The 65,486-nt window shown below is 44.5% G+C and overlaps 2 protein-coding genes across 2 annotated transcripts; one reads left to right on the plus strand and one right to left on the minus strand.

Moving 5' to 3' along the window:
- Window positions 1–102: 102 nt before the first annotated feature.
- On the plus strand, window positions 103–1,837 carry NUDT15 (nudix hydrolase 15). Its single transcript, XM_065416047.1, has 3 exons — window positions 103–254; window positions 441–637; window positions 1,461–1,837. The coding sequence occupies exons 1-3, from the start codon at window positions 103–105 to the stop codon at window positions 1,598–1,600; spliced, it is 489 nt and encodes a 162-aa protein (XP_065272119.1). The 3' UTR covers window positions 1,601–1,837.
- Window positions 1,838–11,112: 9,275 nt separating this feature from the next.
- Window positions 11,113–43,855, minus strand: MED4 (mediator complex subunit 4). Its single transcript, XM_065397441.1, has 7 exons — window positions 43,779–43,855; window positions 27,550–27,616; window positions 24,475–24,645; window positions 23,680–23,737; window positions 14,495–14,581; window positions 13,394–13,525; window positions 11,113–11,886 (listed from the first exon to the last, which is right to left on the minus strand). The coding sequence occupies exons 1-7, from the start codon at window positions 43,853–43,855 to the stop codon at window positions 11,714–11,716; spliced, it is 765 nt and encodes a 254-aa protein (XP_065253513.1). The 3' UTR covers window positions 11,113–11,713.
- Window positions 43,856–65,486: the final 21,631 nt, after the last annotated feature.

Consider the following 65,486-nt stretch of genomic DNA (forward strand, 5'->3'; position numbering starts at 1 on the left):
TGTAGGTCACTTCCTGACTGCTCGCCATAGGCTCCGAGCGGGGGACCGGCAAGGGGGGGCGGTGTCCCTCCGGTCACGTGGTCGTGACTCGCCGGCGACAGCATGGAGGGTGGCCCGGTGCAGGTGCGTCCCGGGGTCGGCGTGGGGGTGGTGATTACCAGCCCCGCCCACCCCGACTGCGTCCTCCTGGGCAAGAGGAAAGGCGCCGTCGGGGCCGGCACCTACCAGCTTCCCGGAGGACACTTGGAATTCGGGTAGGAGTCGCGCGCCATCCCGCCCTTCCCCCTTCCACCACCGCGCGTGCGCTTCCCGGCGTCCCGCAGCGTCGGCGGTCGCGCGGCAGGTGAGCGGTGAAGTGAGCGCGGGTGGGGGGGTGTTGTGTCCCCTCCCACCCCGGGCGTGCGGCGCAGAGCTCTCACCGCCCCCTCCCCCGCCCGCAGGGAGAGCCTGGCGCAGTGCGCCCAGAGGGAGACCCTGGAGGAGGCCGCGCTGCACCTGAAGAACGTGCGCTTCGCCTCCGCGGTGAACGCGGTCAGCGCCCCGGACCGGTACCACTACGTCACCATCCTCATGAAGGGGGAGGTGGACACGGAGCGCGAGCCCGAGCCCAGGAACCGCGAGCCCGAGAAAAACGAGAGTAAGAGGGGCCATCCCCCCCCCAACCACACAGAGCAGTAGGGGAAAAGCTCCGCGCACCCAGAGCCCGGCCCGGTGTTAGTGCCGTTAGCGTCCCCGGGGAGACCCTTACACCGGCTCCTTCCCGCACAGCCGGCAGAGGGGGAGTCATTGGCCCATGAAAGGGGTAGCTGCTCCTCTGCTCCATTTCCACTGCAAACACCAGATCCAAAGTGCAGCCGCATACATAAATAGATCCGGAAACGGATACTCCCAGGGTATCTGAGATCCTGAGCAGGAGGGAGCTCATCAGCTGAAAGGAAAATAAAGTCACCTGGCATGATCCATCTCAATAGCTTCGGTGCCACTGGAGAATGGAATTCTATCAGCTGAAGTAGGAGCACTGTAGCCTAGGCGGGCAGTCTGTCTGCTGACATAGTCCCCCATCTTCATCCCAAGATCTGTGTACAAATCACAGCTCTAGTTTTAGGAGATCTGCATTTAAGATCATATCCAAAGCAAGGCTCCCCATCCCATCTCACTTTGTGCTAAACTATAAGCCCTAACAGAGAACTGTGCCAACATAGGCCAAGCAGGAGGGAGAGTGGGTAAATTATGTCCATCCTGAATCACTTTCTTTGAATAAAGCACTAGATACCCATATCTCAGAAAATTCTGTGGATTTCTTGTGCCATTTTTTCTGATTGTTATAGTCCAGGATGTTACATTTATGTTGCAGATGTAATTTCTGCACTAGCACTGTCCTTGTAAATGTATTGGGATGGTATTGCCCCTCTCTAGTTGTTTTACAGGCTCTGACCCTTTTTCCTCTTTCTTTTGTACAGGTTGGGAATGGGTTAAATGGGAAGAATTTCCTCCACTAGATCAACTATTCTGGTCTTTACGCTGTTTAAAGGAACAAGGTTACAGTCCTTTTACAGAAGACTTTAATCATCTCAGGGGATACACAGGAAATCACCACTAAATGGCATAGTAAATTCATTGTATAGTGTGTAAAAGACAGGGATATCTTGTGCCCTCCCCCAGCATTCTGTCCATGCCAAAGTCAGAAAGATGTTGCAGTGCTTTACCATCTTTAACATCTAGAGTCTCTGTCACAGTCACCATCCTTGTATCCCAGGAATAGATGGGACTCCTTTTCGAGCCATTCAATGTTAGACATGTTCTCAAAGTAAAAAGATTAAACGTGCTATCTTATTTTACAGGATCCTATGTATTTGTTAGAACTCTAGTGTCTTACCCCATAAACTTTTATATATGTCCCGTTGATGTCTGTGGAACTACTCATATAAAACTATTCACGAGGGAAGGGTTTGCAGGAGCAAGCCCAGGAGAAACTTAGTTTCCCTTTCTTTCATTCAGCTTCTTGTTTTTCATTTTAAAGTAAAGAAGGCTTGTTTGCTGCCACTCTGCAGTCATAGTTGTGAGAACAACTTCTAGACCTTAACTGTAGCCTCATACCAGCCTGTATTATTTTAGTTGATGCCACCAGCCTCCAGATGGAAAGTTGGGTTTTTTTGTTTTTGGGGGGGTGGGTCATACTGAGTGTGTCTTGTACTGGCTGCAGAAGCATGCTAAGTGCTGAAGAGAAAAGCAGGAATATAATGGGTGGGGAAAAGGTATCCTAGCTTACAGGAATGGGTGAAAGTTCTAGGACCCCACACGGTGGGAAGTCTTTTTGGTATGAAACCTGATTTGTTAGTAAGAGTTCACTCTGCTATAAAATGTTAACACACAAACAAATCTTATATCCTGCGATGCCCATGCATATCTTTCTCACAAAGGAAAGTTGTGTGTATAAAAAGGCAAATAGCATACTCTTAATGGTAAAATATTATTCTTAATGTTGCTAAACACGTTGACCTCAAAATATTTGTCACATTTAGTATGAAAATAAAATAAGCAAGGCATAGTGGCGGCAGACATGACTTTCTTTTGAGTCTTAATTATGATTCTAACATAGGAACTTTTCAGCACAGCGCACTTAGTGTTTATTGTGAATTATGCTGCTGTATATTTTAACTATTTGAAGTGCTAGAATGCTATAGCCGACTGATACCATAAAACTTCTAAATCTTGTTCATGACCACTCCTACTGGGTAGACTGTTACTAATTTACTCTTCGGATAAGGAGTGCAGCCACCATTAAACTGGACAGAAAGCTATGGCCTCTTATGATTACACAGTGTTCACATAACTCATAATCACCAAAGGGTTTGACACAGAAAATGTAAGTGAATTGGCAGCATGTAACACTGCAAAAGGCAAGATTTCATATGCACTGAGTTAAAGATTTCCATTATATTTTACCCGTAAATCAGAATTCAGACTGGGCCAAATCCTGGTCCCACTGAAGTCAGTGGGAGTTTTTTCCATTGACTGTGCATTTTTCAGAATTAATTATGATTTTAAAGATCTATTGGATAAAACTTCATAGAACTAGTTCAGTTTTTCCTCTTCAAGCATCATCTTTAAAAGTATATTTTATATCCACAAAATACATTCAGAAAGAGGGGTGGGGAAAGGGCGATACTATTGGTTGTACCACTTGCATAGAATGTATGTAGAGGAAGAATGACAAATGCATTGATAATTATTTTCAGGTAAAACTAAATTTTAAAATGAACAGTATTAAAGTATGTGAGTCACTTGCATACTTTATATGCAAAGCAAAGTCAGCTCCATTTACTTAGAAGATTCTTACTGCTTCTACTACTAAGTTGATGGCATGTGATTGGAAGGTGTTAAGGCACAATGGATTATAACTAATCTCCCACTGGGAAATATTTTTTTTAATGTGCTGCTTAACTATATGTAACCTCTTGTAGAAAAAATGCTCATTCCATAAAGTGGTAAGATTATTTATTGCTAAAAATAGTTTTGCAATTTAAGACGCACTAAAACTTATCTTACTATAGTGTATTTGTGTATGAGTTATTTTCCTTTGCAAAAAGTTACTTAAGGTTATCTTCCTGAAGGCAACACTTCATGTACACTGTGTAGGCAGTTTGAAATTATCTCATCCAGATGTTAAAAAACAAGGCTGTCAGAAGGTGACAGATCTCCTGTCCATCAATCTAAAGGGTAATAAAGGAAGAGATTAAATTAAATTATTCAGCACTAACTTAGTTTCTGGGAGATACCCAATACTAATGTGAAGGGACAGGCCTAATTTAAAATTTGTTTTATGTTGCAATAAATGTTTTATACCTATGGATTAATTCATCAATATTTTTTTTGTCTGCGTTGCTAATGAGCAGAGAGCTATATGGTAAAAGGTTGGGCACAAAATAACACATGTCCAGTTGAAATGTGTCAAAACTGTCTTACAGCATTCAGACTCACACAACATACAGAGTATGTAGACTGCATCTAGTTCAGGGGTTCTCAGAACAAATTTTTTGGTGCCTAAGAGTGCGGCCACCAATGCTTGCTGGTGGCTGCTCTCACACTTTTTCCTAAAATACTTGATTAGCTTTAGGAAAAACAAATAAATATGCACATATACACATTATTGTAATTTATTTATTGCTAGCTAGTAAGTCTGTTGTTAAAAATGATATAAACAAACGTACAACTATCAGTTTTCACAGCATACTTACTCAGCCCTGGAAAAGCTGGGGACAAATTAAGCCCTGGATGGGTGGGTCGGGGGAGACAGCAGGAGCCAGGGATGATTAGGGTGGGGGGCCCGGGGAAGACAGTGGGGATCCAGAGCCTGATGGCCAAAGCCCCGTGGCCAGGAGATGGAGCCCGAAACTGCATAGCCAGACCCTGGGGCCTGCCGCCATGCAGCCAGAGCCCAGGGCTGGAGCCTGAAGCCCCACAGCCAGAGCCTTCCACCCCAGGCATGAAACCCAAAGCCTGACCCCTTGGAACGTGGGGAACTCACCAGTTGCCTGCTCTTCCAGCGTTGTGCCCCAGCTGTCTCCAGAGGGGTCAGGCCCTGACCCCTGCCTGCAGCCCTAGCAGCCAACACCTCCAGGAGCAACAGTGAGGGGTTGCTGCTTTGCACCCCAATATCACAGCCCAGGAGGCTGTGGCTGCAAGAAAAGCCCCTGGTGTATTTGAGGAAGGCTGATCTAGTTCCTTTGCCTAGCTTTACTCTACCTATCGCTGGCTAAACAGGTGTCTATCTCCCACCTTAGTCTTGGAGCATGTGTAAATCTGTGGGTAAGTTAGTGATAGAAAGGTAAAGGAGCCATTATTAGTTTAGTAAAAATCTACCGAATCATAACTTCAGTGGTATCACCCGCTGCAGCATGACAGGGGGGACTCATTGCACCCCCTGGCTCCCAGCTCCATGTCGTCTGGTTGGTGGAAATTTTGATAATACAGTGTCATTGGAAGTGGGTCAAGCTGGATATAATTCAGAAGCCCTTTCTTCCAGAAACACAATGGTACAAACATGACAAACCTAGAACAATTATGTAAATATATATATTTGAGAATGTTTAAAAATTGTTTTTAATTAAACTCAATACAGGCATGTCAAACATGCTGCCCTTACAAGTTAAAGTACTGTCAGTCGAGGGCTAAATTTATCAGTTAGTGATCAGAACATGATACTGGATTAATTTTTTTAATGTTATACATTACTATAAAGGGAAGGGGGTGCTTCAAGTTGATTTGCCATCACTGACACACACAAAAAGTAGCAGTTGAGTGGTATTATCAGCTTTGTTTATTAAGCCAAAAGAGTTGTAATGAGGTGCTGGTTAGGACATCATTTTTCAGTCAGAAATTACTGGAATCCACCCCCAAATGGTAAGCCTATAGTTACATAATATACCTTACATAACAGTTAATTACAATCCCCAAGTAACTTATTACAACATCCTTATTTTACTCCTGGGGGAATTCTGCGACACTACGCAATGCAGAATTTGCACAGAATTCCATGTTTCCCCTACAGAATTGGGGCTGAAGAACTGCTGGCCACCAGTAGAAGCTGCTGGACGCTGCAGAGCCCAGCTTGCAGTGAATGGAGTGCTCAGCCCAGCAGGGATAGGGGCTCTGCACACTCTGGCTGCCGGACTTCATCATTTTCCTGGGAACGGGAGAGGGCTGGGGAGATCCTGCTCTGGCAAAGGTTGAGAAAGGGCAGGGCCAGGCCACACCACACCATGTTCCCCAACAGGACAGTAAAGAAGCTGGGGGGAGTAAAGGCTCTGGGGATGCACATGTCTGGGCTGGGGGGAGGGAGGTGTCCCGCAGCTGGGCTCTGGGTGTGTGTGTCTGGGCTCTGGGGGGGGGGGGGGGGGGGGGCTCTGGGAGGACAGGTATGGGTGCCTAGGGTGTCCTGTGGCTGGGCCAGGGGATGCCTCACAGCCGGGCTCTGGGGGGAGGGGAGTGCAGGTGTCTGGGGGCCCCATGCAGCACCCCCCCAACTGGAACTGGGTTGTCATAGAGGATTCCCTAACTTTCTACTCCTGGGGGAATCTTTGTTGTTGTATTGTTTACATACTTGTTGACAGGTATTTTGAAATAAATTACCCAAAATAATTGAAACTGGAGTGATTATACTGTTATTTTGACAAAATATGAAGGATTTTAAAATATTGTGTGCAGAATTTTTAATTTTTTGGTGCAGAATTCCTCCAGGAATATTATTTTTACTTGGTCTTTGTCATTTTTAAGCATCAATGGGGAGATGAAGACTACAGACTAGTAACTGAATCTTTGGAGAATACCACAGAGGACCGAGTTAACCAATGCTTGGTGGCACCGTACATGCTCTAAGAAGTGCACCCATAAACTGAATTTGGCAAGGTTGGAGAGGTAAGTATCAGTAAAAAATTGAAGCTGCCGGGACAAGTGCCAGCTGTGAGCAAGATTCATCTTATATGAGGCCCCCTGGCATGTGTTCTGAAAAAAATACCTGCTTCTTTTGGAGTAAGCTGGAAACCCAAAGGCATCCATTAACTACAGTTTCAATACTTGAGACAGGTGAGAAACTGTATGAAGCAGTCACTGTTAGCAAGAACGTTGCATGGAAAGTAAAATGAAGTAGGTGCATTGTCCCAAAAGAACCCCACACATACGACACTGTGTATCACATTGAATGCTACACCAAGAATGTATGTAATGTGTTGTGTCAAAATGTAAAAGCAATGGAAACAAATACTGATTTTACTCCTACCAGCTGTGCAACTCAGCAGGAGTTTGTTCATAAATTGCCTTGCAGAGGCTCTAATGGATGGGAAAATAGTAGCAATGGCTGATGCAGAGGCTAAGTACAGGGAAATATTTGCTTTGAACGGGACTGAAGAACAACATATGCTTATCAGAAAGGCCCTTAAAGCACATGTTGAAGATTAACTGTGGGATATGGATGTAGTTTTTAGCAATCCTTCCTGCAGAAAAACTGCAAAAGATATGGTGCTATCAAATGCTGAAGAAAGTGCTGACATCAACAGCAATATAAAGACTTTGCAGCTGCTACATTTTTAGGGTAAAGCATTTTGTCCTGCAGTACCAGTGTTTCAGGGATCCACAGCTGATGCCTAACCTGAAAAAACAATACCTCATGACCGTACTACTGCTTTAAGTGGTGCATTGGTGGTTGCAGTGACTTTAGCACCAGAAAGTGAGACAGTAAGCAAGTGGTGCATAAGACTGCCATTTTATCAGAAAGCCTCATGTACAAATATGTGAGTGAAAGGCAGGTTTCCAACACATACATGACAACTGTAGGGCATATACTTAATGTACCATTACCAGTGGCTGTTTAACAGTTCATTCCAAAACCTGCAGTAAATTCCTCATGCAGGTTATGCACAGCATTGGCTCCTCCATGGATTACAGCAAAGTATTCCCGCTGGAGACTGCAGTTGCCACTGGTTCTCCACCACATAGAACTGACTGAAGGGTTGTACATTTCTCCCAAGCCTCGTCAAGGGTAGGTTTATAGTTTGTGCTGCCAATATCTGAAAAAACAGCAGGCAGCAAAAGTACCTAAAGTTACAGTCTGCTATTATGACAAGGATTAGTGTGATATGTCTAGTAGTGGTGCCCAAGACAGAGACTACACTAATGGTGACGCTGATGAATAAATATTTTCAGTTCAACATGTCAAGGCTAGCTTCCCTAGGATTACTAAAGCTCACGGTCTTTTATGTAAGCAATGCATCTGTGTTAAATTATAAAAAGTTAATTTTTAAACATTTTATCAAATTTATATGTACATAACTGTTCTAGGTTTGTCAAGTTTGGTACCATTGCAGTCTTGGGAGAAAGTGGCTTTGGAATGATACATAACTTGACCCATTTCTGATGCCACTGCATTATCAAAAGACTTTGAGCTGGGAGCCAGTGAGTCCCCCCCCCCCGCCATGCTGCAGAGGCACCACCATTGAAATTACAATTCTCTAGATTTTTATCAAATGACACCTCCTTTACCTTTCTATCACTAATTTGCTCAGATAATGAGATTTTACTGTACCATGATCCCAGACTACCTCCTTTATTCTAGATCTAGACTGATTATTTCTTAGATGTACTGTTTTCAGTCACGTAATCTAATCACTCGACAGAGTAGCCAACAAATCAGAAAAGGAAATGCTCAATTTATGGTGGGGATCTTACTTTCTCAGTGTTCAGAGCCTTGTTTGTCAGCAGCAAACACCCTGCTTACAAGATAGTTCAGCTGGTCTTAGTCACGTGTTACCCAAGGTAGTCAGATTTTGGCAGACACAGTATATGCGGTAATTGTCCCTGGATGACTAAGGGAAGCTTTTGTTAACTGGATAAGTGATTGCCTACTTAGGTTCTTTACCCCATATCCACATTTTCTATTGCAACCTTCACATTCTGGCCCAGACAGCCTACCACAGGTGAAGTTAGTTCTCTGGGAAGAAGTCTGAAAAGGTCAGCAATTTTATTTCCAGAGACCTGGTATAGCCATTGTTTACTAGATGATTTGGAAGTAGGGGGGTAGTGTAATTTCTGGGCATGTTCCCATCAATAAATTCTTAGGATTTTCTGCTCAAGGCTTTAATGATACACTATCCAGGTTACATGCAACACTATATGACAAGTTTATGCTCCTATCTCACCTAGAAGGCCTTTATTTAATAGTCCCCTGCTTATGTCTCTACTCTCATTTCCCCCTCCTATATGCCACCGAAGGGTATGTCTTCACTGCTAAGTTAGCTCAGGTGATCAGCAGCCAGGTTAGCCTACCTCTGCTGTGAGCATTCCCCACTGCAAAACCATACCTGGATAAATGCACTCACTGTTTCTGCATTCACCCATGTGTATCTGGGGACATATTCCCTGGTTCTTTGTGATGAGATGGTCTAGGATTCTTTCCCAAAGGGTGGGAGAATTTGAGAGACAAGGTGGGTAAGGTAATCTCTTTTATTGGACCAACTTGTGTTGGTGGGCGACACAAGATTGCAAGCTACACAGAGCTCTTCTTCAGGTCTGGGAAAAGTACTCACAGGTAAACACAAGATCAAACAGTTTAGCGCAGGGGTTCTCAAACTGGGGGTCGTGAGGTTATTACATGGGGGGTCATGAGCTGTCAACCTCCACCCCAAACCCCGCTTTGCCTCCAGCATTTATAATGGTGTTAAATATATTAAAAAGTGTGTTTATTAGGGGGGTTGCACTCAAAGCCTTGCTGTGTGAAAGGGGTCACCAGTAAAAAAGTTTGAGACCCACTGGTTTAGCATAAGGAGTTAGAATATGTGCTAAGGGACCATTCACCTTGCTAACTACTATGCTAAACTATCTGTTTGATCTTGTATTTAGCTGTGAGACTCTGAGGCTATGTCTACACTAGTACTTTTGTCAGTATAACTTATGTCACTCAGGGTGTCAAAAAAAAAAAAAAAAAAAAAAAAAAAAAAACACCCTCCCAAGCAACATAAGTTACACTGACAGAAGAACCGGTGTGGACAGCACTATGTTGGTGGGAGATGCTCTCTCACTGACATAGCTACCGCCACTTATTGGCAGTGGTTTAATTATGTCAGTGGGAGAGCTCTCTCCTGTCAGCATAGAGCGGCTACAGTAGAGATCTTACAGCAGTGCGGCTGATTTTTGCAGACCTGAAGATGAGCTCTGTGTAACCCAAAAGCTTCTCTCTCACCAACAGAAGTTGGTTCAATAAAAGATACTACCTCACCCACCTTGTCGAATATCCTGGGTCAGACACAGCTACAACAACAACATTGCAAACAGAGAACTTGTTTGTCCTTCAGGGAGAATTACAGGAAGGGCATTGGAGGACTGTCAGCACTCGAGTGATTTAGCCTGCATCTTCACTGAGAAGTGGGCAGATTCAGCCTGAGTTAAAGCAGAGCTCAGGCTCTAATCTACACCCCCAGCCGAGTCAGCTATCATTGTCTGAAATCACCTTTAAACCCAGGTAGCCTATGTGGAATTAAGGCTAAAACTCATGTAAGAGCTGAGCGTAACTGTACAGTGAAGATATATCCTAAGTATGTTTGTCCTGGTTGCTCCCTGCGTCTTTTTCCCATTCTCAGCTTCACACCTCTTCAAGCAATCCCTTTAAAGTCTTGTCTGTGCTGTTTTCCCTGGAGAATGTTATGGAAAACTAGAAGGGACTGACATAATAAGTATCAAGAAAATTAAACCTGGGCAGCTGAAGGCAGGGAAATTTTAGTCAGGATGTTGAAAGAGAGAAATAGGTACCTCTTTCTGGGCAAAGAGTTGTTTGGGCTTCAAAGTCATTTCTACTTTCCTCCCACAACACATCAGCTGCTGAGAGCATTATAAAAGCAAGATGTTCAGTCTCTGGAATACAAGCAGCAAATAACTTAATAATCAAGATGTTAGAGCACCCTGCAGACTCAGGTGGGAGGAATAAGTGAAAACCTCTATCGGGGCTGGCTTTCCTCATGAAATTAGTGGTTTGAGTCTGAGAATCAGATGATGAAGTTATATTCATGACAGAGAATGAAGAAGAGGAAACTTATTTTAAATTGTACCTAAATACTTTCTTTAAGAATGACTTAATACACTCATACCAGTGAAAGAAAATTTTGTACTTCTTGGCTTATTTTTTGCACCTCTGCCATTGCTTTACTTTACCTTCCTATTTCCCTAGTGCCTATTGTAAAATTGAATTAGGGAAGAGGACAGTGGATTACAAATATGCTTATCATGATCATTGTCAATATTACATCATATTTCATAGCGAGTAGACTAAGTCACTCAAACTAGGGTCTGGGGAGTATCAGTTTTCAGACTTGAAATGTTTTGAGATACCTAAATGTTGGGGAGGAGTGACTGAGCAAAGGGGAATTCTAACAGGAATACGCAGAATGAAAAAGCTGGGCAGATTTAGTCAAAACTTTAGAAAACCATGAGTCAGGGTGAATGGAAACTGCAGAAACTACTTGTTCTGTTGTAATAACTGCATGGGGGTTTCCTACTGTGGAGACATGGTAGGCAGAGAAGTTAGTCAGTCCATGATTAAATTCTGCAAGTTGAAATGTAAAAGTACATCAAAGTTGAGTTTTTTATTTATAACAACAAATTCACTATATATTATAATAATTACAAAAATATTTTTGTATAACAGCTTATGGTCACATCACATTTTTGTTCTCATAACACAAGATGATCAAACACTTGAGTTCTGGCAGTAGCTAACAAAGCAGCCAACTTTTAAAATCTACACAGCTGGACACATTTTTTGTGCCTTAATAGAAAGGCTATTATCAAAAGAGTGAAGTTATTAACAAACATCCAAGGGGATTCCCCTTACAGCTTCTTTTCCAGAAACTTATTTTGTCTAATGCATAGTAAAAAAATACAGTTTACAAAAAACAATCACTGGAAAGCTGGCAAAGCTCTCCCCGACAAAAGGTTACCACCAATTTTTGCTTGTTTTAATTGAGCATCTAGTGGATGATATCTAGAGCAACAAAGAGTTTACCATTTTAACATCACCATCCTAGATCTAAACAGGCTGTGTCTTCTCACTGCACAGTGAAGCCAACGTATCAGGCTGGTATTGCAGCTTTTGATGAACAGTGTCCAACTCGCCTTCACCAGAGGAAATAAAAGTCTATTTGGTTGGGATGTTGTCCCTTTTCGGTACTTAATCTGAGTCACTACTGCTGCTTGAGGAGTCTGTTGACATAACTTCTACATCATCTTCATTTTCTTTATTGTGCCCTGGAGGCTCCAACATAAAGTCATTGCTATGATTAGGAGGTAGCATGTTCATTGAGATATCACTTGACTGCCAGGGATATTGAGGAGCAAGCACATCTGAAAAATAAATACAATGCTTTGGTAGCATAATCATTAGCTGAATATCAGCCTTTTAAATGGAGAAGCCCATGCATCTGAAAACAGGCTCAGCTGCATGTACTGTTAAAAACATTTTCAAAAGTTTTGTTTTCAGTGCCAAACTATTCTCCCAATCCTCATTCTTGAATTTTTAAACAAGCTGAAATAGTTCACTTGGCAGCTGAAGCCTCTTGTAAATGAGCCATTCTAATACTGTAAGGCCTGTTCCATCAGAGGTACTACTTTGATAGAGAGAACAGAATCCACCCTTCTCTACTGTGATCACACTCATTTAAAAATATCAAAATAATGTTTGTACAGTGCTTTATATCTTCACAGCCTGTCAAACATTAACTAACCTTCACAAGACTGCTGAGAAATGAGTGAATGTTATCACTTTAAGGACACAGGCTAAGTGACTTGCCCAAGACTTCACAGCCAGGAGTAGAACTGAATTTCTGGTTTCCAGCCCAGTATTTATACAAACACATTTTCTCTAGAACAGCTACAATAACACTTTTGGTTTTAGATGTACCCCACCGTAACAATCGTAACCTTTGAAAACAAACTTTTCATAACTACAAATGGTTAGACAGACAAGAACCAAAAGATCTTTTAAACTCCAATATAGACGTTTTGTTCTTTAGTCAACTCCTGGAAAGGTAAAAACCACCAATCACCTAGCATAATTTATTAGCATAACATAATGTATTCTTAGTTCACTAGTAATATTTTTAAACCAGAATATAGTTTAGCAATCATGACTGAATCCAAGATAGATCACTGTTACTGGCCATTTCAATAATCAAGTATTAAGGAATTAATTCATACACTCAAAACACCACAGTATTTAAATTGGTTTCATCACTAAGAATTTATCTTAAGTGGTAAATATTAGTTCACCAGTTCTAGATCTGGAACATCTAAACACATTTGTTATTCTATTGATATAGACTACAAATTAAAGAAGGGAAAAAAGTCTTCTGACTTCATACATATCTGAACTTCCCTTTCATGATTCAAGACAAGATATTTGTTTTCATTGTTAAGAAAGTAGTAATTTGCTCTGAAAGTTTTCCATATTTTAGTGTGTGATTTTAAAATAACCAGTTTACTAGAAATTACACAGAAATGGATTGGAAGCTGAAAGCCTACATATTTCTCCTTTCATGAGTGAAATTTTTTCCACTGGTTTGCCAATATGATCCAGTTATCTCAATTTGATTTAGCAGTGGGACAAATAAAACAGAATACATTTTCTCTTGCTCTTCTATATCACCATGCCGGTCTTTCAAACTTCTTACTTTGTTTAATAATCCCTTAATTCCAGGGAACTAATCCACTGCAACGTCAGCCAGAATTTTTAGTTGTTTTAGTTCTGTCTTGCTATCACTGAGGGACACTTTGGAGGTGAATTAAATTCATAATTGCTATGGTTATGGCATTTCTTTTATTCATTGCATAAACATCTGAGTACTTCCATTACCTGGCAATCTGCCTGCTGCAAGTGCATCCCCTGGCAAGTGTCCATTAACTCCATTAGTGGATGGGTTGTTCATCTGACCCAAAAGGCCACTCCTCATCTCCAAATCTGTAGGATATGGCCTGCGTGGGTCCCCTTAAAAACAAATAGTTTTTTATATGATTAAAACAAAGCTAACATCTGCAGGATAACTATCAGCTATTTAGTGCTAGTCTTTTTCTTTAATGCTTTTCGAACAGAAAACTGTGTTGATTGTTCATATCAGCAATGGGAAGCACACCTGTTCTGTGAGAAATTAAACCCAAATATATTCTCCATTTACGATCTTCTTTTATTCATGCTTGGCAAAAAGAAGTACACAAGAAACTCACTGTAGTAGAAGATATATCTCTGTTCTCATTGCTACTATTAGCAAGACTTCATTTCAGTTCTTGGCCTTGCTCTTTAGCCAAGTACACATTCTGATCTGCTGCAGGATGGCTAGGACCCATCACTGAACATTCCTTGCCTCTGGCTCCCAATAATTTCTATATAGTTTCCACATCCCTGATGAGTGCAGTGGTCTCAGAGGAAAATGAATGAAGAGACAGTCCTAATGTTTTCACCCCTCAGCTCATAGAGAGCCGAGAACCTGGTTCTGACCCATTAATGGCTTTAATTAGACCAAGACCTTGAATTAGACCCCATAGAAAACAGGGATTCAATGGAGGACATACAGTACCAACTTATTAATGGAGTCCAGGAGCTGAGAGTTTTGTAGTTATTTAAAGCCACATATAAAATTTCCACAAAATTTTACTCCAAGGTATTCAACAAGGAAAAAAAATAAGGTAAGTATTTAAGTATCTCAAGGGGAAAAAAACATTTTTAATATTGGAAAGCTTTATAAAATCCAAGCAAAATACCATTTGTCATGACACAAATACTAAATGGTGGTGTTTAATTATAATTATATAATATATATTTATATAATTATATAATATATATATAATAATTATATAATAATTATTGCTCCTATATTAAAATGAAAGGACATTTCCATGTCATGCCATCAATGAAAGTACAACAAACTCATACAGCTTATTTGTCAAACATGAAATTTACCTGGTACCCATGTCAGAGGAGCACAAACAGCGTTGCTGGCACTAATCCTGTGGGCATATTTAATTATTTCTTCAGATGAAACAGCACCTGTGAAAGGGGAAAAGAAGTTAACAGGGGAAATGCACCCTGATTAGCATACTCTCAAGATATTGCCTGATTTGATAGTTTTAGATTATTTAACACTTTGATATTCCAAATAGAGGTCAACGATGTAACATTTTAACAGAACTTCAAGGGTATCCCCAATAGGCAGACACTGCAGAGGATAGTGTCACAGTTCAGGGCAACTGCACCTGTATTTCCCCTCTATGGCCCAGCAAGGGCAACCCACTCAAGGCTTCATGCTCCTCTGGCCATCACCTCTTGAGTGGAGATACTCATCTCTCTCCCTTCTGAACAGTTCCCTGCCTTTACTGTATTATTCCCAGCAGAGACAGGTTGCCTAAACTGGCCTGCTGGCTTTCTTTTCAGATACTAACAACAGAGTAATTGCCCACAGTTTTAAGGTATCACAGAGTTCTTCCTATGCAAGCCTATTTTATTCTTGTTAAAAGTACTACAGAGAAAACATTAACAACAATAAAAGAACCTACACACATACTAATAAGCTTACCAGATCACCCCAACTTTAACAAGGGCTCTGACAGGAGCAGTCCTTCAGTACCCAACCCAAGGGGTTTCCTTGTGGTTTCAAGTTCATCAGGGCTTCAGCTCAGAACAAGCACACTGTCTTATGGGGCCTCAGTAGGCCAAGTCTTTTCAATCCTTCCCTAAGGATTGGGGCCCTCCATAGACCAGAGGTCCTGTCCATCTGCTGGATCAGGAAGAAGGCTATAAGCCTATTTTAAACCAGGCTATTTATCCAAAAACCCTTTCTTTGTCTGTTGGTCCCTGGAGAATCCAGTTTGAACTAGTATATGTGCACCTCTCCAAGTGGGGGCTTCATAGGGCTGATAACCAGAAGAATTGCATTATCATCCCCCTCCTTCTCCTAGAGGAGCTACATACAATAACACATACACAGTTGCATTTTTAATACAATGGATCCCAAAGGTATTAAACCTAATTCAGTAAGGTTTAACCTAATTCAATAAAGTTTATCTTAATTCCAGGAAGTTTGTCCAGGACATTGCAGGATACTGTCAGTCTGTCACAAACAGCTTAACAGAAGGACCTGTGTCATAACTATAAAGGGAAGGGTGACAGCTCTCCTGTGTACAGTGCTATGGAATCCCTCCTAGCCAGAGACTCCAAATCCTTTTACCTGTAAAGGGTTAAGAAGCTCGGGTAACCTGGCTGACACCTGACCCCAAGGACCAATAAGGGGACAAGATACTTTCAAATCTTGGGGGGGGAAAGGCTTTTGTGTGTGTCCTTTGTTTAAGGGGTTGTTCGCTCTTGGGACTGAGAGGGACCAGACATCAATCCAGGTTCTCCCCATCTTTCTAAACAAGTCTCTCTTATTTCAAAATTGTAAGTAAAAGCCAGGCAAGGCGTCTTAGATTTACTTTGTTTTCTCAACTTGTAAATGTACCTTTTACCAGAGTGCTTATCTTGTTTGCTATACTTTGAACCTAAGACAGAGGGGATTCCTCTAAGCTCTTTAAGTTTGATTACCCTGTAAAGTTATTTTCCATACTGATTTTACAGAGATGATTTTTACCTTTTTCTTTAATTAAAAGCCTTCTTTTTAAGAACCTGATTAATTTCTCCTTGTTTTAAGATCCAAAGGGGGTTTGGATCTGTATTCACCAGGAGTTGGTGAAAGGAAGGAGGGGGGAAGGGTCAATTTCTCCTTGTTTAAAATCCAAGGAGTTTGGATCTGTATTCACCAGGGAATTGGTGAAAGGTTTCTCAAGGCTTCCCAGGGAGGGAATTCTTAAGATGGTGGCAGCGGACCAGAGCTAAGCTGGTAGATAAGCTTAGAAGTTTTCATGCAGGCCCCTACATTTGTACCCTAAAGTTCAAAGTAGGGATACAGCCTTGACATGGTGGCAGGGTTGGGATCGTTTTAAACCCAAAAGCCAGTAAGAGATTTTTTTTTTTCCTTCTAGCTGCTTGGAGAGCAGAGCTGAAGGTAGATGCATATCTTATCTCTCCTTGCCTGAAAGCAGAGGTGTTAAGTTTTTTTTAACAAGGTCCTTTGTTAAGAGAAGGGTTCAATTAATGAGCAAACGACTGGCAAAAGGAATTTACAAGCTGAATTGTTTTTTTTTTTTTCTTTTTACATCCTCGTGAGTAGCTAGTTAGAAAGTCTCTGTTAACTCAGCAGCAGCCAGAGCTAAGTACATCCCAGTTTCAGTCAACTGCAGAGGGGTGTGGCCCAGCACAGGAAAGCAGGAAAATGACTACCAGTGAAGCAGCTAGCAAACTAGAACTGGCCAGACTAGAAGCAGAAGAAAATGAGAAAAAACATCAGAGACTACTTCAAATTAAAAAACTCGAGAAAGAAGCCAAAGAGGAGGCCCACAAGAGAGAGATGGAGCTGAAAAAAGCCAAACATGACAGAGAAGAGAAAGCCAAACAGGAGGCCCATGAAAGAGAAGAGAAAGCCAAACAGGAGGCCCATGAAAGAGAAGAGAAAGCCAAACAGGAGGCCCATGAAAGAGAAGAGAAAGCCAAACAGGAGGCCCATAAAAGAGAAGAAAAAGCCAAACAGGAGACCCATAAAAGAGAGATGGAGCTGAAAAAAAAAAGAGATGGAACTGGAAGCAGCAAGGACTAGGCAGGGTGCATCAGACCATCCTAACAACTCCTCTCCAGGTACCACTTCCCATCCCAGGAAATTCCCCACCTACAAGGCAGGCGATGATACTGAGGCCTTCTTAGAAAATTTTGAAAGGGCCTGCCTTGGATACGACATCCCTCCAACCCAGTACATGGTAGAGCTGAGGCCGCAGCTCAGTGGACCCTTAGCAGAGGTGGCGGCTGAAATGCCTAAGGAACACATGAACAGTTATGAACTTTTTAAAAACAAGGCCAGAATCAGAATGGGGCTAACACCTGAGCATGCCCGTCGGCGGTTCAGAGCCCTAAGGTGGAAACCTGATGTGTCATTTACCCGACATGCCTACCACATTGGGAAAAATTGGGATGCCTGGATATCAGGAGCAAATGTTAAATCTACGGAAGAGTTGCCCTTCCTATTGCAAATGGAGCAGTTTTTAGAGGGTGTTCCTGAGGAAATAGAAAGGTACATCCTAGATGGGAAGCCCAAAACTGTAACCGAGGCGGGGGAGATTGGAGCCAAATGGGTGGAGGTGACAGAAAAGAAAAAAGCTAGTAGCAGTTGGAGCGAATATCAGAAGGGGCAAACCGAAACAAAACCTTATCACCGGGGACAACCCAAGGCCCCACCCACATCCCAAGGGAAACCCCAGACGCCTTCTCACCCCACCACACCAGTCTCCATCAACCAACATCGCCCCGGTGATACCTTGGCAGGGCGATGTTTTAAATGTAATGAACTGGGGCATATAAAGGCTCACTGCCCCAAGAACCCCAACCGATTACAGTTCATTACACCCCAATCACACCAAAGAACCCCAGACCCAGATGCCTCTCTCATACCCTCGGAGCGAAGGGAAACCTTGAGAGTGGGCGGAAAGAAGGTTATCGCTTGGAGGGACACTGGGGCACAAGTGTCAACTATCCACCAATCCCTAGTGGACCCCAAACTCATCAACCCGGAGGCTACAGTGACAATTCAACCCTTCGTGTCACAGTCTGTAACCTTGCCTACAGCCAAGTTGCATGTCCAGTACAAGGGCTGGTCAGGAATGTGGACTTTTGCAGTCTATGACAATTATCCCATTCCCATGCTACTGGGGGAAGACTTGGCTAACCATGTGAAGCTAGCCAAGAGGGTGGGAATAGTCACCCGCAGCCAGGCTAAGCAAGCTTTCACCCCCATCCCTGTTCCTGAGCCGTCCACCAGGACCCCGTCTGTGTTACCGGAGACCCAAACACAGGTGGTGGAACCGGATCCCCTGCCAACGACTGCAACAGCCGTAGTGGATCCAATCCCAGAGACCCAGCCAAAGCCAGTCCCAGAACCGGAACTGGCAACGCAACCAGCACCAGAACCATTGCCAGCACTGAGTCCAGCGCTTGCAACCCCGTCTACAACTCCAATGCCAGAGGGCACCAGCGAGCCTAAACTGGCGGAAGCAGCAGATAACCCTACCCAAGAGGCTCAGCCAGAGCCTGAAATACCACATAGTGCACCAGCGGACAGCGGTTCACAGTCAATGGAAAAAGCCCCAGCACCTGCATCGCTTCCAGAGGGACCAAGCCCCAGTCCACAGTCCAAGGAGGAACTGATGTCTCCAGCATCAAGGGAACAGTTCCAGGCCGAGCAGGAAGCAGATGACAGCCTTCAAAAAGCTTGGGCAGCGGCACGGAGCACCCCACCGCCTCTCAGCTCTTCTAACCAATCCCGGTTTGTTGTAGAAAAAGGACTTTTATACAAGGAGACTCTTTCTGGTGGGCACCAGGAAGACTGGCATCCTCAAAGACAGCTGGTAGTTCCCACTAAGTATCGGGTAAAACTCTTGAGCTTAGCCCATGATCATCCCAGTGGCCATTCTGGGGTGAACAGAACCAAAGACCGGTTGGGGAAGTCCTTCCACTGGGAGGGAATGGGCAAGGACGTTGCTAATTATGTCCGGTCTTGTGAGGTGTGCCAACGAGTGGGAAAGCCCCAAGACCAGGTTAAAGCCCCTCTCCAGCCACTACCCATAATTGAGGTCCCATTTCAGCGAGTAGCTGTGGATATTCTGGGTCCTTTCCCAAAGAAGACACCCAGAGGAAAGCAGTACGTACTGACTTTCATGGATTTTGCTACCCGATGGCCGGAAGCTGTACCCTTAAGCAACACCAAGGCTAAAAGTGTGTGCCAGGCATTAGCAGACATTTTTGCCAGGGTAGGGTGGCCCTCCGACATACTTACAGATTCGGGAACTAATTTCCTGGCAGGGAACATAAAAAACCTGTGGAAAGCTCATGGGGTGAATCACTTGGTTGCCACCCCTCATCACCATCAAACCAATGGTCTGGTGGAGAGGTTTAATGGAACTTTGGGGGCCATGATACGTAAATTCGTAAATGAACACTCCAATGATTGGGACCTAGTGTTGCAGCAGTTGCTTTTTGCCTACAGGGCTGTACCACATCCCAGTTTAGGGTTTTCACCATTTGAACTTGTGTATGGCCGCGAGGTTAAGGGGCCATTACAGTTGGTGAAGCAGCAATGGGAGGGGTTTACGCCTTCTCCAGGAACTAACATTCTAGACTTTGTAAGCAACCTACAAAACACCCTCCGACACTCTTTAGCCCTTGCTAAAGAAAACCTAAAGGATGCTCAGGAAGAGCAAAAGGCCTGGTATGATAAACATTCCAGAGAACGGTCCTTCAAAGTAGGAGACCAAGTCATGGTCTTAAATGCGCTCCAGGCCCATAAAATGGAAGCGTCGTGGAAAGGACCATTCACGGTCCAGGAGCGCCTAGGAGCTGTTAACTATCTCATAGCCTCCCCCACCTCCAACATAAAGCCTAAGGTATACCATGTTAATTCTCTTAAGCCCTTTTATTCTAGAGAATTAAACGTTTGCCAGTTTACAGCCCAGGAAACTGATGACGCGGAGTGGCCTGCAGGTGTCTACTATGAAGGAAAAAGGAATGGTGGCGTGGAAGAGGTGAACCTCTCCACGACCCTGGGACGTCTGAAGCGACAGCAGATAAAGGAGCTGTGCACAAGCTTTGCACCGATTTTCTCAGCCACTCCAGGACGGACCGAACGGGCATACCACTCCATTGACACAGGTAATGCTCACCCAATTAGAACCCCACCCTACCGGGAGTCACCTCATGCCCAAGCGGCTATACAAAGGGAGATCCAGGACATGCTACAGATGGGTATAATCCGCCCCTCTACCAGTGCATGGGCATCTCCAGTGGTTCTAGTTCCCAAACCAAATGGGGAAATACGCTTTTGCGTGGACTACCGTAAGCTAAATGCTGTAACTCGTCCTGACAACTATCCAATGCCACGCACAGATAAGCTATTGGAAAAATTGGGACATGCCCAATTCATCTCTACTTTAGACTTAACCAAAGGGTACTGGCAAGTACCACTAGATGAACCCGCTAAGGAAAGGTCAGCCTTCGTCACCCAGGCAGGGGTGTATGAATTCAATGTACTCCCTTTCGGGTTGCGAAATGCACCCGCCACCTTCCAAAGACTTGTAGATGGTCTCCTAGCAGGATTGGGAGAATCTGCAGTTGCCTACCTCGATGATGTGGCCATTTTTTCTGATTCATGAACAGAACACCTGGAGCACCTAAAAAAAGTCTTCGAGCGCATCCGGCAGGCAGGACTAACTGTTAAGGCTAAAAAGTGTCAAATAGGCCAAAACAGAGTGACGTACCTGGGGCACCAGGTGGGTCAAGGAACTATAAATCCCCTACAGGCCAAAGTGGATGCTATCCAAAAGTGGCCGGTTCCAAAGTCAAAGAAACAGGTCCAATCCTTCTTAGGCTTGGCCGGATATTATAGGCGATTTGTACCACACTACAGCCAAATCGCCGCCCCGCTGACAGACCTAACCAGAAAGAAACAGCCAAATGCAGTTCAGTGGACTAATAAGTGTCAAAAGGCCTTTAACCACCTTAAGGCAACACTCATGTCTGACCCTGTGCTAAGGGCCCCAGACTTTGACAAACCGTTCCTAGTAACCACAGATGCTTCCGAGCGAGGCGTGGGAGCAGTTTTAATGCAGGAAGGACCGGATCAAGAATTCCATCCTGTCGTGTTTCTCAGCAAGAAACTGTCTAAGAGGGAAAGCCACTGGTCAATCAGCGAAAAGGAATGCTACGCCATTGTGTACGCGCTGGAAAAGCTACGCCCATATGTTTGGGGACGACGTTTCCAACTACAAACAGACCATGCTGCGCTACAGTGGCTTCATACCACCAAGGAAAATAACAAAAAACTTCTTCGGTGAAGTTTAGCTCTCCAAAATTTTGATTTTGAAATACAACACATTTCGGGAGCTTCTAACAAAGTGGCTGATGCACTCTCCCGGTAAAGTTTCCCAGAGTTAACTGGTTAACAATTGTTCTTAAAATAAAACATATTGTTAGTTTTTATATAATCAGTAGTATGTCTAAAGGTACATGTGTTTTATTAACTCTGTTTTCTCCTAGAGCTCCAGGAAGAAATCACAGCCAGTGTGGAACCGGACGTCCAACACTATCTGTGATTTGGGGGGCGTGTCATAACTATAAAGGGAAGGGTGACAGCTCTCCTGTGTACAGTGCTATGGAATCCCTCCTAGCCAGAGACTCCAAATCCTTTTACCTGTAAAGGGTTAAGAAGCTCGGGTAACCTGGCTGACACCTGACCCCAAGGACCAATAAGGGGACAAGATACTTTCAAATCTTGGGGGGGGAAAGGCTTTTGTGTGTGTCCTTTGTTTAAGGGGTTGTTCGCTCTTGGGACTGAGAGGGACCAGACATCAATCCAGGTTCTCCCCATCTTTCTAAACAAGTCTCTCTCATTTCAAAATTGTAAGTAAAAGCCAGGCAAGGCGTCTTAGATTTACTTTGTTTTCTCAACTTGTAAATGTACCTTTTACCAGAGTGCTTATCTTGTTTGCTATACTTTGAACCTAAGACAGAGGGGATTCCTCTAAGCTCTTTAAGTTTGATTACCCTGTAAAGTTATTTTCCATACTGATTTTACAGAGATGATTTTTACCTTTTTCTTTAATTAAAAGCCTTCTTTTTAAGAACCTGATTAATTTCTCCTTGTTTTAAGATCCAAAGGGGGTTTGGATCTGTATTCACCAGGAGTTGGTGAAAGGAAGGAGGGGGGAAGGGTCAATTTCTCCTTGTTTAAAATCCAAGGAGTTTGGATCTGTATTCACCAGGGAATTGGTGAAAGGTTTCTCAAGGCTTCCCAGGGAGGGAATTCTTAAGATGGTGGCAGCGGACCAGAGCTAAGCTGGTAGATAAGCTTAGAAGTTTTCATGCAGGCCCCTACATTTGTACCCTAAAGTTCAAAGTAGGGATACAGCCTTGACAACCTGGTTTGCAATATATTGACTCTAAAACTACAGATTCAAATATCACAAAAGTCAGCTAAGTTTTTCAACCTTGTGAGGTAGGCTGATTTACATGCAGTCTACTCTGTAAAGTACACTGAGATCTACTGATTAAAAAAGTCTGTATAAAAGCTAGGTGGATCTTTCATAGGAGACTTTTAGTACCCATATAGAAGCTGGTTGTAAGATGCCATGGCATTTTTTGTTATAGTAGGGACTTGCCCTAGAGTACTTAATAAACTTCTCTCCCTTTTTCTCCTACTATCATGCAGTGTACATGTTCCAGATGGCAGTCACTCTCCACTCCATAAGTGACTACATTTCAAGCAATGTATAATTTGTGAAATGCCCTGAGATCATTTTGAATGAAAGTCACAAATAACTATAAAGATGTTATAAATAACTATAAAATACCTTCCCACCTATTTTGTAAAAATGACTAGCTTAGCTATGCAAGTACTACAGTTTTACTGCAAGTACTGATTTTACGAGATACATAGTATATTGCTAGCAAGTCTGAGGCAAGACACAGATTTTAGTAAGTAATATTGTTGATATTCATTTAAAAAAACAACAAAAAAACATGCTCTCCCCTCCACCTCCAAAAAAGACTGGATACAAACTGTAGACCAGCATATTAGGGGAAGTGCCTTGTGTGACAAACTAAGCTAATCACATGCATTACTACTAAAGCAAAACCAACACAGAAATTTATACTACGGGGAAATGTATTTGGAGCTATACCTTAAAACTATGATATAATGTTTCCACAACACACACACACACACACACACACACACACACACACACACACACACACACACACACACACCCCTCTTCCAAAATAAAACCCCACACAACTCCAGCCTTTCAAAGTCCTTTATAAGATTTAGAGGTTCCAGATTGAATGGACAACTCTTACACTCATGCAACATTTTACACAGATTTTAAGTCTTAAACAATTATGTGATACAATTAAAAGAAATCAACCTACATGCTTACATAGAACTCTAGATAAATTACTTAAAGCTATATAGTTTTCAAAGCCTCAGAATATTGTAATAAACTATTGATACTCACCCTTTCTTGCTTTTTCTATTGATTTTAGTTTTTCCTTTGCTTGATAAACAGCTGTTGCCTAGTTATTAAAGAAAAAATGCTTCATTAATTTGTAACCTTAGGCTCAAAGAGGCCCTGTGAATTTGTCCACTTATCCTATTAAAAACCACCTCTAAAATAAAGATCAGATCAACATCTTATTATACAGTGAATATTTTCAAAATATACCAGTGTTTTAAATAAAGTTCTTCTTACTATGCGACCACATAGCATAGTAATGTCTCTAGAATGTCAGATAAATTAAATAGCTACCATCCTCTACCAGTTGTGATGCCCACAGATATCCAGGAAGGGCTCCTATTGCTTTCACTAGTCCAAGTTGCTCAAAGGGTTGCCTATTTTCTCAAGGGATTAGGCCAAAATGTGAAGTCCAAAATTCATCTGCTCCTTCTATTCTTTCCTCATTTAACCAGCACCCGTCTTCAGTGGTTTGATTTTCCACACTTCACCTATTATTTACAATAGCTGTTATTTTCACTACAAATCTTTCAAATAGTGAAAACAGACTGGGTGGGGTGTAAAATTATTATAAAGGAAGAGTAATATAGGTTGAATGAAAATTACCATTACAGCCTTTCCAAAAAGCAAGTAACTTTAATTAACTCTGGCTACTGAAAGCATAATTTCCAAGCTTTCAAGAATAATTCATGTATTTAATCTTAAACTAAAATTTTTGTTTTTTCCAGAACTGCGTGTTATGCACAACCACTCCCAACCAGCAACTCTCAAAAGCAAACACTTCACCTATAGACTTACCAGTATATGCTCTGCTTCTTTCAGTTGTTTTTGTAGCTGCTGAATATCACTGTCCCTCTTTTCGACTACTTTTTCTAATAGCTGCATTTCATGATGAATTTTCCCCTGATCAAGTGCCAGTTTCATTAATTCCTGAAACTCTCCATCTCTCTGAATCAGCAACTCCAGGATCTGTCAAATAAAGTATTTATGTAACTTATTTAGCTTGATTAATTACAAAATCCACAACTGCACTATGAAGAGGAATCCAATAGTAGGAGGGACAGCAGAAGTCGGTTTTGGGGTATTCACACTGATTTTGTAGTATTCTCCAAAACAAAACATATTTAAAATAAAATGAAGTTTCCAACTCTTCTACTTGGGAAGATAACCTACAATTCAGATAGCACAAATTGCAACTTGAGGGTAGGTCAAGTATGACATGTGCTAACAAGTACCTAATAAGGTATTTATTTGTACCAAAGCTGGTATGCTGGAGGATTTTATTGAGAATGCAAACAAGAACTTTCCATTCATCTATCAAGGAAGATACAAGTTTCAATATTAAATATGAACATGCAGATCTGAAAAGTATGTGTGTTTCTTGGATTCCAGAGAAGCTACCAATTTGGCTCTCAGGAAAATTAAGGCACCCCAACCCATGCAACTGATGGACTTATCTTGTTGGGACTGCTGCCAAACACATGGAAACAAGAGTACTAAGAAAGATGCCAATTTTCCTCATTCATCTAATAAATCATTAATTCTTAATACTAGTTATGAACATTTCAGCCCCAGCACTGTTAATTATGCCACTGCTGAATATATGAAACACAGCCCTGGCCATACTAGCCCATCACCCCTGAGTATTAACTAGAACATCCTCAATGTATTACATTCCTTAGAAAAAATATTTTACCTCTAGCAAACTGACATAACAGGTACACTCCAGTCACAGTGAAGCTGACAATTCTAGACATTTAGATTTTAAAAGGTGTATTAAGTAGAAGTGCAGTCTGAAACAGTTTGTGCCCAGCGAATCACTTTTAAAAGTGGAGGAAACTGTGTTTTATGCAGTAAAATCTCTGCAGATCTGGAATGTGCTCATTTCATCACTACTAGCACAACTCTTAGTAGGTTTCACACATATGTAGATTAGTGATTCCTAAACCAAAGCTAGCAAATTTAATACATTTAGTTTTGGCCAAAACCATAAGGTTTATTGTAGAAGTACAAGGAAGTGCCAGATGAAAATAATGGTTCTTTTGGGTGGACTAGGGGAGTCCTTGACTTATGCTTTATCAAGCCCACATTTCTTCCAGAGCTTATCAACAGTGTTCCTTCAGTTAGCATGAGTACTGTGCCTATTCCCAAGAAGAGCTTCCTGTGCTACCTCTGTGGCACTCCAAATTCTGCTGATTCAGAAGCTGAGATTTAGACCTCTGATTCCTTGTGCCACTCTAGACTGACTAAGTACTTCTGTTGCCAACAAAGAAAGTAGGAAGTTTCTGGTGAACAGTAAGAATGACCCACTGTGTTGTGTGATTATGAGAGGGAACCAAGCTCCCTTATACTATGGGCACTGACTGTCCAAAGTAGGACACTAAATGCCCACTAGTAGGCTGTTTTAACACAAGCAGCCCAAGCTTGCACCAACTCCAGCAGTGCACAACCATCAACTCATTACTAAAAAAGGTTTACAACCAAACTAGAAGTTACTATGCCCTCAAATGTAATATGATATGACTAGCCCTCTCACTAAGTATGCTGGAACTCAGAGCCATCTTCCTCTGTTTTCAGAAGGGTTACTTTGCAAGACACAGTAGTGAGGGCAGTTCACAGTGGGGCCATTGGTCTCATCTAAAGCATAGCTGTAATCCACAAACTACACAGAAGTATCCCCTTAGTCAAGGTATGTTCTTTGTGAATCCTCTAGCTGTATCTGTTTACTCTTTTGATAAAGTCTTTACTTCTGTTCAGCACCACAGAGCCAATGCAATGGAGTCTATTCTGCTTCATGCATCTACACAATTTTCAGTTAAACTCTGCTTACAAAATTTTTATTACAAGGAAGGATGTACAATCCTTAGAGAACACAGCTTGATTTTTCAGAGCACAAATTGGATTAATAGCATGTCCCATTACAAATTCATCTTTGGATTTGTAAGAGTAAAAGTTTGATGTGGAGGCTATTGCGAGAGAATACGTTACAGTAGATAATAAGGGAAAGATTAACTGTATGTAAATTACTGAAACTAGTACTACATGTATTCACATATTTAATCTTTGCTGTTTTCAATCTCGATGCCCCCTTGGAGAAAAATCTTCTGATACTGTCAGCTACCTTAGGTGGCCTGTTTTAAGTGGCTAGGAAAGGAAAGGTATAATTAAGTCTCCTTCCTCTATGTACCAGGGGTTTATCTCCATAAAGATATCAAATAATTGGACAGTCCATCACACGCAAAAATCCACCCTCAAATCGCAGGGGGAGAGAACTGGCTGAGATTTTGACGAAGTGCCAGACCAAGAGTGAATGAAGATCATCAGCACTAAGGATCACAAAAGGAAATAGTCTAGCTACAATTTTCTTCAGAACTCTACAGACCAGCACTTGACAAACCATCTAATAAGCTCCTTATCCAGAATATTTATGCTGCTTGCCACCAGTGCTCAAGGCACATGCAGGGTTTAAGGAGTGCACATGGACTGGGACAGGGGTTAGCAAGAAGCTGCTCTTCAGCCCTTCAAGTACTTACAAGCACAGCAGGAGACTGAATCAAGCCCTGGAAAAGCAAAATACTGAAGAGTCTGTTAAACCACTGCTCTCACATTTCATAGGATTTCAGTCCTAGTGAACACAACTAGCATTTACAAACTCAGGGCAAAGTCCTTGGCTCACTGGGTGGGGGAGGGAAGGGGCACTGTCACTGACTTCCCTGGAAGCAGGATTGGGCCCTCACCACTAAACTTTTCAAATATTAGTGTTGCTAAAAATTTCATACCACACAGTTAGCCTGAATGCTAGGCCTCGTAGGGAGAAAAAGGCTGAATATGTAGGTTAACTACCTACACAAATATTTAAGAAAATTTGTTTACCTGGCTCTCCTCTCCTGGTTGTGGGAGTTTCTGGTTTCTTGAAATTGCCAAAATTTCAATCAGTTCCCTGAAATGAAATTTGCATTGTAAACAATATTTTAAATTACTGTTTAGAAATTAGGCGAGATTGTCCTCAGTGAGTTTCAAAAGTATACTAGTGACATCGTATTTTTATTAGGGCTGCCGATTAATCGCAGTTAACTCAGGTGATTAACTAAAAAAATAATAATCGTGATTAAAAAAATTAATCACGATTAATTGCACTGTTAAACAATAGAATACCAATTGTAATTTACTAAATATTTGTGGATGTTTTTCTACATTTTCAAATATATTGATTTGAATTACAACAAGGAATACAAAGTGTACAGTGCTCACTTTATATTATTATTTTTAATACAAATATTTGCACTGTAAAAATGATAAACAGTATTTTTCAATTCATCTCATACAAGTACTGTAGTGCAATCTCTTTATCGTGAAAGTGCAACTTACAAATGTAGATTTTTTTTTGTTACACAACTGCACTCAAAAAAAAAAAAATGTAAAATGTTAGAGCCTACAAGTCCACTCAGTCCTACTTCTTGTTCAGCTAATCGCTCAGACAAAGAAGTTTGTTTACATTTACAGGACATAATGCTGCTCGCTTCTTCACAGAATCATAGAAGATTAGGGATGGAAGAGACCTCAGGAGGTCATCTAGTCCAACCGCCTGCTCACAGCAGGACCAACCCCAATTAAATCATCCCCAGCCAGGGATTTGTCAAGCCGGGACTTAAAAATCTCTAAGGATGGAGATTTTACCACCTCCCTAGGTAACCCATTCCAGTGCTTCACCACCCTCCTAGTGAAATAGTTTTTCCTAATATCCAAGCTAGACCTCCCCCACTGCAACTTGAGACCATTGCTCCTTGTTCTGTCATCTGCCAATACTGAGAACAGCCTAGCTCCCTCTTCTTTGGATCCCCCCTTAAGGTAGTTGAAGGCTGCTATCAAATCCCCCCTCACTCTTCTTTTCTGAAGACTAAATAAGCCTAGTTCCCTCAGCCTCTCCTCATAAGTCATGTGCTCCAGCCCCCTAATCATTTTCATTGCCTGGACTCACTCCAATTTGTCCACATCCTTTCTGTAGCGGGGGGCCCAAAACTGGATGCAATACTCCAGATGTGGCCTCACCAGCGCCAAATAGAGGGAAATAATCACTTCCCTCGATCTTCTGGCAATGCTCACTAATGCAGCCCAATATGCCGTTAGCCTTCCTGGCAACAAGGGCACACTGTTGACTCATAGCCAGCTTCTCGTCCACTGTAATCCCAGGTCCTTTTCTGTAGAACTGCCGCTTAGCCAGTCGGTCCCAACCTGTAGCAGTGCATGGGATTCTTCCATCCTAAGTGCAGGACTCTGCACTTGTCCTTGTTGAACCTCATCAGATTTCTTTTGGCACAATCCTCTAATTTGTCTAGATCCCTCTGTATCCTATCCCTACTCTCCAGCGTATCTACTACTCCTCCCAGCTTAGTGTCATCTGCAAACTTGCTGAGGGTGCAATCCATTCCATCATCCAGATCATTAATGAAATTATTTACAATGTCACCTGAAAGCGAGAACAGGCGTTCACATGGCACTTTTAAAGCTGGCATTGCAAGGTATTTATGTAGCAGATATGCTAAACATTCGTATGCCCCTTCATGCTTTGGCCACCATTCCAGAGAACATGCTTCCATGCTGATGATGCTTGTTAAAAAAAATGTGTTAATTAAATTTGTGACTGAACTCCTTGGGGGAGAATTGTATGTCTCCTTCTCTGTTTTACCTGCATTCTGCCATATATTTCATGGTATAGCAGTCTCAGATGATGACCCAGTACAAGTTGTTTATTTTAAGAACACTTTCACTGCAGATTTGACAAAACGCAAAGGAGGTACCAATGTGAGATTTCCAAACATAGCTACAGCACTCGACCCAAGGTCTAAGAATCTGAAGTGCCTTCCAAAGTCTGAGAGGGTCAAGGTGTGGAGCATGCTTTCAGAAGTCTTAAAAGAGCAACACTTCAATGCGGAAACTACAGAACCCGAACCACCAAAAAAGGAACTCAATCTTCTGCTGGTGACATCTGACTCAGATGATTACAATGAACATGCGTCGGTCCACACTGCTTTGGATAGTTATCAGCATGGACGCATGTCCTCTGGAAGGGTGGTTGAAGCATGAAGGGACGTATAAATCTTTAGCGCATCTGACACGTAAATATCTTGCAACATGGGCTACAACAGTGCCATGCAAACACCTATTCTCACTTTCAGGTGACATTGTAAACAAGATGCGGCAGCATTATCTCCTGCAAATGTAAACAAACTTGTTTATCTGAGCGATTGGCTAAACAAGAAGTAGGAGTGAGTGGACTTCAGTTTTACAGTGTTTTATTTTTGAGTGCAGTTATTATTTTGTACATAATTCTACATTTGTAAGTTCAACTTTCATGATAAAGAGATTGCACTACAGTACTTGTATTAGGTGAATTGAAATATACTATTTATTTTGTTTTTTACTGTGCAAATATTTGTAATCAAAAATAATAATATAAAGTGAGCACTGTATACCTTGTATTCTGTGTGGTAATTGAAATCAATATATTTGAAAATGTAGGAAACATCCAAAAATATTTAAATAAATGGATTCCATTATTCTTTAACAGTGTGATTAATCACACGATTAATTTTTTTAATCGCTTGACAGCCTTAATTTTTATCTTAAATATTTCAGTATTTAAGACAACCCCTTGAAAAACCTAAAAGTATCAAAATCTTTATTATTGATAAAAAAACTAATTTACAAACATATGAGGAAAGATCGATGTAAATTTGGACTTAAAAAATTTGGCACAGGGCTTTCAATTTAAGAACGTGAATAAGACTATTTCAAAAGTACTTTCTGTTATTTTAAGTGACATTTATGTTTATGAAAGGTGCCAGGCTGACATCCTCTCAGCATAAGTATGACACCAGCAGAAAGAGTTCCAAGGGACATCATCAACCTTAAAAATCATAAATTGTAACACAGGTAAAGAAATGTGTTTACAAACACCACGTCAAATCCAAAGCCCAATTAAATCAATGGAAGACTTTCCATTGATTTCCATGGACTCTCGATAAGATTCTCAGTTCTTAGCATCTCCAAGTCTGCCAAGCCACATGCCAATTGTTATGGTGGTTTACAAGACATGGGTATGAATTCAATAAGAACTGACCTGCCATCAATTCATTTCTCAGATCACTAAATAGCCAAAATGGCAGTTAATTCCAGTCTACCATCATGGGCTCAATTTGAGCCGGAGGCTATTTATGAGTAATGGAGTCTCAACTCTAAGGGTATGTCTACACTGGCAGAGTTACATCGCCACTCAGAGAGTGCTGAAGGGAAACTGCTGTTGTGTGTTCACACTGTCAGCTGCCTGCGAAACAGCATGTTCATACTTGCGTCACTTGCATCGGTATTGGGAGCGGTGCACTCTGGGCAGCTATCCCACAGAGCACCTCTTCCTCTTCTGCCACTAAGAGTTGTGGGAAGGCGGAGGGGGTCATGGGGCATCCTGGGTCCTGTCCCAATGCCCCATGATTCATTGCTTCGCATCCCAGCAATCCCTGTGCTTCTGTCTGCATTTGGCGCCATCTTTCAATGGTTTGTGTACTGCGCACTCTGCCTCTTCGGTCTGCAGGAATGGATCCCGCATTGTTGACCAATATGCTGCTCGCTCTTACTAGTACGTCACAAGTGGCAGTGGAGTTGTTCCTTAAACTACAAAGGCAAGAGGAGTGTGACACTGATCTCACCACGCATAGTAGCTATGACAAGAGATTGCTTGTGGCATTCACAGACATGCTGACCACAGTGGAACGCCGCTTTTGGGCTCAGGTAACAAGCACTGACTGGTGGGATCACATCGTCATGCACACTTGGGATGACTAGCAGTGGCTGCAGAACTTTCGGATGAGGAAAGCCACGTTCATGGGACTGTGTGATGAGTTTGCCCCAGTCCTGTGGCGCAAGAACACGAGAATGAGAGTTGCTCTGTCGTTTGAGAAGTGCGTGGCGATTGCACTGTGGAAGCTGGCTACTCCAGACTGCTACCAAACAGTCGCTAACCAGTTCAGAGTGGGGAAGTCGACCGTTGGACTCGTGTTGACAGAAGTGTGCAGGGCCATTAATCACATCCTGCTCCGAAAGACCTTGACTCTGGGCAACATGAGTGACATTGTGGATGGCTGTGCACAAATGGGCTTCCCTAACTGCGGGCAGCCGGGGGGGGGGGGGGGGGGAAGGGGGCGAGATAGATGGCACACATATTCCAACTCTGGCACCAGACCACCTAGCCACCGAGTACATTAATTGGAAAGGGTATTTCTCTATGGTTCTCCAGGTGCTTGTGGATCACCGCGGACATTTCATGGACATTAATGGAGGCTGGTCCGGAAAGATGCATGACACATGCATCTTTCAGAACACTGGCCTGTTCAAGAAGCTGCAAGCAGGGACTTTCTTCCTGGACCAGAAGATCACCGTAGGGGAAGTCAAAATGCCCATTGTGATCCTGGGAGACCCTGCCTACCTTTAATGCCGTAGCTTATGAAGCCATACACGGGGAACCTTGACAGCAGCAAGGAGTGGTTCAACAACAGGCTGAGCAAGTGCAGAATGACTGTTGAGTGTGCTTTTGGCCATTTAAAGGCCCGCTGGTGCTGCCTATCTGGGAGGTTGGACCTGGCCAATGAAAATATTCCTATGCTTATAGCCGAGTGCTGTATGCACCATAATATTTGTGAAGGGAAGGGTGAAAGCTTCACTCAGGGCTGGACCACTGAGGGTCAGCGCCTGGAGGCTGAATTTGAACAGCCAGAGACCAGGGCTATTAGGGGAGCACAGCACGGGACCATAAGGATCAGGGATGCCTTCAGGCAGCAATTTGAAGCGGAAAGCCACTAATATTTGTTGCTATGCTCGGGAGTGCAATGCTTGTAATGCTAGGAGGTGATTGTGATTGCACAGTGAAGGTTTAAGAAAATTGCCTGTTGCTTTGCAGGGCTCTGTTTGCTTTCAGTTAATGGAATAAACATTGCTTTCAAACCAAAGCAATTCTTTTATTAAAAAACAACAACTGGAGGAGAGAGACAAACAAAAAAAACACATCAGCACGGGGCGGGGTGTCCCCAGGAGGAGGTTGGATCCCGGGACAGTTAAAGATTTGTGTATGTCCAAGTATCATATGCAACCTTGTCCTTTGGAGTACAGTGCAGCAGGTGCTGTACTTCAGCAGGGCTAAACTGCAGAAGGTTGGGTGTTGAGTGCAGTGGGTACTGGGAGTCCACAGGGCTGGACTGTGACAGGGCAGGAGTGGAATGCAGCGCTTACAGACTGGAGCCAGGAGATTGATAAGAGTGTGTTGGCCGTGTCTGGGGGGCGCATGGGAGAATTTTGCAACAGCAGCTGTAGGGGAGAGGGGCGCGGAGCTGCTCAGTTTGAAGAGCTAGTATCGCCTGGAGCGTGTCTGCTTGGTGCTCCATAACCTTTAAGAGCCGCTCCATGGCTTCATTCTGGCGTGCTGCATTCTCCTTTCAGTCCCTCTTCTCGCTGTCCCGCAATTCCTTCAATTCTTGTTTTTCGGCCGCAGAGTGCATCATGATATCACACAGAAAGTCCTCTTTAGTTCTTCGTGGCCGCTTTCTAATTCTGCGCAACTGTTCAGCCGGCGATAACAAAGAGGGAGGCTGGGCTACCAAGGTCATATCTGTGAAGCCAAAATGCAACATTTTACAGAAGCAGTACTGTCTGCAACACACAGACCACTGATTCAGTGATTTAAAACACAGCCACTATTCACATACATGTCACTAACTGGCTGACCCCAGGCAAGCACACATGAGCCACAAGATCCTCAAAATGGTGAGTAACCGCAGGGGCAGGGGAAATCAGTGTTCCAGGACCATACTGTACACTGGGCAAGTGCCTCTTGGGGAGAGCCAGCACTGTATTGGGGGGTGGGGGAGGCTTATAATCATTATTGTTCCCACATTTTCCACAGGCTTTGCTCATTATGGAAGATATCTCACTGCTGAGGGTGAGCAGGGAATCAAGGGAGAGTCTTCTCCAAGACTATGGCTTCTGCCCTGAGCCTTATGTGGCTTGCCTGTGTGTAGCAATGTCCCCCCCACCTTTCCCCCAATGATGGCACAGTGGAGTGGGAAAGTTATCCTTAATGGGGCAAGAAACAAAGCAGCTCTGCCAAAGAACTTGCGGCAGTGGATTGCCCAGGATCTCCATGAGAGTGTCGTGGAAATTTCTGAGGCAGATTCCCGTGAAGTGAGGGAGTCAATCAACACCCTGTTCCGCCGCTCAGACTAGGCATGTGGTGGTATGTGCATTATACCGACACAAGCCTGCTTTCTGCAACCCTCCTGTCCCCAACAACTCGCTTCAGCAATTCCCAAAATCAAAGCCATTTATCAGGGGCCTCCTCTCCTGTTTGCGCTTCGCCAAGCTTCGACTGCTGAGACTGGCTAGCCTCCTCCGGGGTAGAGAAGAGCTCCTGGCTGTATGCATCTCTGACCTCTGAGTCGTCCTCTGCCTCTGGATCCCCCTCTCCCTCCACATCCTCATCCAAGATTTCCTCCTCCTGGCTCCGTCCACTCTTGACTAGCATGCGAGCCACCGAAGTATCCACAGTGGCCTTTGCAGTGGAGGTATGGTCGCCACTGAGTATCGTGTCCAGCTCTTTGTAGAACCGGCAGCTCGTGGGCACAGCCCCGGAGCAGCGGTTTGCCTCCCACGCCTTGCGGTTGGCGTTCCGCAGCTCCTTCACTTTGACCCTGCATTGCAGTGTGTCCCGATCATGGCCCCTTTCTGTCATGCATCGTGAAATCTGTCCGTAGGTATCATAATTCCTACGGCTGGAGCGCAGCTGGGACTGGACAGCCTCCTCTCCACAAATGCTGATGAGGTCCAGCAGCTCGGCATTGCTCCAAGCGGGGGATCACCTGGTGCGTGGAGCAGGAATGGTCACCTGGAAAGATGCGCTAAGACCACTGCACACATCACTGAGCAAACAGGAAGGAGACTTTCAAAATTCCCAAGGCATTTAAGGGGTGGGGCTCACAGTTGGTCACCTGAAGGCAGGGCAGTAGAGTTCAAACTGATGACCAGAGAGGCGAGAACAGGCATTGTGGGACACCTCCCAGAGGCCAATTGCAGCGCTGTAATCGACTAGGGTGTCTACACTGGCACTGCGGCGCTGTAGCCCCGGCACAGAAAGCTGTACGCCTCTCATCGGGGTGGTTTTTTTACAGCGCTGCAACTGCACAGTTTATGTGCAGTATGTGGTTTGGCAGTGTGCACACCTCGGGGGTTACAGTGCAGAAAGCTGCTTTACTGCGTAGAAACTTGCCAGTGTAGACAAGGCCTAAGTCTCCCAATCCAGACAGACCCCTTTCCAACCACATCAGCTCTTCCATTACTGATCTGTGGTGCTTTCACATGGAGGGATTTTTTGTTTTGTTTTCGTTTCATTTTGGCTCTCATCTAATATTTCAATACCAGACTTCACTGCAAGACAAAAATGACCATTTAACTTCTCTTCCTTCACTGCTGCTGTTCCAAGTTTCATAGAAACCCAACATAAATCGTGCAAGTCATAGGAGTTCAGCCTTTTTAACCAGGCAGCCACATGAACAATTTTACCTTGATTTTTTTTTATAAAGAATAGCAGTGTGTGTGTGTGTGTGTGTGTGTATCTATATCTATCTATATATAAACAAAATACTATCTGCAAATTCAAAATTTGCACTCATTCCTATGGTACATCTTTTCAAAGAGAAAAATCAGAAAAAACAACAAATTCAGCAACTTTAAAGTTGGATGGTAGCTGGATGTTTCTGGTAAAATAATCAGCAGCATGTTTAACAATGTTTGTATTTAAGGTGAAGTCCATGTTTACTGGCTCTCTATTTTCGTATCAAAGGTGCTCAGTCTGCAACTAAGACTACCAATTCTACACAATCAACCTAAATTCAGGGTCAAACTGAGTGTGAGAAGAAAGGAACCCAGGTTCTGTCAGTCAAATCTGTGAAATTCCATTTCCTTCAATGAATATGGGGGAGGGATAGCTCAGTGGTTTGAGCATTGGCCTGCTAAACCCAGGGTTGTGAGTTCAATCCTTGAGGGGGCCACTTGGGGATCTGGGGCAAAATCAGTACTTGGTCCTGCTAGTGAAGGCAGGGGGCTGGACTCGATGACCTTTCAAGGTCCCTTCCAGTTCTAGGAGATGGGATATCTCCATTAATTTAATTTAATTTACACAAGTGTGTTGATGGAACCTTTTAAAAGTTTTGGGGTAACCTTGAAAGGAGGCCAAATTCTATACTATTTATACATCCTACCTCCAATGGATTTGCATAGGGTAAGTCAACACAGAACTTGGCAATAACGTTTTTCTTAAACAAACTGTACCAAAACCAAAAAGTTGAATAAACTGAACAAAAAAATGACCCTCATCTTCTCACAGATCCATGTAGAAAGTTTGTCAGTCTATTCTGTGAATAAATCCCTTGAATGAATGTTGTCACCTTTACTTAACAAAAAGAAATGTGCAAGATGAAGACCTGGTAACATTACATTTCCAGTAAAAAAAACTGACTCTAGAGACTGACTCTCTTGATTATTTGAATTGAATTAAAAAATCAGAAATCAGCTTATTTATAAAAACAAAGGATACATTCAAAGAACTAGTAGCTCTGAATGGCTAAAAGAACAAACATATTTTATGCTTCAGCCCCCCAGACTGCAGCAGATCAACAGTGGTATATAAAAGGTAGGTAGGACGGACTCAGAAACGCTGAGTAACTAGTTGGATGGCATATTAGCAGGAGATGTTATAGGTCCATGTCTCACTAAATGGAAGATGAATCCTTATTTGTAAGGACTCCATCTGTTCCTAGTTGGCAGAGAAGTGTCCTAATCTGATTTACTATGCTACTTGGAGAGATGGAAGACTTTCAGAAAATACATTAAGAGGCACATATGAATTCACTAAAAAAAAAAAAAAAAGGTTAATAAAAGGAAAAATAAAGAACACCACGGTACCCAAAATCATAGCACAGGAGCATCTCAAGAGAGAAGAATCCTATTACCAATTTGTTACCAAGCTCAGTGATGATGACAACATATTAAGGAGAAACAAACATTCTTGGTGTTCCTGGAAAAAGGAGAGAGGAGAGTTGCAGCAGTTTCTAAATGGAGCAGTTTCTAACTGTCACTAACAAAACCTGCTGAACAGAGAAAATAGGAGAGATATTTTAAAGATTCTGAGCTTCTAGAGGAAAGCTTACGTGAATTCTACATTTGCATGGATAAATACTTATCACATATGAAATGTTACCTTCATTGGGCCAAGCAAGAACTGTATATAGAATGATGAGAGTCAGATAAATCCAGATGCTAAAAATTTTACATTTAGACTTGAAATTAACACAATACACAACACCTGAAGCTCCTTATGAAGCATATGCAGGCATATCAAGTTTGGGTACTAAAAGAAATCCTGCAGGACACAGACAAAGGCCAGAGACAGTCCAGTGTCCAGACAAACCAGAAGCAGGACCTCAAGAGATATGAGCAATAAACTATATTGACAAGTGGTGGCAGGCTCAGAAACAGAGAAGCAAGGGGAGTAATAAGACCAGAAAATACCATATACAATGATTCTCGCACTAGCACTACCCTTAATTTTACACAAAATAGGGAAGGGCAAGAAAGAATTACATCTGTACAATCCCATAGGAATAGAACTATAAATTACCAACTGAGGAGAGTAAGCAAGAGAGTATCTATTCAGAAACAACCCTGACATCATAATCAAAAAGGCTGACAAAGGCGGTGCTGTCGTCATCATGAATAAATTGGAATATGACCAAGAGGCTGCTAGACAGCTCTCTAACACCACATTCTACAGGCCATTATCCTCTGATCCCACTGAGGATTACCTACAGAAACTACACCATCTGCTAAAAAAACTCCCTGACAAAGTACAGGAACAAATCTGTACAGACACATGCCTAGAACCCCGACCAGGGGTATTCTATTTGCTACCCAAGATCCATAAACCTGGAAATCCTGGATGCCCCATCATCTCAGGCATTGGCACCCTAACATCAGGCTTGTCTGGTTATGTGGACTCTCTCCTCAGACCCTACGCTACCAGCACTCCTAGCTATCTTCGAGACACCACTGACTTCCTGAGGAAACTACAATCCATCAGTGATCTTCCAGAAAACACCATCCTGGCCACTATGGACGTAGAAGCCCTCTACACCAATATTCCACACAAAGATGGACTACAAGCTATCAGGAACAGTATCCCCGATAATGTCACAGCTAACCTGGTGGCTGAACTTTGTGACTTTGTCCTCACCCACAACTATTTCACATTTGGGGACAATATATACCTTCAAGTCAGCGGCACAGCTATGGGTACCCGCATGGCCCCACAGTACGCCAACATTTTTATGGCTGACTTAGAACAACGCTTCCTTAGCTCTCGTCCCCTAACGCCCCTACTCTACTTGCGCTACATTGATGACATCTTCATCATCTGGACCCATGGAAAAGAAGCCCTTGAGGAATTCCACCACGATTTCAATAATTTCCATCCCACCATCAACCTCAGCCTAGATCAATCCACACAAGCGGTCCATTTCCTGGACACTACTGTGCTAATAAGCGATGGTCACATAAATACCACCCTATACCGGAAACCTACTGACCGCTACACTTACCTACATGCCTCCAGCTTCCATCCAGGACACACCACACGATCCATTGTCTACAGCCAAGCTCTAAGATATAACCGCATTTGCTCCAATCCCTCAGATAGAGACAAGCACCTACAAGATCTCTATCAAGCATTCTTAAAACTACAATACCCACCTGCTGAAGTGAAAAAACAGATTGACAGAGCCAGACAAGTACCCAGAAGTCACCCCCTACAAGACAGGCCCAACAAAGAAAATAACAGAACACCACTAGCTGTCACCTTCAGCCCCCAACTAAAATCTCTCCAGCGCATCATCAGAGATCTACAACCTATCCTGAAAGATGATCCTTTACTCTCACAGATCTTGGGAGACAGACCTGTCCTCGCTTACAGACAACCCCCCAACCTAAAGCAAATACTCACCAGCAACCACACATCACTGAACAAAAACACTGACCCAGGAACCTATCCTTGTAACAAAGCCCGATGCCAACTCTGTCCACATATCTATTCAAGTGACATCATCATAGGGCCTAATCACATCAGCCATACCATCAGGGGTTCGTTCACCTGCACATCTACCAATGTGATATATGCCAACATGTGCCAGCAATGCCCCTCTGCCATGTACATTGGCCAAACCGGACAGTCTCTACGCAAAAGAATTAATGGACACAAATCTGACATCAGGAATCATAATACTCAAAAACCAGTGGGAGAACACTTTAACCTGTCTGGCCATTCAATGACAGACCTGCGGGTGGCTATCTTACAACAGAAAAACTTCAAAAACAGACTCCAAGGAGAGACTGCTGAGCTGGAATTGATATGCAAACTAGACACAATCAACTCAGGATTGAATAAGGACTGGGAATGGCTGAGCCATTACAAACATTGAATCTCTCTCCCCTTGTAAGTATTCTCACACTTCTTATCAAACTGTCTGTACTGAGCTATCTTGATTATCACTTCAAAAGTTTTTCTCTCTTACTTAATTGGCCTCTCAGAGTTTGTAAGACAACTCCCACCTGTTCATGCTCTCTGTATGTGTATATATATATCTCCTCAATATACGTTTCACTCTATATGCATCCGAAGAAGTGGGTTGTAGCCCACGAAAGCTTATGCTCTAATAAATTTGTTAGTCTCTAAGGTGCCACAAGTACTCCTGTTCTTTTTGCGGATACAGACTAACATGGCTGCTACTCTGAAACCTATTCAAAGATTAAGATCCATTCAAAACTATTCACCATTACAGAGGCAGGACAGTACTATTTCTTAGCCAAAAAGGTCATTACAACAGACCTATGGAAGGACCAGGGGGAAAACAAGGCATGGGCTAATATCTCAGCTTTCTTCAGAGAAGAGATGAACAAACAGCAACCAGGCTCCAAAATTTTCAAATTAGTCATCTTAAAGAACAACTGTGGAAGAGAAAGAATCAAATAGATTCCGTACTATTGTTAGCAGTGAACAAGCTTAAACTGAGAAGAAATAATAGACTGGGGCAGTATTTCTAGTACAACTAGTTCTAAACTAATAGTGACAGATAATATCAGTCCTTCCGAAAGTAATGGGGGCTCTTCAGCTAACAATTTCATGTTCAGATACACATTTATTTCAAAACCATTTGGTAACACTTCTTGGGCTTTCAGAAACTGGGTTTAGCGAACCCTTGTCAGTTACTCTAAGGGTATGTCTACACTGCCCACGTTACAGGGCAGCAGCGCTGCAATGTGGGCAGTGTAGACACGCTTTATCACCGGGGGAGAACTCTCCCGGTGTTAAAAAAAAACTCCCTGAACGAGTAGTGGTAGCTTTATTGCCGGGAGTCTGACTACCGGCAATAAAGCGCTGTCTATACAGGCGCTTTTCAGTGCTAAAACTTTTGTCACTCGAGGGTGTTTTTTCACACCCCTGAACAACTAAAGTATTAGCGCTGAAAGTAGCAATGTAGACACAGCCTAAGTCAGTTCTTCAGCAGATCACTGAGAAGTGGGGCTGCAGCTCAATTCAGATGTAAATAACTTCCACACAGTTAATGTTAGCAGTGAACTAAGTGACCCCTCAATTAGATTATAGTATGTTTTGTACAATGCATGGCTTTGTGAGGTATCATTTAAAAAGTCTTGATCTACTGAACATTAATAACCTGTTGAATTGTATGTTCTATCACTGTATGTGAAGTTATGAAGTACTGCTATATGCTTAAAAATAACAGGAGTACTTGTGGCACCTTAGAGACTAACAAATTTATTAGAGCATAAGCATAAGCATATGCATCCGAAGAAGTGGGTTGTAGCCCACGAAAGCTTATGCTCTAATAAATTTGTTAGTCTCTAAGGTGCCACAAGTACTCCTGTTATTTTTGAGGATACAGACTAACACGGCTGCTACTCTGAAACCTGCTATATGCTTGTTACTGAAGTATGTGGTAAGCTGAAAACTCTCACAGCTAGCCTTTCAGTGACAACAAAGGAGCAATTAGCATTGACAAGACAGATTTGCATGAGGCCAGCCTGATGTGTTGATGGCCCATCAAGAAGAATCCACTCTCTCAGAGACTCTTCAGAGAGGGTATGTACACAATGGGGGCTACCGAACCCCCACATCACAGTAAGGATCTTTCTAGCAGATGGGTGGGCAAACTTTCTGAGGGCCACATCTGGGTATAGAAATTGTATGGTGGGCCATGAATGCTCACAAAATTGGGGGTTGGGGTGCGGGAGGGGGGTGAAGGCTCTGGGATGGAGCCAGAAATGAGGAGTTCAGGGTGTGGGAGGGGGCTCCAGACTGGGGCAGGGGGTTGGGGGATAAAGGGGGGACTCCGGCTGGGGGTGCAGGCTCTGGGGTGGGGCTGAGGTGTTTGGGGTGTAGGAGGGTGCTCCGAATTGGACTGAGGGGTTTGGAGGGGGATCAGGGCTGGGGCAGGGGCATGGGGGGGATTGAGGGCTCTGGCTGGCGGTGCGGGCTCTGGGGTGAGGCTGGGGATGAGGGGTTTCGGGTGCAGGAGGGTGCTCTGGGCTGAGACCGAGGGGTTCGGAGGGCAGGAGGGGGATCAGGGCTGGGGCAGAGGGTTGGGGTGCGGGGGGGGTGAGAGCTCAGGCTGGGGGTGTGGGCTCGGTGGGACTGAGGGGTTTGGGGTGCAGGAGGATGCTCCGGGCTGAGACCGAGGGGTTTGGAGGGTGGGATATACAAATTTTGACTGGAAATGTAATGTTGCCAGTTCTCCATCTTGCATGTTTCTTTATGTTAAGTGAAAGTGACAACATTCATTCAAAGAGTTTAACCACAGAACTGACAGTCTTTCTATATGGATCTATGGGAAAACAAAGGTCAAGAAGGCAGTAATGTGTAGTATTTGCATCAATGCATATGAACCAGAGATCAGACTAAAGCAGTTACCTTGCACATGAGCATTTCACATTTATTGTATCAATCACTGGGTGATTTAAAACTACACTTTGCCTATTTGTCATCAACCTGAATTTGAATGTCCACACAATTCCCAACAGATAAATATTAGCTCTATTCAGATTCTGTCTTTGTATTGTTTTCAAGAACCATTTTGCCCTAGTGATAAACAAACAAGATGAATCATAATTTGGATAGTATTTTTTTTAAAAGCAACTTAAATTTGGTTTACATTTTTAAAAGAGTGTGAATAATTACTCTGTAATTACATCTTTACAGAACCTAATCATTATCTGATCTTGGTAGGAACAATTTTTAAATGTTTAGTGTAACCTTTTCATAAAGGGAATGAGGCAACAGTTAAAGTTAAGCAGACTGGCAATTTCTGTATAATAGTTTCACGTAGACTCTGATCCTACAATCTGATCCATGTTGGCAGACCCTTATTCCCATAAAGTGTGCAGCTGACAGCATGGGTTTCACATGGCTGCTAGATGTGCCCAGACAGATCACAGATTGCAGCATGGGGGCCTTGTTACTTCAAATAAATTTATGCAGGAAGTGAACAAGTTCAGAATGGTTTGTCTTGATTAAAAAAAAAAAAGTATCTTCCTCTTGAGATGTTTGTTTCAGAATAATTTAGCAATTATCTCAGGTCAAATTTTGCCCAAAATTTAGGTTTGTAAAATCAAGCATTTATAGAACCTGAGGCCAAAATAAATAATTAAATACAAAATGGAAAGCATAGTTTTATACAAGGACATTCCCTGTAACACTTGCAACCCAGATATTGTGGTAGAACATTATAATCTGAAAAAGAAACTGACTAAAAACAAAAGTGAAACTGACCAGTGTATTTCCATACCCCTAGCAACAGAGAAAAATACAAAGATTAAACCATCCACATAAAAAGGAAAATACATTAGGTTACCAACTTACTTTGAGGAGGCAATTTATAGAAAGCCCCTGCTTCTCTGGAAGGAAAGAGACTATCTCAAAGGACACTACTTGCAACCTTTTGGCATCAGCAAACTTTGAATTAATAATTAATGTCTCTAGAAGTGGGAAAAATTTCTGTGGCATGGAAGAGAGATGTGGATAGAAGAAAAATAAAGAACACCAAAAGTATATGCGTGAGTTAATGGAGGAAAGAGTTGCTGAGGGTTAGTTTCAAATTGTACTTCATTAAGTACACTAGGGAAACTTTAGTGCACACCCCAGCAGGGTCTACACAGACCAATTAATGTGCACACTACCCCAACGAATAGAGAAACCACAGAAAGGCAATACAGAAAATAAGGCACAGTTGTACTGTGAACACTAAAAGAAAACAAACAAAAAGGCTTTGGACAAGGATCAATAAAATAGACAAGATTTTTAAAAAGTTTGTTCTAGCCCTTCCTCTCAGTCCTTAGTCTACATGTTGTCTATATATTGTAAGCGCTACAAATCAAAGAAATGTCTTAGACGTCTGTAAAGTGTCTAACATACTTTAGAGTATTATATGAGCAACACACGTTTAAACTTTTCATTTTTAACTATCTAATTACTAGTAATTCGGGTAATAACACGTCTTTATTACAATCCCCCCCCCCCCCGAGTCACGCTTTAACGCTTGTTTTCTTACAGACGCTCATGTGACACTGACCTGAGTCTATGTAGACCTGACACAGAATTCTGCACGTTAGTTTTACACACAGGAAGGAGATAAAGAAACAACATTTCAAGACGATGCCCGGGGAAAGGGATTTCAGTTACCCCCACCCTTTCTCTGGTTAATCTAGTTGGATTGCTGGCTTTGTGGGGCAGGGCCCCCCGTCCTCGGGACAGAGCCCCCATCCCTGGGGCACGTGCCGCCCGGCGGACAGGGACTCCCCCCATCCCCAGGGCACCCCCCACCTCCATCTGCACACAGGCCTCTCGGCGCTGCCCCGCCATACAGGAACCACCGGCTCCTCCACGCGGCGGCGCGAGTCAGGCCGCAACGAGTCCGGCCGGCCCGGGGGCGCGCGCGTACCTGGCCAGCAGCTCCAGATCCTCCAGCGCCGCCAGCAGCCTGTCCCGCGTGCTGCTCCGCTCCCCGCCCGCCGCCATCGCCGCGCCCGAGCAGCCACCCGCCCCGGCCAGCAGCAGCGAGACGGCAGCGGGCCCCGCACCGAACGGCAGAGGCCGGCGACAGCGCCATCTGGCGGCGGAGGTCTGAACCGCAGCGCCTGCCCTGGAGCTTCCGCGCCTCCGGCGCTGCCCCGGCTATCCGGGCCACTCGCTCCTCTCCCGGCTCCCAGCCTTGGGGCGGGAGCCGCCCAGTGGGGCGAGGGCGCTGGGACCGTCTGACAGGAGCGCTTGGAGCCTGCTGAGGAGACGCTCCGCTTCCATCTTTTCAAAAAGTGCATTTCTAACCCTGGCAGTCACACAGAAAAGCCTGAGAACATGGCTCAGCTGGCCCGTGAAGACTTGTGCCAGGCCTGGGCTACGCCACAGAGTGAGGGTGCTGGAAGCTGCCTTGCGTCAACCTGGGTGTGCACGTGTCTATGCTCAAATTTGTCTCCGGCGGTGTAAGCGTCCCACTATGGCAATGCAGTAAAAAACCCTCCTTGGACAGCATAGAACCATGGTCAACATATTGAGGTTGCTGCAGAACGAGGATAGACTGCATGGTCTGTCAACCTAACAGTCATCCAGTAGCTGGTCCACTATGTCCCATTCCTTGCAATAGTGTCTGCTCTGCCAGGGGCGGCTCCAGGCACCAGCCCACCAAGCGCGTGCGGGGGGCGGCCTGCCAGTCACCGTGAGGGCGGCAGTCAGGCTGCCTTCGGCGGCATGCCTGCGGGAGGTCCGCCAGTCCTGCGGTTTCAGCGGCAATTTGGCGGCGGGTACGTCGAAGGCACAGGACTAGCAGACCTCCCGCAGGCATGCCGCCGAAGGCTGCCTGACTGCCGTGCTTGGGGCGGCAGAATACATAGAGCCACCCCTGGCTCTGCTCACAACTTTAAATTCCACTGCACAGAAGTCACAGAGACTGGAAGCCACCATCCCCCTACATGTATTTTTTAAATGCCTTTTCCTTATTGCACACCTAGCAGCGCTCCCTTGTTGTGTGCAGCTGCCCAACCAACCACGCTGATGTCACACATAAGTCACATTCTTACCTGAAGTAGACAGGAGGTACTGGATCTCCTAAGCCTATGCAGAGAAGTAGCACAAACACAAATACAGACCATTTATAGACACAGGGACGGCTATGAAAAAATTGCACAGGGAATACAGGTGAAGGGGAATGACAGGGATCGACAGCGGTGCCATGTGGAGTCATAGTAACTGTGCCAGGAATCCCACAAGACCAGGGAAGCCAACAATTGATCTGGTGCTGAGCTGCAAAGCTGCCACTTTAACAACAAGCTGCATGCTATACTTGATGGCAACCCCTCAGACCACCATGGATACCACGGAGGAGCTAAGAAAGAGACCCATGCTGTGAACAGCAAAGAGGAACGAGGGGACATGTAACAAGGAGCTCCAGCCATTTCCCAAGCCAGGACCTATTGAGACTCCACCACTCTCTAGCCAGTCGCACCATCCAAGCACAGATGAACCCGATTGTAAGGGGACTGTTGCCCCGTACTAACATTCAGTGGGGGTGTTTTGGTTGGCTAGCTCCCAGCACTAAAAGGGGAGGGGTCGATGGGAAATCAGGACCCTGAGACTGACAGTCCCCAGGAACAATGGCGAGAGGCCAATGCTCCAGGTCAGCCTGATTGACAGGGCGGGCAGGCTAATCAGCATGACAGGAGGCCAGGGTGGGTCCCGTCCTCCGTGTGAGTTGGAATTGCCTGGGTCAGACTGAGTGGGGCCGAGCTAAGGAGAAAGCAGGGGCCCAAGCTGAGCTGGAGAGCAGAACCGTGCCAGATCCAGAGGGGCCAGAGCCGCAGCCACAGAGCCAGAGACGCAGCCTAGGGAGAGCAGATCCTGTGCTGGGAGCAGAGCCGCAGCCACAGAGCCAGAGACGCAGCCCAGGGAGAGCAGATCCTGTGCTGGGAGCAGAGCTGCAGCCACAGAGCCAGAGACGCAGCCCAGGGAGAGCAGATCCTGTGCTGGGAGCAGAGACACAGCCACAGAGCCAGAGACGCAGCCCAGGGAGAGCAGATCCTGTGCTGGGAGCAGAGCCGCAGCCACAGAGCCAGAGACGCAGCCCAGGGAGAGCAGATCCTGTGCTGGGAGCAGAGCTGCAGCCACAGAGCCAGAGACGCAGCCCAGGGAGAGCAGATCCTGTGCTGGGAGCAGAGACACAGCCACAGAGCCAGAGACGCAGCCCAGGGAGAGCAGATCCTGTGCTGGGAGCAGAGCCACAGCCGCAGCCACAGAGCCAGAGACGCAGCCCAGGGAGAGCAGATCCTGTGCTGGGAGCAGAGACGCAGCCACAGAGCCAGAGACGCAGCCCAGGGAGAGCAGATCCTGTGCTGGGAGCAGAGCTGCAGCCACAGAGCCAGGTGTGGTGAGCAAGTGGGGCCAGCCAAGGGGGGACCTTGGGCAAAGGGCCCAGCACAGAAAGACACCCCTAGCCAAGGGCCCTTGCAGGCCAGACCGGGAGGGGGACCGTAAGCTGACGGGGGGCTGACGCTGGGAAGAAGGGTCCCACCACTCAAAGCCCGGAGGTGTGTGGCCACCACCATTGCAAGTGTCCAACCCGCAGCATACCTGCAGCACAGCCAGGGCCTGAGAAGGAAATCTGGGACCTACAAGGAACAGACTGCGAAGTGCCCTGATGTCCAGAGACACTGTTTGTGATGTTCCCTGCCACAGAGCGGGGTGATGTGTTTTCCTTTACCCTTTCCCATTTTTCCTTATTCTTTTCTTTAGATTAATTGTTAATTAAACAACTTGTATTTGCTTTAAATTGTATGGAATAATCAGTGGGTCAGGGAGGTGTCCAGTGCAGAGAGAGTACCCCGGAGTGGGGACACCCTAGCCCCTGTCCTAGGTGACCACAGCAGGGTTGGGGATTGAGCCCCCCAGGAATCCTGGGCCCAGCTTTGTTGGGGTTACGAGGACTCTGCCAGACAGGAGAGTGGAAGGGGAGCCCTCAAGGGCAGGGAGGCCTCTGGGTAAAGGGAGTGGGAGTGAGGACTCACATCCTTTCGCTAGCCCACTTCACCGGGGTAGTGCAGAAGCCAGGAAAGTTCCCCACAATAGCGGGACCATTCCCCCGCTTACACGATGAAGGTAAAGGGACCTCAACTAAGTGTGTGCACACGTTTTTCCTTACAGTGCTCAAATTCAAGAATGGCGCCTGTCTCTGTGTCAAGACACTGGTTTAGACTTTTCATTATTTTACTCAAACAAGGAGAAGCAGAGCTGGCATGTACTTTTCATTTCCCTGTTGAGTTAAGCAGAGGAGGAGGGCATGCAGAATGGTTTGTTTATGGACATAGGATGCCCCTTTTATCCTCTATAAAACGTTTGTGGAGATATGCTGCAATCCTCTCACAGAACATTCTAGGAATGGCTGCCTTATTTCTTCCTCCGCAGTAGGACAGTTTCTCACGCCACTCTGCAATGAGTTCGGCTGGAACTATTGCAGTAAATAGGTTAGTGGCATTTGTGCCGAGGCAGCTTCATGACACCAGCAGCAGCTGAGCTCTCTGTGCCCTTATTACCCTCAGGAATGAGATATCAGCTACAGTCATAACCCCCTGTGGAAAATAGTGCTAATATTCAGTGCCATTGCCCAATACTTATAGAATATGGACCGAAATTTTATTGTTTCATGCAACTGAAATTCCTTCCCCCCACCCAGGCCATACTCACCAGGGCTAGGGCTGGAAATAGGTGCTGTGCTAAAGTATTCCAAAGCTGAAGTGTCAATAAGTATGTCTTATTACAAGTTTTTAAGGGAATAAGAGAAGGGAGTTTTGAAACGTATCTTTCTCTTTGTGACTGTAAATCAATAATATATCTGTTTTTTATCAGCAGCTGCTGCCGTTGCAGCCTTGAGGGGTGCCCCATCCACACCTGGAGCCTGATGAGGAGGAGAAAGAAGAGAACTATAGAGGACATGTTCAGTGAGATCATGTAAGCCAGTGCTGCATCAGACTGTGAATAAAGGACCTGGATGGCCAATATGGCAGATAGCATAGAGAAGAAAAAAGTGGGCAGGAGAAAGGCCGAGGAATCCCAGCAGGAAAAGAAGAGGGAGATGCACCAGGACGTAATGGGTCTTCTCAGGCAACAAACCTAAATGTCACAGACCTTGGTTGACTTTCCTGTCCAAAAATCCCAGATTCACCACCTTTTGCAGTCCTTGGAGAACTCCATGCTACAAGCTCCCTACACTGTCTCCCCATCCCCCAAAATTCCATGTGGTATCCCAGGCCACATCCTTACCCCAACCACTCCGTGCCAGGGACAACAAGGACAACCACAGCTTCACGTACACTGACCTGTGAGAACCTCGGTCAGTGAGTGTGTAGCCATAACAAACTACATTTGTGCACTGAAATTGATAGACATGTTTGCTGTCTTTCCAATTTCAAAAGTCCCATTCTGTTCATGTATGTTTAAAGTTTGTATTGCATTGCTTGTTGTTTTTTGCACATTATTTTTCTGCATTATTTTTGCCACTCAAACTTCTGTTTATGGAGAATAACATTATCTTTAGTAGTTCACACACACATTTCAGAATGCACAGCAGTACTCAAATCACACAGGACTTGTAAATGTACAGCAAGCACTACACAATTTCCTCCAGCACCCAAAGCTCCAGGCCCAAAGAACAGTCCAGCACAGAACACTACTGTAGCTGACCGCTAAAGTGCTCTTTCAAAAGCTCCTTCAACTGCACAGCCCTACATTGAGCCCTTGTTTGGCTATTGAAAGTCAGCAGACAGCCGCCTTCCACCCTGGCTGCAGGTTTTCACCCTTCGCCTCACAGATATTACAGAGGACACATCAGGCAGCTATAACCACTGCGATATTTTTGTGTGTAAACACTGCCAGCATACCTTCAGTGTACCAAAAGCACATTCAACAGACATTCTGCACCTGCTGAGCCAGTAGTTGAATCTTTCCTTGGTGCTGTTAAGGTGGCCAGTGCATGGCTTCATAAACCAGGGGAGCAAGAGCTAGGTCTCCCAGAATCACTAAAGACGCTCCCCGAGTTACGTAAACCCGACGTACGCAAATCCGAGTTTACGGAAAAAGTTCCGTAAGGGGTAGGATTGGTTAGAGAATTTTGTTACACTGTGTTAGCATTGGTTAGTAAAATTTTAGTACACCTCTACCTTGATATAATGCGACCCAATATAACACGAATTCGGATATAATGTGGTAAAGCAGCGCTCCACGGGGGCGGGGCTGCGCACTCCGGCGGATCAATGCAAGTTTGATATAACGCGGTTTCACCTATAATGCGATAAGATTTTTTGGCTCCTGAGGACAGCGTTATATTGGGGTAGAGGTGTATAATGATTGGTTAAGGTACAGCTAAGCAGGCCTCAGGTTTCACTATATAAACTGGGGTCCAAAAAAAGTTTTTTGGGACCAACTCCAGGACACAGATCCAAGATTAGAGCTGCCAGACCTCAACACTCTGCTAATAACACTGTGCAGAAACTGGAGTCCCCCAGATGGACCTGATCCTGACTGGCCATCAAGGAAAGTTCATCTGTCTTATTGGGAGTGGTGAGTACTGTATGTGTAGTGTGCGCATTCTGTTTTTTTGGCAATTGTTAATAAATAGAGGATAAGGATATTACTGTGTAAGGCTCTTTCACTGGTAAAAGATCCTGCAAACCCGCAGAAGGCTATGCCCTGAGCCCATGGAAGGGAAAGGGTGGGTGCCTAAATTAACAGGGTTATGCCTTGAGCCCTAGGGACTGGGTAAAGGTGGGTGCCCCTAGAGTGTGTGAGTGACAGAGACTATTGTGCGGGAAACAGTATTCCAATGGAACTTGCATCAACCAAAGTTTGTAGTGTAGACATGGCCACAGAAACAAGAAAGCAAAGGAAAAGAACCCACAATATTTTTAAAATCTCATTATTTTTAAGTCAGTCTTCTGATTGTTTGAAGCCTGACTCATGATTTTTGAACACTTGGGGTTGGCAATACTGAGAATGTGATGTAAAACCACAGATACTGTCAGAAAGGGTAGGTGCAGCACCTGGAATTACTTTTATCTTAATGTTTTAAATTTGACTAGCTTTCAAGTTGATGGTGTAAACAAAAGAATCTGACAACTAAGTGATACTGGATATACAGATAGGGACTCCATCATGCACATTACACCTGCACAAAACCCTACTGAAATCAATAGGGCTTGACACAAGTGCAGAGGTCTGACCGTGCAGATCAGATTGCAGGGTAATTAGTAGATACAGATCATGGTTCTGATCCTGTGGACAATGAAACCCTATTTTGATATCTTTAAATTTATTAAATTACAGTATATGACCTTGATGCTGCAAATGGTCCCATGCAGACAGACTTCTGGGCCTGTGTGGAGCCCCCCTTAAGTTAGTGGGGTTCCTATGCACCTAGAACATTTATTTCAGGCAGAGCTGGAGGCAGAAGCCACTGGGATGGGTGTGAAATATATAGAGAGAGATGCCAGGGCAGCAGGGTCTATGGGTACTAGAACATAGAAGAAGATTAGAGTTGGAAGAGACCTCAGGAGGTCATTGTAGTGGGGTGGCTGCCCCACTCCATGAGAAAAAGGGCTGGAACAGGCCAGAGAGGCTGCACAGACCAGCAGCCAATTAACAAGGGCCTGTGGGGAACCAATCGGGGCCAAGAAAGAGGCAGCCAATCAGGACCAGGCTGAGCCCTATATAAAGGCTGTAGCAGACTAATAAGAGCAGCCTCTTCCTGACCAGTAAGGGAGGAGGACCCTGGACAGAGCAGTGTGTGCTCTGGCTGACCCTGCCAGACTGCAGGCCTTGAAACAAGGGCTGAGTGGGTGCTAGGGCTATGGGGAAGTGGCCCAGGGAAAGCAGGTGGTGATGGGGAGTAGAGGAAGGTAGCAAGCAGCTGCTGCTCAAGGGTCCCTGGGCTGGGGCCCAGAGTAGTGGGTGGGGCTGGGTCTTCCTTCTTCTCCCCCCCCCCTTGCACTGCACCTTGCCTTCAGGGAGTGTGGCCCATGGACTGCACCTTGTCCCTGAGGTAAGACTTTGGGGTGGCAGGTGGGGACTAGGACTGCTGATATATACCCCTAGAAGGGGGGCAGAATGGAGTAGAGGGCACTGCTGGAGGGCAGTGTCCTGAAGGAGACGCTGTGGTCCACAGAGTGTCATGTGTCCCGGTGGTGGAGACAACACAGCAGAGCTGACAATGGGTGAGCCCCAATGCGCAGAGCTGATGTGCTCACTCCTGGAGCAACCAGCAGGAGGTGCCAATGGTGGCGAGTCTGTGCCATTAGTCATCTAGTCCAACCCCCTGCTCAAAGCAGGACCAACCCCAACTAAATCATCCCAGCCAGGGCTTTGTCAAGCCGGGCCTTAAAAACCTCTAAGGATGGAGATTTCACCATCTTTCTAGGTAACCCATTCCAGTGTTTCACCACCCTCCTAGTGAAATTGTTTTTCCTAATATCCAACCTAGACCTCCCCCACTGCAACTTGAGACCATTACTCCTTACTCTGTCGTCTGCCACCACTGAGGTGGCAGATGACAGAACATTCTCCTCTACAGTACATGGAATTTAACCAGGAGTCCTCAGTCTCTACATTGCTCTGCTGTTGGCAAATAGCTATGAAACCCACTAGCAAAGTGTGTTTCTGATCCCCTGTCTTGTCACTAGTCCACGTAGCAAATCTACTAAACTTTAAACCTACTACTGCTACTATTTACAAGTGATAGAGGACTTTGCTGTGGATCTGAAGGTCCCAGTTCTGCTGATGACCCAAATTGGGAATCAGTATGGTTCCAAAATGGAATGCCTGTTTTCCAGGGGTTTTAAAAAACAATTAGGGAATTATGGTACTTTTTTTTTTTTTTTTTTTTTTAAACTACCTTAAAATAACATTATTAAGGTTGCAAAGGCAAGCACTCAGTTAGGAAATGCCAGAATTAAGGTTCCCTGTGTGGCCTTAATTAGTCCCCCTTGTGCTTCTGTATTATGATACAGTCTTTAATTACATGACCATGTACTATTGTTTTCCGCAGGACCCCTGCCTCTTTCAGTGCAAAGGAAGCACCATGCTCTGGGAATGAATCAGGATTGTGGCGTGAAAGACTCTTGTCAGTAAGAACCCTACTTCATTTGTTGCAGAAGGTTTGTGGTAAATAAGGCAAAGGACTGTAGAAAGGAAAAGGATGGTCTCCTGACTTAGGCAGTTGAATGCTGTCCTGGAGAATTGGATTCTATCCCAGCCTCTGCCACAGTGTTCCTCTGTGATGCTTGTCAAGGTGCTTAAATCAAACTTTCCACAGTTGGCCACTACTTGTATGTTCTTTATTTTCTGGTGCCTGACTTAAGTCACCTGGGGCTTGTGTTTTTTTTTCAGGAACACTGAGCGTTCATAGCTGCAACTGAAGTCAATGGGAGCTGTGTTTTTAAACATGCAAAGTGATATAAATATGCTAAGTACACTGAAAAATTAGGCTTCAGATTGGGCATCCTAAATTAGTGGAGACTTTTGAGCTTCATCTCTCTGACCGCGCCACATGTAAAAGGTGGATAATAATAGCACTCCACTTCACATGAGTGTTGTGGAAATAAAGTCATTAATGTTTGATGCTCTTAGTACTAGGGTGAGAGCTCTGTAGAAACACCTATGAGGAAATTAATAATTCTGTCTTCAGAGCAGGGCCAGAATAGTTTGCATTGAATAAGTTCAGGGACCACACAGAGTGTGGAGGATAAAAAGAATTACTGAATAACTACCCATACACTGAATGAGGCAGGGATTGTGTGGAAAAGATAGTATGTGATCATGTAATGAAAGACTATCATAATGCATACACACAAGGGGGCTGAATTAAGATTGCATAAACAACCTTGTATCTGAAATTTTCTAAGGCCTGATCACACTTAAAAGTTTTGCTGGCATAGTTATGTCAGTTAGAAGTGTAGGGGAAAAAAATCTCACACCCCACCTGATAACGCTATACTAGCAAAAGCCTAGTGTAGACACAGTCATACCAGCAAAAAAAGTGCTTTTGCAGGTATAGCTTAGTTTATAACCGTTTCCCAAACTAAACATGTCAGCAAAAGCATTCTTTTGCTGATATAAGCTGCATCTCCTCTCAGAGGGATAGCTGATATAGCTATAACAGCAAGCCTTTTCTAGTTTAGACAATGCCTAACTTTTGAATGCTCAACTTTGCAACCTTAACATATTTTTATTTTATTGCCATGTTTTCCTGATATACACAGTATTGGCTCCCCTGGAGCTCAAAAGTCATGAATTAGTCCTTCTCCCCCCCAAATCAGGAGATTATTTTTAAATTTCATTTTTTTAAGACATATATTTGGGGGGTTTAGTTTGCCGTAGGTTTTTGAACCTTCAGGGTTCATGTTTTCAAACTTTTCTCTATAACCATGAGGGCTGGAAACTTCCTGTGTGTATATGTGTGTGTGTGTGTGTGTGTGTGTGTGTGTGTGTGTATATATGTATGTGTATATATCTATATAGATATAGATATATAAAAATGAAAGCTGACTGTCTCACATAATCAAATGACTCCAGTAGCTGGGGCTTTAAGAAGAACACCAGATATTGTGACACATGATAAAATTATGAGTTGTCAATACTGAGTTAAAGATAACTCCGCCAATGGGTAGTAATTTACAATGCATTTAGAATATGCTGCACCATTCAACTTTCAGGCTTCCTGTATAATTTAGGAAGTGTTTATATTATATACACACACAAATAGATAAATCCCTTGAGTTGGAGTTAAAGTTCTACTCTTAAACACAGTATGCTTTATTTTTAAAGATTAGTTAATGCAAGGAAAGATGCAGATTCAGTGAAGCCCCCAACTGCAAGTGCAAATTATTACCTTGCCGCTGTGTCCCTCTACAAGTGCAAACAGAAAGCAACAGCAATACCAGAAAATAACCCAGTCTTCTTATATGTTCACAAAATTTACCATTTTTAACCATCTGCTTCTTACCACATCACATCCATTTTTGACATTTGCTGTTAACAGACTTAAAATGCTAATTGCACCCAAACTCAAATAGGGTCAGGCTGTTACCTTCATTAGGACTAAGGCCTGGTCTACACTATGAGTTTAATTCGAATTTAGCAGCGTTAAATCGAATTAACCCTGCATCCGTCCACACAACGAAGCCATTTATTTCGAAATAAAGGGCTCTTAAAATTGATTTCTGTACTCCTCCCCGATGAGCAAAGTAGCTCCGAAATCGATATTGCCATTTCGAATTAGGGTTAGTGTGGCCGCAATTCGATGGTATTGACCTCCGGGAGCTATCCCACAGTGCACCATTGTGACCCCTCTGGACAGCAATCTGAACTCGGATGCACTGGCCAGATAGACCGGAAAAGCCCCACGAACATTTGAATTTTATTTCCTGTTTGCCCAGCACAGGAGAGCACAGGTGACCACAGAGAGCTCATAAGCACAGGTAACCATGCAGGCTGATAATCGAAAAAGAGCACCAGCATGGACCCTACGGGAGGTACTGGATCTGATCGCTATATGGGGAGAGGATTCAGCGCTAGCAGAACTTCGTTCAAAAAGACGAAATGCCAAAACTTTTGAAAAAATCTCCAAGGGCATGATGGAGAGAGGCCACAATAGGGACTCGCTACAGTGCCGCGTGAAAGTCAAGGAGCTCAGACAAGCCTATCAAAAAACAAAGGAGGCAAAGGGTCGCTCCGGGTCAGAGCCGCAGACATGCCGCTTCTACGCCGAGCTGCATGCAATTCTAGGGGGGGCCGCCACCACCACCCCACCTCTGACCGTGGATTCCGAGGCGGGGGTAATCTCATCAGCCACACCTGAGGATTCTGCGGACGGGGAAGAGGAGGAGGACGAGCTTGCGGAGAGCACACAGCACTCCATTCTCCCCAACAGCCAGGATCTTTTTCTCAGCCTGACTGAAGTACCCTCCCAAGCCAGTATCCAAGACCATGACCCGATGGAAGGGACCTCAGGTGAGTTTACCTTTTAAAATATAAAACTTGTTTTAAAAGCAAGCATTTTTTAATGATTACTTTGCCCTGAGGACTTGGGATGCATTCGCGGCCAGTACAGCTACTGGAAAAGTCTGTTAACGTGTCTGGGGATGGAGCGGAAATCCTCCAGGGACATCTCCATGAAGCTCTCCTGGAGGTACTCCAAAAGCCTTGCCACAAGGTTTCTGGGCAGTGCAGCCTTATTCTGTCCTCCATGGTAGGACACTTGACCACGCCTTTCTAGTAGCAAGTAATCTGGTATCATTGCATGACAAAGCCTGGCAGCGTATGGTCCCGGTGTTTGCTGGCATTCAAGCAACATCCGTTCTTTATCTCGCTGTGTAATCCTCAGGAGAGTGATATTGCTCATGGTAACCTGGTTGAAATACGGGAATTTAATTAAGGGGACAGAGGTGGCCATTCCTACTGGGCTGTTTGCCTGTGGCTGAAAATAAATCCTTCCCTGCAGTTAGCCAAGCGCTGGGGGGGGGGGGGGAATTGGCCCTGAGCTTTTCGCGTTTGGCTAGCAGGGATCTTCCCTGATACCAGCCTCGCGGTGTGGGGAGGGATAAAGCGATCATCCAGAGAATTGGATGGTGGGGGGGGGTTAGTTTGTTTTCTGCTGCTGAAGGTTAACAGGAAAACCGCAGCACTCAACGGGCTTTGCTTGGTATGTGGGAAAGGAGGGCGCAGAAGCCGATAGTCAATGGCTTACCATGGCCGCATGCAAGCCGAATTCTGTTGCCTGGACCTGCGTCTGTGATCTCTAGCAGCAAAGCCACAGGCACTCAATATTAAGAGGCAAAATGCGACCTTGCACAGAAATCACATGTGCTATGTAATGTGAATAGTGTTATACACCATGAAAGAGTATAAGCATTGTTCTGTAAAATGCATCTTTTTAAAAAGTTCTCTCCTTTTTTCCCTCCCTCCAGCAGCTGCAAATTTTTCAAGCCTCCCTCCTCCGTCCCGAAGGCTATCTCAGATAAGGCGTCGGAAAAAGAGGACGTGAGACAAGATGTTCTTGGAAATCATGGAATCCACCTGCAGTGAAAGAGCTCATCTGAATGAGTGGAAGGACATGGTTTCAAAGTATAGGAAAGATGCCAGTGAATGTGAGGACAGGAGGGAGGACAGGAGGGACCAATGTGAGGACATGAGGGACCAACATGAGGAGAGGAGAGATGCTCGAGATGAGAGGTGGCGGCAGGAAGATCAGAGGAGGCAGGATGCAACGCTGGGTCTGCTGCGTGAGCAAACAGACATGCTCCGGCGTCTGGTGGAGCTTCAGGAACGGCAGCAGGATCACAGACTGCCACTGCAGCCCCTGTATAACCACCCTTACCATGTTCCATAGCCTCCTCACCCAGACGTGTAAGAACGCGGGGGGGGGGGGAGGCTCCGTGCACCCTCCCATTCCACCCCAGTGGATAGCCCAAGCAAAGGGCTGTCATTATTTTAACCTTTTTTTAGTGGCCTTTTCCTTCCCTCCAATCCTCCTCCCAAACCCCACCCAGGCTACCTTCACAGTTCTCTCCCTCTTTTTATAATCAATTAATAAAGAATACATGATTTTTAAATGATAGTGACTTTATTTCCTTTGAAAGCAAGCTGTGATCGAAGGGGGAGGGTGGGTTCCTTACAGAGAATGAGTCAATAAAGGGGGCGGGTTTTCATCAAGGAGAAACAAACAGAAATTTCACACTGTAGCCTGGCCAGTCATGAAACTGGTTTTCAAAGCTTCTCTGATGTGCAGCGCTTCCTGGTGTGCTCTTCTAATCGCCCTGGTGTCTGGCTGCGCGTAATCAGCAGCCAGGCGATTTGCCTCAGCCTCCCACCCTGCCATAAAGGTCTCCCCCTTACTTTCACAGAGATTGTGGAGCCACACAGCAAGCAGCAATAACAAGGGGGATATTGGTTTGGCTGAGGTCTGACCGAGTCAGTAAGGATCGCCAGCGACCTTTTAAACGTCCAAATGCACATTCTACCACCATTCTGCACTTGTTCAGCCTGTAGTTGAACAGCTCCTGACTCCTGTCCAGGCTGCCTGTGTATGGCTTCATGAGCCATGGCATTAAGGGGTAGGCTGGGTCCCCAAGGATAACTATTGGCATTTCAACATCCCCAACGGTTATTTTCTGGTCCGGGAAGTAAGTCCCTTGCTGCAGCCGTTTAAACAGAGTAGTGTTCCTGAAGACGCGAGCATCATGAACCCTTCCCGGCCAGCTCACGTTGATGTTGGTGAAATGTCCCTTGTGATCCACCAGTGCTTGCAGCACCATTGAAAAGTACCCCTTGCGGTTTATGTACTGGGTACCCTGGTGCTCCGGTGCCAAGAGAGGGATATGGGTTCCATCTATCGCCCCACCACAGTTAGGGAATCCCATTGCAGCAAAGCCATCCACTATGACCTGCACATTTCCCAGAGTCACTACCTTTCGTAGCAGCAGCTCAGTGATTGCTTTGGCTACTTGCATCACAGCAGCCCCCACAGTAGATTTGCCCACTCCAAATTGATTCCCGACTGACCGGTAGCTGTCTGGCGTTGCAAGCTTCCACAGGGCTATCGCCACTCGCTTCTCAGCTGTGAGGGCTGCTCTCATCTTGGTATTCTGGCGCTTCAGGGCAGGGGACAGCAAGTCACAAAGTTCCATGAAAGTGCCCTTACGCATGCGAAAGTTTTGCAGCCACTGGGAATCGTCCCACACCTGCAACACTATGCGGTCCCACCAGTCTGTGCTTGTTTCCTGGGCCCAGAATCGGCGTTCCACGGATAGAACCTGCCCCATTAACAACATGATCTCCAAAGCACCGGGGCCCGCGGTTTGAGAGAATTCTGTGTCCATGTCCATGTGCATGTCCTCATCACTCTTGTCACTGCGCTGCCGTCGCCGCCTCCTCCTCGCCTCGTTTTTCTGGTCCTGGTTCAGCATAAACTGCACGATAATGCGCAAGGTGTTTACAATGTTCATGACTGCTGTCTTGAGCTGAGTGGGCTCCGTGCTTGCCGTGGTATGGAGTCTGCAGTGTTCACCCAGGAAAAAAGGCACGAAACGGTTGTCTGCCATTGCTTTCATGGAGGGAGGGGGGAGGATGTACCCAGAACCACCTGCGACAATGTTTTTTGCCCCATCAGGCACTGGGATCTCTACCCAGAATTCCAATGGGCGGGGGAGACTGCGGGAACTATGGGATAGCTATGGGATAAGTACCCACAGTGCAACGCTCCGGAAATCGACGCTAGCCCCGGTACATGGACACACACCGCCGAATTAATGTGCTAAGTGTGGCCGCATACATTTGACTTTATACAATCTGTTTCCAAAATTCGAATTCTGTAAATTCGGATTAATCCCGTAGTGTAGACATACCCTAAGCTTTATTATTTAAAACACAATGGACTAGTCTTGGCAATATGGCTATAAAGTTGTTGTTGGCACTTGTCGGTACAAAACAATAGAGACTGTCTTCTCAAATGTTGTACAGTGCTCAGTCTCTGTTCTTTCCTCTTGGGTAAGTCTGATCAGACATTCTTGGATTGAGCCAGGTCTGATCCAGACTCCTCAAAACTATTCCCCTTCTGAATAACTAAACATCCTTCACTGATTTTTTTTTTTTATATACCTTGAGAGCATTTCCCTAAATCATGTAGCCTTAGAGACAGATTAGATATCTGACGTCAGATTGTCCTCTGAATGGTATATTAGGAAATTAAGACTTCTAATTATCACATGTAAAATAATGCCAGACTTTGGCTATGTTACACCCTGTCCAAGTCATGCTTTTGTCTTCTCCAGACTAGGCTACCCTGTAATGTCTTGTGTGCTGGCCTACTAAGCTGGCTGACTTCTAAGATTCAGCTTGTGCAAAACTTTTCTGCCTGGCTAGTATTATGTAAAGTAATACTGGTATATTTCTTCAGTTCTGGTATCATTACCCTGCCACAAATGAAAGGATTGATTTTAAGATTTAGATGTTGAACTACAAGGACTTTCATGCAAAGAATCCATAGCAGATCTCCAGTTTAATTTTAGTCTGCATCCCTTTCAGGCTTTTGTGTTCTTCTATTGCAAGTTCCAGTTACTAAGCATCAGACATTCAGGCAGAGAGTATTTTAATACTACATCAGTTATGTAACAATAAAAAATATTTATTATGCAAGATACCAAGGCCCAAAGGCCTCTGGGTGCCTGACACAATATGTTGATAAATTGCATAGTAAATTTGCTTGACCATACTTTAGTGTTATGAAATGTATTCAAGGGCAAATATTGAGCAAGGTTTATTGCTCAAAGTCAATATTAGTATAGTAAGAAAGGCTTAATATGATATCAGTTTCCAGGAAGCCATCCTGTAAAGTGGTGTTAAATCCCCCTTACAAAGAAGGTATGCTCCCACAGTTACACTTTAAAAGCCATCTGTGGTTAGATGGTCAGCTGCGTGTGTTCTTTTTGTTCTCCCTATGTGCTGCCCAGCTCTGCGCAGACAGACAGCACAGCAGACCTTGAGCGAACCGCCCAATGACCACAAGATCCATCAAGGTATGAAGGCACCAGTCCAGGTTTATTATCAACAAAGCACAGTACTAGTATCCCACAGTCTCTACCGGACTACTAATACATGTATACCCATAACAATGGACCAGCTCAGTGAATGGCGGTACTTTCTGTTCCTCCCTAGGCTAGGCAAAGACACTCCCTCTGAAATACATCTTTATACCCCGATACAAACAAGTTATGTACTGCTCCTCTGACATAGTTAGTTACTGCCCCTTGACGTGGCTAGTTATCACCCATCACCTTGTACATGTTGGTTTGATCAAAACATCTCTATTACGTACTGTCATCCTGACCTTATCTGTTAGGAGGGGTCAATGTGTTCCTGTTATCTTTGGGGAATGTTTTTGTACCATCCTTGATATTGGGATGTTCTGGTATCACTTGATATTGGGATGTGTTTGCGTGAGTACTCTGTGCCTTCTAGCACTTCTGGGGCCAAGGATGAAGGGTGTGTGGTGCAGGAGGGGGCTCTAGGCTGGAGCAGGAGGTTGGGGTGAGGGCTCTGGCTGGGGGTATGGGCTCTGGGGTGGGGCTGGGGATGAGGGGTTTGGGATGCAGGAGGGGACTCCAGGTTGGGGTGCAGGGGCTGAGGGCTCTGGCTGGGGGTCTAGGCTCTGGGGTGGGGCCAGGGATGAGGGATTTGGGGTGCAGGAGGGGGCTCAGGTTTGGGTTGTGGGGCACGGGAGGGGACTCCGGGCAGGGGATTGGGGTGCAGGGTCCCGGCGGCGCTTACTATAGCTCCCAGGAAACGGCCTCCAGGTCCCTGTGGCCCCTGGGTGCATAGGTGGCCAGTGAGGCTCCGTGTGCTGCCCTCGCACCCACAGGCACCACCCCCGCAGCTCTCATTGGTTGCGGTTCCTGGCCAACGGGAGCTGCTTAGCCGGCACTTGGGGCGTGTGCAGCGCAAGGAGCCTCCCTGCCTGCACCTGCACCCAGGGACCCGGTGGCCACTTCCGGGAGCCGTGCAGAGCTAGGTACAGAGCCTGCCTTAGCCCCGGGCCCCTGCTGCACCGGCGACCAGACTTTTAATGACCCAATCGGCGGTGCCAACCAGAGCCACCAGGGTCCCTTTTCAACCAGGCTTTCTGGTCGAAAACCGGATGCTTGGCAACCGTAGTGTGTGTGTCTGTGTGTATATATATATATATATATATATATATATATATATATATATATATATATATATATATATATATATATATATATGAGGGATTACATGATTTCTCTGAGTAGTTAAATACCAGCTATATTTCCTATACAACTTGTGATAAATGATGATATATAGGTAATGTCAGTAGTCGGTATGCATACATAGATGTAAATGCATATATAATAATGTGCATATGTGTATGTTTGTACCTTAAACCAAATGTGTCCTATAAAAATGTTTAACACACCTCAGAGTATTCAAGTATACAGATGTCCAACAGCCCTTACAAACTGTATAAGTACAAACATTTGGTTTTTAAAATATTAGTAAGCGTTTGATAGCTAGTTCCATTCCTTTTTGAACCAGGTGTTGTAATTTGGGTTTTTTGGTTTGATGTTGCATCTAGCAACACACTTTCATTAGTGCAATTATTCTTATGGCTTGTATTCCCATTAGTATTACACTAAGGGTATGTCTTCACTACCGGCTGGATCTGTGGGCAGCGATCAATCTAGCGGGGATCGATTATCGCATTGTGTGTAGACGCGATAAATCGATCCCTGAGCGCTCTCCCGTCGACTCCTGTACTCCAGCTCGGCAAGAGGCGCAGGCAGAGTTGACGGGAGCGGCAGCAGTCGACTCACAGTAGTGAAGACACCGCAGTTAGTAGATCTACATTATTCATGTAGCTGAAGTTGCATAACTTAGATCGATTATCCCTCCCGCCCCCAGTGTAGACCAGAGCTGTGTTCAGACTATTGGGTGTAGAGTAACATCCTCTGGGATTGCCCACCAAAGTGTTTCCACCTCTCTTTGCACACTTTCTACTGCTTCTATTTGTTGTTGGATAAAATGAGCTATGGGTATTAAGGCTTCCTTGGTTCTTGCCACCAACTCATGTATGTCCAATTGTAATAGCTCCACTTGGGGAAGCAATTCAATCAATAAATCTTGTAGGTTGCTAGGAGGAGTAATAATTTCAGTGGCAGTGCTGACACTACTTGTTGGCCAAAAGGCCTGGGTTCCGATTTGGACTGTGCTAGTGACTTGCACACACAATCCTGTATTGATTTTAGGACACATGTTTCCATGTATAGAGAAACTGGAATATCCCAGAGCACATACCACATTTTGTATTTGTACCAACTTATTGACTCATGGCTTCCAAGATAAAATGTCATCAGGCAGCTTCCACTCTGCCAGAGGTCCTACTGGGATCACTCCAGCACTGCCCACAAAGTCGGAGGTGCTGGCTGGGGGAGAGAGATAATCAGAACTGGCTGTGAGACAAAGGGTGTTCCTGTAGAAAAGGGAACTTTGTTTTACAAATTAATTGACCAGATGAGGAGTAGAGAAAAAACTAGGGACAAATTAGGTTTTTTTTCACTAAGACAAAGGCTGAAAGGGGCTGCCTCATGATAGGGAAGACTTAGAAATGGACCACAGGACTTCAATGGTAGACCCCAGCCTACACTGGACTCTGATTTTTCATTAATTTAAACTTGTGAATTGAAATCAAGTACTATTTTCCCCAAATTCATCATGGAGGCATGTGTTTCCATTTGGTTCCTGCTGTGGCCTATTTCCTCATTACTGATGAGATTCCATGCAGGACTTATTGGTGTCTAACCATTTACCATCCTGGCAGAAAACTCCAAGGGTAGGTGGTGGCAGCAAAAACAAGATGGATTTGTGATTGGATGTAGGGGCAAAGGCTGGTGGAGGGAGTTGCCATTTACCTTGGTGAATCGGTGCTCCTAAATCCATCTGTAACCCATGTGCCTAATAGGGAGGTATCTCTTTAAAAGATCTATTGGGGGATGGGTAGGAATGAGTTGGACTGGGTCATTATTGGTAGGCAGTTATACAATTAGCTCTCTCCATACTCAGAAGTTTCTGGAATTGGGTGTGGTGAGTTTGGGTATGTTTAATAGGTTCCCTGTTGCTGGACTCAAACTGCATGAGGGTAAGTAGTTAGAGCAGCTGCTTTGCATAAGGCCATGTGCAGGGTGTGAGTTGGGAGAAGCTGAGCCCAGGAGCAAAAAGCAGGTTGTTTTCCCTAACTCTGAAATGTTTTGCAGCAGGTTAGTAATATTGTTAACACTGCCAGGACTTCCCTGTTGGAGAAATAATTATAACAAGGGAAAATTGGGAGAGAAAATCATTTTATTTTAATTCTATACTTTGAATGTTTTAGTTAAATTGTCTGAACTAGTATGATTCACCAGCTTTTTTTCTTTAAATGTGATAATGGGAAAAGAGTCATCTATATTTTGCTAGTCTGTTTTGTATTTTCTTATACCTGGATCACCTGCATCGACCGGTCTTCAGCTGTCGTTAAGACTGGGTCGATCACAACACATCCACCATTCTTCTTGCATTCTTGCCTTTCTTCTCCATGTTCGTCTGAAATATTTAACAATGTTATCTTCCCATCTTCTTGGAGGCCGACCAGGTGATCTTTTCTGTTCTAGCGGGTACCACTCAGTAATGATTGCGGTCCACCTATTGTCCATGAACCGTGCTATGTGGCCCGCCCATTGTATCTTATATCTGCTTTCCATGACAATATCTTTCACACCACTGCATTCTCTAATCATTTCATTTGGGATATGATCCAGAAGGGAAATTCCCAACATAGCTCGTTCCATTGCCCTTTCAGCTACCGACAGCCGCTATTCTTCTCTCTTCGTCAGTGCCCAAGTTTCACTGCCATACAGCATGGCTGGCAGTACTGTTGAATTGAAGATATTTGTACGTGTGGTCTTGTCGATTTTTTTCCTTTGAGGACGTCCTTGATGGAATTAAACGCACACCATCCTGCCCGAATCCTTCGCGAGAGTTCTCCATTCATGTCTTGGTGCATATTAACTTCTTGGCCCAAATATACGTACTGTTCCACTTCTTCAATTTCTTCTCCTGTTACCATTATTCGGGCTTTTCTTAAGATGTCTGATCGCATGTATTTCGTTTTGCAACGGTTCATTTTCAGACCGACCTGACTGCTTTTCTTGTCAAGTCTTCGTAGCATGCTCTGCAGTTGGTTGGTGCTTTCGGCAATTAGTACGATGTCGTCCGCGAATCAGAGATGAGATAATCGTTCTCCATTTATCTTGTTCATATCCATTTCAAGGCAGGCGGTAAATAGTTTTGGTGAAATCGTATCTCCTTGCTTTACGCCTTTCTCGATTGGGATGCGGAGGGGAGTTTCAAGGAGAGTAATGTCTGTTGTACATCCAGTATTCGCTTCCTTCAACAAACTTATGTACTGCGTATTAATGCCCTGCTTTGCAAGCGCCTTTAATATTGCATTGAGGTCGATGCTATCGAAGGCCTTTCTATAGTCGACGAAAGCAATGCACAGCAGGAGTTTGTATTCCCTCGCTCTTTCCAGAAGTTGGCTAAGGGTAAATATATGGTCAATCGTGCTGAAATTTCTTTGAAATCCTGCCTGCTTTCTCGGCTGTTGTTCATCCAGACTCTGCGAGAGTCTGTTCGTTATCACCTTTGTAAAGAGTTTATAGCTATGAGAGAGCAGGCATATAGGGCGATAGTTCTTAAGATTTTCTCAATTTCCCCCTTCTTGTACAGCAAGATGGTATTCAACTCCTTCCAGCTTGATGGTATTTTTCCTTCTTCGAGATATCGACTGAATCTTAAAGCGAGGGCCTTCCAAAGTTTTTTCGCCTCCTGCGGAAATAATTTCTGATGTTATTCCATCTTTGCCTGGAGCTTTTCCCTTCTTCATCTGGTGTAGTGCGCTTCGGACTTCGCTGACGATTATTGGGGGGGGGGACGCGTTCTTCTGACTCTTGGAGCATTGGGAGAGGGACGTTGATTCTTGATTTGAACAGTTCTGTATAGAAGTCCTTGCAGACCTCCTCCATCCCTGCTCTGTCAATTACTGTCTCTCCGTCCTTGTTCTTCAATGCTGTTACGCTCAATCTATACTGCACCAATTCCCGCTTGCATGTCCTGAGGCTCTTGTGTGATTCAGCTGTTTTAAGGAGCTTTTCTTTCTGGAAGTTCTCAAAGTCATCCTTCAGTTTTTGCCGTATAAGCTTGCACAGACTGGAGTACTCGAGGTTGTTATCCAAGCTCCTTTTCATATTTCTCCGCTTCTCTAACAAGCTTTTTGTTTCGTTCAAGGTTCTTCCCTTTGCCTTCTTCATCTTTTCAATTTCAGCTGCTTTTATGCAACGTCTCAGCTTGTCAGCAAAGATACTATAGTCCTCATCACACTTTTCCATCTGGCTCCAGTCAAACCCAGAAATCGCTTTCTTCAGCTTTGCTTCATTGAATGACTTTGGGCGCTGTTTCCTGTTTGCCATCTGTAAAGCTTTCTTTTCCACTACTTCATCGAAAATCAACTTCGCTCTAAGCAGGCAATGGTCACTGCCGGTGTTGAAGGGTTGCACCACAGAGATGTCTTGAACCATGCGTCTTTTATTGACTATAATATAGTCGATTTCATTCTTACTCTTCGTGTTTGGCACGATCCATGTCCACCTTTTTGCAATCTTCTTTTTGTACCAGGTGTTTGCCACGTACAGTTCTTTCGTTTCTGCCATTGTTACCAGCCTCTCTCCTCTTTCATTTCTTTCGCCGCTGCCGTATCTCCCTATGAACTTTTCGCCAGCTTTCCCTCGTCCGACCTTAGTGTTGAAATCTCCCATCGTGACAGTGTAAGTGGATTTTTGCGTGAGGGCTCTTTCGAGCTCTTGGTAGAATTCTTCCACTTCTTCGTCCTCACTTGCACTTGTGGGAGCATAGGCCTGGATGACCTTGAGGATAGCTTTTGACTCCATCTGAAGATGCAGCACACCAATACGTGATATTAGCTGGCATGATATGGCTTTCGAAACCCAATCCTTAC

This window comes from Emys orbicularis, chromosome 1 (assembly GCF_028017835.1).
Source record: "Emys orbicularis isolate rEmyOrb1 chromosome 1, rEmyOrb1.hap1, whole genome shotgun sequence".
Classification (NCBI taxonomy): domain Eukaryota; kingdom Metazoa; phylum Chordata; order Testudines; family Emydidae; genus Emys; species Emys orbicularis.

Excerpts from the sequence above, each read along its gene's own strand:
- NUDT15 (XM_065416047.1), top strand. The coding sequence starts at position 103 with ATGGAGGGTGGCCCGGTGCAGGTGCGTCCCGGGGTCGGCGTGGGGGTG. Across the intron at positions 255-440 it reads GGAGGACACTTGGAATTCGG|GGAGAGCCTGGCGCAGTGCG; the intron begins GTAGGAGTCGCG and ends CCCCGCCCGCAG. Across the intron at positions 638-1,460 it reads CGAGCCCGAGAAAAACGAGA|GTTGGGAATGGGTTAAATGG; the intron begins GTAAGAGGGGCC and ends TCTTTTGTACAG.
- MED4 (XM_065397441.1), bottom strand. The coding sequence starts at position 43,855 with ATGGCGGCGGGCGGGGAGCGGAGCAGCACGCGGGACAGGCTGCTGGCG. Across the intron at positions 23,738-24,474 it reads AAGAAGCAGAGCATATACTG|GCAACAGCTGTTTATCAAGC; the intron begins GTAAGTCTATAG and ends TTTAATAACTAG. Across the intron at positions 14,582-23,679 it reads AATAGAAAAAGCAAGAAAGG|GTGCTGTTTCATCTGAAGAA; the intron begins GTGAGTATCAAT and ends CCCCTTTCACAG.